The sequence below is a fragment of the Coptis chinensis genome, chromosome 5, assembly GCF_015680905.1.
Source record: "Coptis chinensis isolate HL-2020 chromosome 5, ASM1568090v1, whole genome shotgun sequence".
Classification (NCBI taxonomy): domain Eukaryota; kingdom Viridiplantae; phylum Streptophyta; class Magnoliopsida; order Ranunculales; family Ranunculaceae; genus Coptis; species Coptis chinensis.
Genome location: NC_141460.1, coordinates 2927015 through 2999103, shown reverse-complemented (window position 1 = coordinate 2999103; position 72089 = coordinate 2927015). Strand labels below are relative to the sequence as shown.

At 39.5% G+C, this 72089-nt stretch overlaps 2 protein-coding genes across 2 annotated transcripts; one reads left to right on the top strand and one right to left on the bottom strand.

The window, feature by feature from the left end:
• Nucleotides 1–27740: 27740 nt before the first annotated feature.
• LOC147496283 (uncharacterized) lies at nt 27741–29021 on the bottom strand. Its single transcript, XM_086562525.1, has one exon. The coding sequence runs from the start codon at nt 29019–29021 to the stop codon at nt 27741–27743; it is 1281 nt and encodes a 426-aa protein (XP_086418651.1).
• Nucleotides 29022–50631: 21610 nt separating this feature from the next.
• LOC147496282 (uncharacterized) lies at nt 50632–52384 on the top strand. The gene is made up of 4 exons (XM_086562524.1): nt 50632–50883; nt 50935–51639; nt 51749–51901; nt 52028–52384. Exons 1-4 carry the CDS (start codon nt 50632–50634, stop codon nt 52382–52384), a joined length of 1467 nt encoding a protein of 488 aa, XP_086418650.1.
• The last annotated feature ends 19705 nt before the right edge of the window (nt 52385–72089 follow it).

Sequence of the window (72089 nt, the reverse complement as noted above, 5' to 3'; positions counted from 1 at the left end):
ACTTCAGCAGTTCATATTAGTTATAACTTTTGTTGTTGGCTGCTGACATTTCGTTTGGCAGTCCATTGGATTGCAAACATGTCCTTTAGCAAGAAACATTTGATATCAATTTGGGATCTTAGTTGTTTGATCCAAGCATGTTCTACCGCAGGACTATCTGCAAAACAATTGATGATAATAATTATGTGCTCATAAATAAGCTAATCTCGCTATGCATTTAGCAAGATTAAAACAAGTAAGCCAAAAGACCCACAAAATTTCTCTCAAGAAGATTGTCATTGGCGAAAATTGCATTTGCTTGCTTAACGACACAGATGGGGTGTGCTTCAATGTTCACTCTAAGTATACACATGTGCGACAAGCTCTCACTAAGAGCCTAATAGTGCTCTAACAGTGTTTGTATAACCTTTGAGCTTTAGGTTCTTATTGATAGCCATATATACCTTGGATTATAGGAGTTTGCTATTGATTTTTTATTTATTTTTCTAATTCTTATAAAGGGACTTAGCAACTATTCATGTTTTGTTGGCGTAAAGCATATTTACTCATGGGATTTGAAGCACTTGTTGGTGCATCACTTTTATGGACATATTGCCGTGTGAAATTGAGTATGTATGATGCACAAAAGTTCAATTTAAATGTAAAAAAATAGTGGAAACACTCTTGATTTTTTCCCAATAAAATTAGGGTTAAAATAATAAATTGACACGATTTTATTTTGCTAAATTTACCCATAATGACTTGAGTGGCATAGCCACAAGTTAAATATATATATATATATATATATATATATCTACCTTCTTCAATTGAGGAAGCGTTTTTAGAGTGTCCACGTGTCATGGCTAATTAAGAAAAAGTAGGAGATAAAATAGGAAACAAATATTTATTTTTGTCTTTAGATATATATTATTGCTATACCCTCACCAATCTATTTTTTGGAGCACTAGCAGAGACTCCAGTTTTTTCTAAACTCAAAAATATGATATAAATAAGGAAACAATCCCATCTAGAGTTTCACAGAGTCTCTAACTTTTCCTAAACACTATAGCTAATTACAAAAAAACAATCTTATCTAAAGTTTCACAGAGTCTCCAACTTTTCCTAAACAATATAGCTAATTACAAAAAAAAAAAAAAAAAAAAAAACAAAAACTAAATTGCTAAAAACAATAGTTTCCACCGAAAACAATTTTCCTAAAACCCTTTTGATTTGATGCGCCATCCACTATGGGATTTAGACATTTATTAATAGTTAAGGATTCCAAAAATCACAATTTTGGCCACAATAATTACGACATATTCCAATTCCTTAGATATATATATATATTATAGTTATACCCCCACCAATCTATTTTTTGAAACACTCGCAGAGACTCCAATTTTTTCTAAACTCTATTACTAATTATAAAAAAGTATGATATAAATAAGGAAACAATCCCATCTAGAGTTTTACAAAGTCTCTAACTTTTCCTAAACACCATAGCTAATTATGAAAAAATAATCTCATCTAGAGTTTCACAGGGTCTCCAACTTTTCCTAAACAATATAGCTAATTACGGAAAAAAAACATGACACAAAAAACTAAATTGTTAAAAACAATAGTTTCCACCGAAAACGATTTTCCTAAAACCCTTTCGATTTGATGCGCCATCCACAGTGAGATTTAGACATTTATTCATAGTTAAGGATTCCAAAAATCACAATTCTGGCCACAATAATTACGACATATTCCAATTAAATTTATGAATTTATAATTTTTCAACACTATAATGTAATTTCATATATATATTCGGCGGAATAATGAGATTCAGTTAAAGTGGATGTTGGGCTTAAATAAATTATATACCAAACCAAAACAAATTACATGTGAAAAATTAAATTATACAAAAAATAACATCACAAAATATACATTAAAAAAATAAAAAAAAAATGGCAAAGCAATAATGATAAATATTTTAAAATATATATAATACTGAATGAAACTAACGTCAAAGAACAATTAATGGGGAACCGAAAACTGGATGCAAATGCATCGAACTAACCTCAAATAATATTTACTAACGTCAAAGAACAATTAATGGGGAATCGAAAACTGGATGCAAATGTATTGAACTAACCTCAAATAATATTTAACGGGAAATAGTAAATTGGATGCAAATGCAAGCATTAAACTAATCTTAAAAAGTAATTAATAGAAAATCGGAATATGGATACAACTACATTAAACTAACCTCAAAGAATAATTAACGGGAAATCAAAATTTGGATGCAAATATATCAAACTAACATCAAAAAATAATTGTCAGAAAATCGGAAACTAGATGCAAATGCATTGAACTAACCCTAAAAGATTAAATTAATGTGAATCATATACTGAATACAACTGCATTGAACTAACCTCAAAGAAAAATTAATTATAAATTGGAAACATGATGCAAATGTGTGAAACTAACCTTAAAGAATAATTAATGAGAAATCGGAAACCAGATGCAATTGCACTGAACTAATCTCAAAAAATAAACTGGATGCAAATGCATTGAACTAACCTTAAAAAATAATTCACGAGAAATCGGAAACTAGATGCAAATTCATCGAACTAACCTCAAACAATAATTAATAGGAAATCAGAAACTAGATGCAAATGCAAATAATAAACGAGAAATCAAAAACTTGATACAAATGCATTAAACTAATCTCACAGAATAATTAATGGGAAATCAGAAACTAGATGCAAATACATTGAACTGACCTCAAAGAACAATTAACAGGAAATTGGAAATTGGATGCAAATGTATTGAACTAACCGCAAAAAATAATTAACGAAAAATCGAAAACTGGATGCAACTGCATTGAACTAACCTCAAAAAAAAAAAAAAAGGAATTGGAAATTGAGTGCAACTGCATTGAACTAATCTTAAAATATAAATAATGGAAAATTAGAAACTGGCCGGATGCAAATGTATTGTACTAACCTCAAAATATAAATAACGGAAAATCAGAAACTGGCCGGATGCAGATATATTGAACTAACCTCAAAAGATAGTTAGGTTATATATTGTGGGAATATCTCAATAAGTATAGTTTTGCATTTAAATAAATGATGTTTATCTTATCTCTTTTCGTATGATTGAGAACTCCTTGCTATTCAAGTAGCTTCAATATATATGAATTTCGCCTTATAGGCAATCTTACAAAACTTCAATCAAACTTTTATTATTAAACAACAAAATGAAATTAAAAGGTTTTATCAAATGTGAGTTTTTTTTTTAATAGAGAGTGAGGTTTTCACGTTATAAGAAATTTGGAAGAGTGATTAATATAATATTAATATATAATAGTTTTGCATATTTGTAAATATTTTTCAGAATAATTAATATAACAACACCCGTTCGTAGATAATCTTTGAAGATTTCACATAGTGAGTCATGTATAATTTAAAGAATAATTAACGAGAAATCGGGAATTGGATAATCTTCGATGATCCCACATAGTAAATCAAATATAATTTATTTTTTATGTCATGTTTGCAAAGACACTACAGATGGATCAGTAGAAGTTGGTATTATACACCACATTTAATAATTAAAAAAAAATCGGAAATTGGATTCAAATACATAACTCAGATCAAAGAGTAATTAACGGGCCGGAAAATCGGAGACTTTATGCAAATGCAATAAACTAAACTCAAAAAGTAATTAACTGGAAATCGGAAACTAGATGCAATTCCATTAAACTAACGTTAGAGAATAACTATCGGGAAATTAGAAATTAGATGCAAATCCTTAAAAAATATTTAACGGGAAATCGGAAACGGTATGCAAATACATCAAACAAACCCCAAATAATAATTAATGGGAAACCGAAAACTGGATGCAAATGCATTGAACTAAACTCAAAAAATAATTAACAAAAAATCAAAAACCGAATGCAACTGCATTGAACTAATTAACCTCATAGAATAATTGGTGGGAAATCGGAAACTAAATACAAATGCATTGAAATAACCTCAAAGAATAGTTAACGGGAAATCAGAAACCGGATGTAATTGCATCGAAGTAACCTCAAAGCGTAAATAATCAAAAACTAGATGCTGATGTATTGTACTAACCTTCAAGAGTTATTAACAGAAAATCGGAAACTGGACGCAAATGCAATGAACTAATCTCAAAGACTAATTAACAAAATATTGAAAAAATAGATGAAACTGCACTGAACTAACCTAAATGAATAATTAGCTGTAAATTATAAATTTGATATAACTGCATTGAACTAACCTCAAAAAATAATTAACGAGAAATCGGAAACTTGATACAAATGCATTAAACTAACCTCAAAAAACAATTAACATAAAATTGGAAATTGGATGCAACTGCATTGAAGTGATTGGACTAATAACCTCAAAGAATAATTAATGGAAAATCAGAAGTTAGATGCAACTGCATTTAACTAAAATAAGATATTAACTAACGAGAAATCCGAAATTGGATGCAAATGTATTGAAATAACCTCAAAAAATAGTTAACTCGAAATCGGAAGTTGGATGCAACTGCATCGCACTGACCTCAAAGCATAAATGTCCGTTTTTTTAGCCTTCTCACATGAGTAATTACGAGTATCTAGGAATCCAAAACGAAAGTGAGTTTATAAAAACAGACTCTTACATGTATGCAAACTGTATAGAAATTGTAAACTATCGAACTAACCTAGAAAAATAATTGACGAGAAATCAGAAACTGGATGCAGATGTATTGAACTAATCTCAAAGAGTAATTAATGGGAGATTGGAACCTGGATGCAAATGTAATAAACCAATCTCAAAGACTAATTAACGAAACATTAACAACTGGATGCAACTGTACTGAATTAACCATAATGAATAACTAATGGGAAATCATAAAGTGGATGTAATTGCACTGAACTAACATCAAATAATAATTAACGGGAAATAAAAAACTTGATGCAACTGCATTGAACTAATCTCAAAGAATAATTAATGAGAAATTGGAAATTGGGTGCAACGTACTACATTGAACTATCCTCGAAGAATAATTAATGGAAAATTAGAAACTTGATGCAAATGCATTGAATTAAAAACCTTAAAACATGTTTGTATTATATGTTGGGGGAATAAATGTCTCGACAAATATAGTTTTGCATTTTAAGTAGTGTTTATCATAATTTTTTTATTATGATTGAGAATATTTTGCTATTCAAGTAGCTTCAATATTATCTTCGCCACATTGGACATTCTCACAAAACTTCAATCAAACTTCTATTATTAAACCTAACAACAAAAAGAAGTCGATGGGTTTTATCAAAGTTTGGTGCTTCCTTTTTATAGAGAGTGGTGCAAGAAATTTAAATGAGTGATTAGTATAATTTTCATATCTCATAGCTATGCACAGTTGCTAATATTTTTGACAATTTATTATAATAAAACAAAATGGGTAGACAGAGGGTGGTTGGGATTTCATAAGGATCTGCATTTGATAGAGGGAGATGAATGGCTTGGATGATTTTGAAACCCTTATGGAGACATGTAAAGGGTCTTCTAAAAAACATTTAAAGTATTTACTTAACAAATTAAATATACCTTTTGAAATAGCTTGAGATACGCTTGGGCCTAAAAGTAGTACATGATTATTAGACCTTATTATGGTTATTGAAAAAAAAAAAAAGATTATTAGACTTTATTATGGCTTAGTGCTCTCCATGAAACGGTCAGCAGGTAGAATTAATTTCCCAAATTTCTCGACCTCTTTACGTTTCTATACGCCCCATTAATATCATTTCTTAAAGTGGAAGTCCTTAACCTTCAATCAGGTCTCTTTCTTCTTCACTTCATTCTCAAACGTTGTATGCATGCACTTCTTCTGAGATGTAAAAAAATAATAAAGATGGAGAACCCGAGGGATCTCTCTGTACTCCATATCTTAAACGCAGTCCAGGTATTGCTCTCTGTCTCTCCCCCCTTTATTTATTTTTATTTTTCTATGTTGATTGAATGATTGATATTTTTGGATAGCCAATAATTTGTCAAGCGATCATTAATTGAGGTATTTCGATCAGTAATTTTACATTGTACTCTCTCTCTCTCTCTAAAACAACACCTTTCCAGTCTTTTTCTGAAGATTTAAAGTTACTTGTTGCAACCATCATCATGGGTCATGAAGGGTCTCATAAGGTACAAAATTAAAAAAGTTTCCCTAAATTTAAATAGCTGAATTTTATATTATTTGACGTAAATGTTGTGCTATTGTTTAATTTCTTCCTAAATGTTTTCAGTAGATAGCTCCATCTAAATTCTAATTAATGAGTTTCGACGTGAACACTACTTTGTAATGTGTTTCCATGATTAATCCTTCATATATTTTTTGAGAGCTTCCCTTCTGTACAACACAAAATTATTGACACCACCACCATCATTAATAGGTATTGTTACTATATTACAAAAAAAAATATATATGTGTTGTACTACTTTAGAAAATAAATTTGCAAGCAATTGGTGGCACCACAAAAAATAGGAAATAGGAAGTATGGCTATTGTTGTATTATTTTTTGTTAAACTAAATCCTAAGTGGTTTGTCTGTTTTTTTAAAAAAACCTTAGAATTAGTTCTGGCAATCCAATTGCCAATTTAATTATTTCAATTTCAGGAAATATAAATTGTCTTAGCTGCATTTGGTTGGAATTTATAGGCGCCATGGACCAACAGAGGACAATTTAAATGAATGGGGCAAGGGCGTGGAGCATATTTTCACAGAAATGGTTGACAAAGCTGAGGTATGTTTATCTTGATGTCATCATTTTCTTCCCCAACTATATTTATTATAAGTAAATATATCATTGCATAAATATTTTCATTGTTTTGTATTGAATTTTATTGGATCATGTCGGTTTATGGTCTCTAGACGCTTAAAAATGAAATAAAGTATTTTCCTCTACATTTTTGGATCTTTGAAATATGAGTTTGTTCACATTTTTTCTATTGCATTATTTTCTTCTATTGGTTGACATTGTAAACCGTTGAAGATCCTAATAGGACGTTCGAGAGAGATTTGATTTTAACGGTCAACTTTATATAGGCTCGTCGATAAAGGCATGTAATCAAAGCCACAACTAATGGTTTTCAAGACCAGTCAGGCCTTCTGGATTCAAAATTTAATGAAAATAAATGCAGCTTGGTGGTAACTGTGCCTCTTAGAAACCCATGAGCTATGAAACTTGTGTTGCCCTTTACAATAGTACGTTAGTTAAAGTACTCAATTCCCTCATCTTCGTACATTATTGGACGTACATTTGAATTCGTTGTGTCAAAGGTTTCAGCTGTTTAGATACTAGTCAATGATCTAGAGTTATTATTGTGACCAAAACCATTATATACCTATTAAGGGTAGCAAGCCATGAGATGTCTTCAGAAAGCCAGTTAAGCAAACCATGTGAATTATAGAGTCAACCAAGCTTGAAATCTATTTTAATTGTCATCGACTGGATATGAATTTGTAATACTTTATCCTTTTTCATCATTGTTTCGACCCCCACCTACGTGGCAAACGTCCATTAGTAGGGGTCTCTATTTTATTCATTTAATCGACAAGGTTAAAGCCTAATTTGCAATACCATGGATTAATGTACAGGCCCATTAACTCATGTGTCTAAGGTTGAACCTTAGCCACATGACTTGCCACTAATGTACATTAATTTATGTCCAGATTCATTTCTTATCAAAGAGATAATTATCAGTTGAGAGTTATATTCAATTACAATTACTTAAGCTACAAGAATACTTAAGCTACAAGGAGCCTCTACTCTACCTATATAAATACCAAATTGTTTTTCATACAGAACTACGTTCTTGAGACTTGATCCTATTGATAATTTGGGTATGTAGGCAATCGAAAGGTACAGTCTCACCATTCACTCGATCACCATCGCTTTTTCACTACGTTTCTACATTCTTCATCTCTTTCATCAACACTTAGTGTTTTGATCATATTTGGTCAAAACATAATTGGCGTTGTTTGCAGTTCTTATTCCACACCCTCGATCACGTTCTGCGAAAGTTATGACGCATACTCGAAGAGCTCAAGGTCCCGATGCAATTACTGACGATCATCACGAACATGATGGTCCAGGTCAACTTGGCGATAACGGACTAATACCTCCTAATACTGTCGTTCCACCAATGTGCCAGATTATTCAGCGCGAGGTTATTGGCTCTGACGATTCTCTATCATCTGATGCGGATAATGTCAGTCAACTGTCTCGCGAAACACTTCCTAAAAAGTTCAAGAATGTCCGTAAACAGAACAACTACTACAAGCGTCGTCTGAAATGACCCACTCCACTCGTAGATGATGTTGTATCTGTCACACCACAACGTAACACACGCCAAGGACATGACAGTGTGTGCGATCATTTAAGTGGTGAGGATGAGAATCACGATATTTGCAACAGCCATCAACGAGTTCCAAGTAATGGGAACAGAATTCCCCGACCTCCGCCGAGATCCAGTCACATTCTCGGTAGGCAAGGTAATGCTACTAACTTAGTGTTCCAGGCATTTGCTCTATTCGCCAAGCAAAAACATGACTATTCTTCCTCAATAACAAAATAAGCTCTTGTCTCTCCGCTTCTAGAAGTTCGGCTGAAATAAAAGTTGTCTCTTCAGGGGGTTGGCCAATTTGAACTTCTAAAAGTGGATCGACGGTCGGGGGTCCTTCAACATTTCTATTGACAGAGTAAAATGAAGGTCCCAGATGCTGTAATTGCTATTTGACGACGTTGGAACTCAGAATAGTTCGTCCAATAATTTCAGACTTCTTATAATCATCGAGAACATTGTCATGGCAAATTAAAGATGCAAGTTGATTGCTGTGCACTTTACAGACTTTACTATTGAATGAGAACTTGATAGCTTGATGATATGTTGAGACGACAACTTCCATATAATGAATCCAATTGTGACCAAGGATGACATTGTAAGGGGATTTACAATCCATCAATAGGAAATCAATATTGACTTCCTTCTGTATAAGAGTGATTGAGAGAGAAACCTTTCCAACGCAATGAGTAGCGGTACCATCAAAACCAACGATAGGCGCATTTTTAGGAGTGACCAAGTTATCAATAAAAGGAATACTGTGATAACACCCAGAAAACATGACGCTTAGCTGAACTACCGTGTCGATCATTATTATCGTTATGCCAAGATACATCGATATTCGCAGTTATCACGACAACATCATAATGAGGAACATGCACTCCCATTAGATCTTGGTCAGTGAAGCACAATGGTTCGCCTTCAATAATCTCTGTGCGAAAAGCTTCCACGAAATTGATCCCGTTAACTTCATAAAAATTAGAAAGATATTTGACTTTAGAACGACAAGCATTTTTTCGCTGAGTATTGGACAATGAATCAATGACAGCATGTCCAACCTTAATGACATTGTGATCGGTTACAGTTAAAGCTTGAGTTGTAACTTTTTTCTGCACATATTGATCAAGTTTTCCATTCTGCACAAGCTTTTCAATTCTTCCCCGCAAAGACTGACAATTCTCAGTCTCATGACCATAATCATTATGAAATTTGCACCATAACAATTTATCGCGAGTTGTTTTAGTGTCGTCGCGCAGGGGAAACTGTAGAGTGATTTTGTCGTAAACTACCGCATATTTAGTATTAAGCGGAGTTAATTCAAAATCAGTAAAAGGCTTTCCGGTCTTGCTCATGGAGTCTTCTTTCTTATACGGATGCTTCTGACTGGGTTGTTGTTGATCAAAAGTTGGATTCTTCTGTTTGTTTTGCTGATCGTTGAAATCCTTTCCTTTCTTATCGTTGTCACGAGAAGTTTGAGCAGCCGTGTCATCCTCAACATTGATAAATTGTTGAACTCGCTGGTAAAACGCACGTCGGGAAGTTGGAATGTCCTGAACCAGAGAGTTGTATAACCCATCTTTATCAAATAAGATAGCTTCTTTAAAAGTGTAGACCACCATTAGATCGGACTGCTCGGATATCTCAGCTGCAGCTTGGCAAAAACGAGTGACAAAACTACGGAGAGTTTCATCACATTGTTGCTTGATGTTGAAAAGAACTCGGACACTATTTGGACATTTTAGATTATGATGAAAACGTTTCGAAAACTTTTTGGTGAAATCCTTGAACCGACGAATAGATCGTGGGGGTAATTCGCTAAACCATACCAACACTTTCCCTTTTAATGTAGAAGGGAAAAGTTTGCATTTTAGAGCATCATCACCTCCCAATAAAACCAATTTGTTCGTGAAATTAATCACATGAAGCATATGGCAGACCTCGACATCATCATATTGATCAAACTCTGGTTGTTTGAAGTCTTTGCTATGAGTAGCTCGTTGGACGGCGAGAGAAAATTTGTCCAAAATACCATTTTCAACTGCCAGATTCTCTAGTGTCGATTCAAAAGGATCGCTATCCAGAAGAGCTTTTTTAATCATTTCTCTGACACGTTGAGGAGTCATCAGATCCATATATGCTGGCTCGTAATCATAGTCGCAATGACGCCTATGAGAACGAACGGAATGAGAAGAAAACAATGAAGATTCATCGTGATTGTGTCGAGATGATTGTGGACGGTATGGTGTGACTGTAGTACAATATCCTTCAAAATGATAAGAATCGTGTCGCTGAGGAATTTCTCAAAATTGATTGTTTCGATCATGAGTGCGACCATTATTCTGTTCGTCACCTAAATTCCTTGGGACTGGTCGATAATCCGTAGGACCTTGGGGTGCAGTCGGACGGTAAGAAGCATTACCATGCCTACCGAGAACGTGACCAGATCTCGGCGGAGGTCGGGGAATTCTGTTCCCATTACTTGGAACTCGTTGATGGTTGTTGCGAATATCGTGAATCTCATCTTCACCACTTAAACGATCCCACACACTGTCATGTCATTGGCGTGTGTTATGTTGTGGTGTGACAGATATAACATTATCTGCGAGTGGAGTGGGTCGTTTCAGACGACGCTTATAGTAGTTGTTCTGTTTACAGACATTCTTGAACTTTTTAAGAAGTGTTTCGCGAGACAGTTGACTAACATTATCGGCATCAGATGATGGAGAATCGTCAGAGCCAATAACCTCGCGCTGAATAATCTGGCACATTGGTGGAACGACAGTATTAGGAGGTATTAGTCCGTTATCGCCAAGTTGACCTGGACCATCATGTTCGTGATGATCATCAGTAATTGCATCGGGACCTTGAGCTCTTCGAGTATACATCATAACTTTCGCAGAACGTGATCGAGGATGTGGAATAAGAACCGCAGACTGCACCAATTATATTTCGACCAAATATGATCAAAACACTAAGTGTTGACGAAAGAGATGAAGAACGTAGAAAAGTAGTGAAAAAGTGATGGTGATCGAGTGAATGGTGAGACTGTACCTTTCGGTTGCCTATGTACCCAAATTATCGTCGGAATCACTCAGCCCTATGGTGCTGCGCAAGCACTTTTATAAGGTTTTTTTCGAGCTGGTTTTCCATTGCTGGTGGGATTCTTTTCTAATCCAACTTCGTCTCTAATCTTAATTCTTATCTACTCCACATTCTTATCTAATCCGAAACCTTTGAATCTAATTCGTATTTAACTTCCTTTTCTTTCTATTATTACTAAACTGCCCCTCCATTTAATTTTAACTGTCTAATCCTAATATCGCTATTCCACTGGCATGCGTCGTCGAAATCAATTTTCGTATTATTACGTAATGCGTTCGGTATAGTTTCGACCATCAATTTTATGCAAATGCAATTTTTTCTGTGCATTTTAGCCATCTTTTATTTAATTACATTACGTCCCGTATGTGTTAGTTTGACATTATTTTGTTCCTGATAATTCACGAATTTTTCCCGACTGTCCATTTTCCTATCGTTTACATTCACATGACACTTTGTTATACATTCCGCTCACTCTTTTCTTATTCCATTTTTTTATTGATTTTTCTTCTTTTCTTTGCCATATGAACTTTGTTCTCATGCCAAAGAGGGGGCGGTGTTTCCCCCACCTACGTGGCAAACGTCCATTAGTTGGGGTCTCTATTTTATTTATTTAATCGACAAGGTTAAAGCCCAATTTGTAATACCATGGATCAATGTACAGGCCCATTAACTCATGTGTCTAAGGCTGAACCTTAGCCATATGGCTTGCCACTAATGTACATTAATTTATGTCCAGATTCGTTTCTTATCAAAGAGATAATTATAAGTTGAGAGTTATATTCAATTACAATTACTTAAGCTACAAGGAGTCTCTACTCTACCTATATAAATACCAAACTGTTTTTCATATAGAACTACGTTCTTGAGACTTGATCCCATCGATAATTTAGGTACGTCGGCAACTGAAAGGTACAGTCTCACTATTCACTCGATCATAATCACTTTTTTACTACTTTTCTACGTTCTTCATCTCTTTCGTCAAGACTTAGTGTTTTGATCATATTTGTTCAAAACATAATTGGCGCCATCTGCGGTTTTTATTCTACACCCTTGATCACGTTCTGCGAAAGTTATGACGCATACTTGAAGAGCTCAAGGTCCCGATGCAATTACTGACGATCATCACGAACATGATGGTCCAGGTCAACTTGGCGATAACGGACTAATACCTCCTAATACTGTCGTTCCACTAATGCGCCAGATTATTCAGCCCGAGGTTATTGGCTCTGACTATTCTCCATCATATGATGCTGATAATGTCAATCAACTGTCCTTCAAAGCACTTCTTAAAAAGTTCAAGAATATCCATAAACAGAATAACTACTACAAGAGTCGTCTGAAATGACCCACTCCACTCGCAGATGATGGTATTTGTCACACCACAACGTAACACACGCCAACAACATGACAGTGTGTGGGATCGTTTAAGTGGTGAGGATGAGATTCACGATATTCGCAACAACCATCAATGAGTTCCAAGTAATGGGAACAGAATTCCCCGACCTCCGTCGAGATCCAGTCACGTTCTCGATAGGCAAGGGAATGCTACTAACAGAATTCCCCATCTTTAATTTGTTTCCAGTTCAGTAATTTATTTTCTGTTATTATCTTTGCATTTTTCAAGACTCGGTAATCAATAAAGAAGTAGTTCTTTCACTTCAGTTCCAATGGTATTATTTTGGTTCTAGCGAATGTTATTATCACTACGACAAAATCTGAAAAAGTTACTACGTTTAGCTTCATCAGTCTAGGTTTGAACGCTTTTTCACTCTCTTAGTCCGTTACTATCGTTACGACAAAATCTGACGAAGTTACCACGTTTAGCTTCGTCAGTCTAAGTTTGAACGTTTTTACGTTCGCTTAGTCCGTTACTATCGTTATGACAAAATCTGACGAAGTTACCACGTTTAATTTCGTTAGTCTAAGTTTGAACGCTTTTACACTCGTTTAGTTCGTTACTATCGCTACAACAAAATCTGACGAAGTTACCATGTTTAATTTCCTCAGTCTAAGTTTGAATGCTTTTATGCTCGCTTAGTACGTTACTATCGTTATGACAAAATCTGACGAAGTTACCACATTTAGCTTCGTCAGTCTAAGTTTGAACGCTTTTATGCTCGCTTAGTTCGTTACTATCGTTACGACAAAATCTGACGAAGTTACCACGTTTAATTTCATCAGTCTAAGTTTGAATGCTTTTACGCTCGCTTAGTTCGTTACTATCGCTACGACAAAATCTGACGAAGTTACCACGTTTAATTTCATCAGTCTAAGTTTGAACGCTTTGTTGCTCACTTAGTACGTTACTATCGTTACGACAAAATCTGAAGAAGTTACCACGTTTAGCTTCATCAGTCTAAGTTTGAACGCTTTTACGCTCGTTTAGTTCGTTACTATCGCTACGACAAAATCTGACGAAGTTACCACGTTTAATTTTGTCAGTCTAAGTTTGAACGCTTTTTCGCTCACTTAGTCTGTTACTATCATTACGACAAAATTTGACGAAGTTACCACGTTTAGCTTCGTCAGTGTAAGTTTGAACGTTTTTACGCTCCCTTAGTCCGTTACGACAAAATCTGACGAAGTTATCACGTTTAATTTCGTCAGTCTAAGTTTGAACGTTTTTACGCTCGCTTAGTCTGTTACTCTCGCTATGACAACATCTGACGAAGTTACCCAATTTCGTTTCGTCAGTTTTGAGGTTGAACGTTTTTACGCTCGCTTAGTCTCATTTTGCCATGTTAAAGTTAGCATTGGGGGTGTTTCATTCTATTTCGTTTCATCTACATAACTCAACAACATTATCAGTTTTCCACATGGATGTTATCTCACATCGCAACAATATTCAATTGCCAACTCATACTTTATTTTTATTTTCATCAACAAAATTTTTAGCTCTTTAGTATTACATTCACACAATCACATAATAATTGGTTTGGGAAAATCCAATGGTTCCTTACCAGTTCTTCGCTTATACAACTCGTACAAATCTTTGTAATTCATCTTTTCACGTTCTAGTTCATTTCCCATTTCTGTTAGGTTCTCTGTCAATTATCTTACGGTCGATTCACAATGTGCCATTTGCACGTGATCTTGGCCGAGCCGCTCGTTTACATCTATCATCCGCTTGTTAATTTTCTCCACTTCTTTTTGTGCATGTTTAAGTTCCTGATCTTTGGTCACCACGAGTGACTTCATTTCTATCACCTCTGCTTTTAAACGTTTGTGTTCTTCTATTATCTCATAGGCCTTCCCGAATTCTTCGTACGATCTTCGCTCTGCTTCTTCCGTTTGCTCGATTAAGTCTTTGTTTTTGTCTTCTAACTCTCTGTTGGTTCCGTTTAACGGTTTGTTTGCTTCTTCCAATTTTCGGTTGAGTATCTTCACTTTCTTTATTTCTTCTAAGACATTGACTTCATTCGGAATGAAACTTTTCTTCGCGGCCTTTTATTTATTTGATGGCAACTCTATTTCTATTGCATGCGATCAATACTGTTAGTTTTATACTTTTCCAATGTAACCCAATTAACTTATAGGTTGTTATTTGGATAGTTTCAATAGTTGATTATTGATTTAAAGGTGTTGGTCATGGTCTATTAGATATCTCGGTTCATTTGTGCAAATTTTCTCACACAGAAGACTATTATTGACGTTTGGATATTTATTGATTTAAAGGTATTGCATCTTTATTTTTACTTTATAATGCTTTAGATTGGCGATTGATTAATAAATGTGTTGTTGTGATATCCATAAAATATTTTCAATTGATTATTAATTTATTAAGTTGGAGATTTTTTTTATTGGTTTTGTGTATCCATTATAATTTGTTATTTTATTAAAATCACCAATAAAGCCATAGTGCAGGTGGCAAAGATTGTAGCAGATTGTATGCATAACTATTTTAGCACATGGTGCAAGTCTGTCTTAGTACTCAGGAAATTGTAAGCCTTTCTACATGTTAATTTTGTGCCACAAATTTCATTTGGTTTCTTTTTAAGTGACTTTTGAAATTATGTATTAATCTCCAGATGGAAGAGTGTTAATCGTATAAGACCAACACCAAAATGGACTAAAATCGAATGAAGGCGACATTTCAAGGTATCTACTCATAGTTGGAATCAATAGATTCTAATAGCATACCGGCTTATAATTTCTCTAACTATTTTCTCCCTTAGGACCACTTGCCATAACTTTGACGATACCAAGAACTAGCGATAACATCTAGATTTCCATGAGTTCCATGCACCTCATATTGTCTTGAAGGTTAGACAAATTTTTAGCCAGGCCATTGTTATTTTCTTTTTTAAAAAATCACATAATATGACATCTTACTTGCCATCTACTTCATTCTTCTGTATTTTCATGTATTAGTGATGTGCTTACTATCATTGCTTAGGCTATCTTAATTATTGTCAATGAGAGTTTTAACGTGTAGAAGAAATGGGAAGAGACGGGTCTTTCTTGGTAGTATCAAAACTTTCTTTAGACATTACTATCATAAAAACTTTTGACCTTACTATCATAAAACAGGGACAATATATCATACACCTGCAAAGCCATTGTTGGAAATGTCTTTAACACTAACTGATACTATGATTCATGCAGCTAATGTAAGCGGAAAGTTTTTTTTAAAAGAATTCTAGAAAAATATGTCCTGACTGTAGAGAATTGAAGGAAAAACGACCATAAAAGGTAAACTGCCATTTCCTGAAAACTTGAATTTGCAGTTTGATTTTTGAAATTCGGTATGCATATTCTTCTTGCTCAACACCGGTGGTACTCAATAATATACATGTTTCTTTCACAAAAAATTTCAATGCATTTTACTATTTAAATCTAAAATTTTCAACAGAAATGGAGATTTCCAATATGGGCTTCCTATATGATTTTCAGTTTCGTGCTTCAACTATTTGGGGATTTCCACATCAAGTGAAATTTGAATCTCCGAACCAACATAAACTCAATGGTAAATTGTTAACTAGTTTGGGTTTATTATAATTTTAAAGTTTGTACTTTTTAAATCTCTTTGTTATTTCCTTTTCGTGTTAGATTTTGAAGTTGTTGCTTCATCGATTTGGATTATGTGCGTCAATTAAAAGGTGTCATTTCTACATTCGTATTCGACAGTGGAAACTTGGGAGTGGAATTTTAAAATGTAAAATGATCTTTGATGTGTTTTGAGTTTTGATGTTGATCTTTTTTTCCTTTCAAGGCAGCGAACACTGTTAATAGTGCTATTGGTAGTTAAGTATTCCATTCTTCTCATCTTATGTTGCTACGTTAGAGTAATGTGCTCTACTGACACTGTCCTCTTCATTTTATTTTATTTTGGTGCTCGCCTAGGATAACTCTTTCTAGTAAAGTAACAAGGTTATTATAGGGTTGTAAGTTCAGCATAAGCCATATTTTAGCAACAATAGTTTTCCTCCTTTAAACCATTATTTTGAAACTTCTAACATATATATATTAGGCGGTTGATTAACTTCAGTTGTGTTTGGTTTGCCCAAATCCTTGGCAAAGCAATAATGAAATTGTACATGTTTGTATTCCGTAGTTGTTATGTATCTCTTGCAACCCCTTATCCCTCTCAAACTGTCATGTATCTTTCTCCATTTCTTTGATTTCAGAGACTCGGGTTAATGACTTTTCTTTATGATTGTATTTTAAAACTAAATCTACTTTGAGGTGTACAGTGTAGTGCCTCGACCGAATTTGGAACTTGGACACTATCAGCAAAAGCAGAGGTAATATCCACTCTCGAACAGGAGAAGGACAAATTCATAGTTCACCGAAGGTTATTTTAGGTACCGTTACCAGTTATCCATCTTAGGCTAAATGACATTAGTGCTTTAGTCTTTTTTGGTGGAAGGAACTTTCAAACCCTATGAAGTCCAGTAATTTTCCTCACTATTATTTGTTATTTTTTATGTTTTCTCATAAGTATGCATTGAGAAAGATTTAGTTGATTTTAGCTCCATATTAATGGTTGCCGACATAGTAGACACTTTACGACTATATGTTGTATGGTTGAAGCCTTCATTTATGATGCATCCATGTTTAAATCCTGCATTATAACAAGAGAGACCTTTTCAATGCTTGCGTGTGAGGATTTTTTATTTTGCAAATTATCATATATGAAATTTGCTTAATTGTGTATGCATCGGAATGGGTTTCAATTATTTATGGGCTTGTAATAGTGGGTTGGGTTTTTAGTTTTTTACTTTGTAGCATTTCTTATAGGATGTTGCTACACTTTAAACAGTTTGTTTGGTTGACTTTGTTCTTTATACCAACGACATTGCATACTTGAACACTTGAAGAATTGCATCTTTTAATGAATCAATAGGACAATTCTTTTCATGCATCTAAGTTGTTGCTATCTTACTGTCTGTAAGATGAACCCAAATCTTGTTGATTCCTCTTAGTAAGAGGATCCACCTTTTGATCTGTTGCCAGATATGTGGCCATATAAGCTAGTTCCATACTATTTCTTATAATGAAGCTAGGTCATTATGTGCCTCCATACTAACTTATTTTTAGTTTTTAATGAAATGATATCATTTCTTTTATTGGAGTTATAAGACTAATTAAGGTATGGATAGCAGGTGCCGACTAGCAAAGTCGGTAAAACCTTTGGGTGATGATACCAGAGGTCTAGGGGTCGAACCCCGACAGCATCAAAGAGTTACTAATCTCATTTAAAACAGGCTTGCCAATCAAAATAATAAAAATAAAAATAAGGTATGGATATTTGTTAACCTATTTAGTATATTACTTAGTTCTCCACCTGCAGCGGAACTATTCTACAACAAAAAAGCTTATTATTAAGTGATGAGATTGCAGTAGAAAGTGGGTGTTGAGGAATGGCCTCTATTGGTTAAAGGCTTCAAACACATGGTTACTTAGAATTAAGTGAAAAGATTGAGAAGGTAGTAACTAAGTTGATGAGTATATATGAAGAAGTAAGAGAAAGGGGAATTACTGTATCCCCATAAAATGACTATATATATATATATATATATATCTCGATTATAATGTAAAGGACAAGTACTACCATATGTATAGCCTTGCAACATGTTCATCCATTGGGTTGTGATTAGATTTCAAGTGTTGTCTTTTTCTTCTAAACATACTATGTTAGCATGTTCTACTGTATTCTCTTTTGTGGACAACTTCATGCTATTTCTAATAAAGTTACAATATTATTGTATCATAGTATTACAATTGTAAACATGTGAGATGTGTCGTTGTACGTGCTATTAAAAACAACAGTGTCTCCTTTGCGAAGGAACGAGGATGTTTAAGTATTCGATCACTGCATGGTTTGACTATCATAGTGCCCGAATATTATTCAAATAAAAAAATATTGATTGATATAATTCTATTTTTACGATTGATATGATTCTACTATGAAAAGCAACAATAACAACATCTGTGTAGAAGGCACGGGCAATACCTAGTAATTTAATATAACGGCACCCGTTCGTAGGACGGGTTCGAAAGCTAGTTTCCTATTACGAATCAAACACTTTTAGTATTTCAATTCTTATATATTTGATCAAATAAAAAAAATTGCTAAAAAATAGGTGATTTGTAGAAACTAATTCCATATTACAAATCTTAAAATTTTAGTGTCTATGATAAAGCACCGACTTATTTCGAATATATCCTTAGCACGGCCTCAAAACATAGTTAAAATAATTATACAAAAAATAACATCACAAAATATATAATAGAAAATGAAAAAAAAAATAATGGCAAAGCAATAATGACAAATATTTTAAAAAATATATAATATTGAATGAAACTAACGTCAAAAAACAATTAATGGGAACCGAAAATTGGATGCAAATGCATCCAACTAAAGTAGAGACCTCTAATGGAAGATTTTCTCTCTCATATGTGGCACTCTAATATGAAAGTTAGTTTTTTCTCTCTCCTATGTGGCACCCTAATATGAAAGATATTCTTTTCTAATAGCCTACAATCCCACGTACATGGAATTGTATGAACCTAAAAGATCTCTTACAAGAAACTAGTACTCACTATAGAAACACAAATGTCTCAACCTCTCCTCTCTCTCTTTTTCCTTTCCTTTTCTTTCTCTAGGTTTACTGTTCCCTTTTATTCCTCCTCTCCTCTCTCTCCATCCATTGATCCCTTTTCAATCCTCTGGTCAGCTTTCTCACACCTATCCACCTAGGGTTCCACGGCCTCGATCCCATGCACCACCTTCTTTCTTTCTTACCTTGCACTCACTTTGACCCGGTCACCCCCTGGGTCCCTTGCACGTGTGTGGCTCATGCTCTACTAGAAGGCTGCGGACTTGCTTCAGTGTTTCACGTTCTCCACTCCTTATTTCACTTCGGGCCCTCGGTCATATCATTTCTTTGGTTCCAAATTCAGCTGATACAGATGCCCCCTCTCGGCCCTCGGATCTTGAGGGGTCCGTGGGCTGAGACTCACCAGCTGGCCATGTGCAGAGTCGTCCCATCAGGGGTCTCTTGTTCACTCTCACCTCATTATCTCTTCTGACATCCATGATCACGCTTCTGCATCGGACTTTGAACCTGTGAACATGTGTCCTTGGGCACGTGCCCCGCTTCGGCGCACGCGTAGCCACTTATGTCTCTTCGGTTTCTGTGCGGACAGGTGTCTCCTTTCCTATGGTCCTTTCCCCTGCCACGTGTCATCACTTTCCCCTTTTGCCCTGGTCTCTTAATATCCCGCCCAAAAGACCCCTCACGCAATCCCTCACATTTCGTATTTCACAATCTTTCAACTTCATTCTCCCATACTTGCTGCTATCCTCTTCCTGTGCGTGCTCCACCCTTTCTCTCCTTCTCCGGTGCATCTCTCCCCGCTCCTGGCCCTCGTTCCACCGCCAAGCCATTCTCAGCCGTTGCTTGATTTAGACCAGGTTTGTGTCTCTCCCCTTTCCTCCATTTACAGTGCATTGCCATTGTTTTCGCTCTTCTCGTTTGGTTTTTCTTCTTTCTTGTTTCTCTTTACTAGTGCTCTGTTATTTTGCTCATCCCCACCTCTTTGGGGGTGCCATTCGTTAGCTAGGTTTCCCCTGGTTTCGTTCATCCTCTTGCTCCCCTCATGTCTAACTCTGATTCGGGTAGCTCATCCACTACCAGATCCGCTAGATCGGGGTCCCCATCCCCGGAATCTGTTAGTAGGTCCGCCGACTCTGTGTCTTCCTTTCAATCCGCTGATCGGTTTGAGTCCCCTGTCCCAGAACCACTTCATCCATCCGTGGCTCCTTCAACCTTTGGAAGACTGCTCGTGCTTCCACCACCACCTTCCCATTACCACAGACCTAACCTTGCCGCGGTCCAAGCTGCCTACGGCATTCCCGGAGATGTAATTTTAGAGCAGGTGCCCGGAGTTACCCACTTTCGTCATCTGGTCCCACAGCGACCTGGGTTTTTAGTAGCCACAGTGGGTCAAATAGCGGCTGGACTGCGATTACCCTGTCTTTATTGGATGTTGAAGTGTGCAAACTTCAACATCCCACCATGCCAAGGCATCGGCAACTTTTGGTGAATCATGTATGTCGCGAACTATTACAACAAATCAAATACTCCTCAGATTTGCCTACATGACATCACCGCCCACTACTTCCTAAAGAAGAGCACCAAATTTAAGAGCATAGGATATCAATCCTTCTGTGTGCGCCTGCGGAAGAATCCTTTGTTCTCCGCGTCACTACCTCTGATAAAGTCTGGCACCACTATCCCTTGTACGTGTCTGGGAACTTCCTTTCTGCGGAGCTACCTCCCGAGTTATCCCTGAGGCACTATCACTTTCTCCAAAATGCTAAGTATGACGGGTCACTGTGTTTGGTTTTTCGAGAATCCCTGTATTAATACCTCTCTATGTTTATGTCTCAGGTTGGGCTCCGGACTCGCAGTCCCAGATATACACCGGTGTTTCTTCTGAGATCTTCGCCCAACTCCGAGATCTAGGGAGCAGCCAATGTGCTATCCTCGGCATTGATCCCAAAAAAGGAAGTTCGCTTCTTCTGGACCTTGCACTCAAGGACATTGGCAAGTAGCGTGGTCCCTTGTACCTGTTGTCGCCGCCCAAAGAAAACCCAAGCTTTCCCCACCCAGAGGCCGAAGAACGAAATTCCCAGTTCATCGGTCATTTGGGTACACCTCCAAAATCTCTCACTCTCAAGCACTTGCCAGGAAGGCCTCCGCTGCCAAGAAGCATAAGTCTCTTACTGTCCCTTCTCCAATCACCGCTGACGCCAACCTGAGATCGTATTCTTCCATTGCTAACTGGGAAGACGACTTTGCCTGCCCCACATATACCACAGCGGCCATGGACGTTACCAAGCTTAAGCTCTGGGATAGTGACTCCGAAGGTGATGCTCCCAATGATGCAGCGGACAAGGGTCCTCATGCTAAGAAGGCTAAAACCACTGCCTCCACCACCTCTGCTAGGGAATCTCTGCAGGCTTCACCCCAGCCTACGGCTACCACACACCGCTCCGGGAAAGAGGCAATTCCCATTGGTCCCCTGCCTGCTGGGCCAGTGGAGACATGGCATCCGCAATTCAAGGCTAGGGACCGGGAGGTCACCACTCGAGACTCCGCTCTGGACAATCCGGCGGTGGCCGCGTCTCTGTTCTTCAGCTCCCACTTACCCAGGGACCAGGTTTACGGAGATTCCGGCTCCTTCGCCTCCCATCGAGCTGCAATCTACACCGGCTGGGAAAGGGTATGTCCTTCCCCTCTTTCTTTTATTTTTTTTCTTCGCATTATCACTTCCCCTAACTTTATCTTTGCCTCCAGCTGAGCCTCGATGTTGGTTACGTCATCCGCGACCTTACCAACACCCTGGATGCACTTGAAACCGTGAAGAATGAAATCCACGGTCCAGAAGGCTGGAAGGCTAAGCACGCCTAGATGGAGAGGGAACAAGACAATGCTCATCTAGAAGTGCATTAACATCCCAAGGACCTCCAACGCGCTGAACAACCTCATAGGGATTATGTGGTAGGCGTCACCTCCAAGCTCGAAAGGCAGAGGGAGACGGACAGAGTTGCTGCTCAAGCTGCCTCCAACAAGCAATTGGAGGATGCCGCGAAACACTTCAAGGCCTTAGCCGCCAAGAAGATTGCCCGGGAACTGAAGCAACAACTGGAGGCCCTTGCAGCATCTGGCCAGCTTCTTCCTGCTCCGCTCCCAGTTCCTGCCACTTCAGAATCTACGGCCCCCGCTCAAGCACCTGAGCCAGAGGATGTCGTCCCTCCAGGGGTGGCGACCTCTCCCATCGATGTTGATGACCCTTCTGCGGAGGAGGATGGGGGGCAGCAGTTAGAGGATGTGGCTGAAGACCCAAAGTGAAGATAATTTCCATGCTTGTGTAATGCATTTTAGCCTTTCGTCCCTGTACAATGCTCTGGATATTGTTTTGTAATGCGCCACTGCTTTTGAACGATGTTTTCTGATCTATGTATCAAATTTTTCTTAGCTTGTTGCACCTTACTTTTTATCACATGATTTTTTCGCACATGACCAACACTAGCTTGTTCAAATAAATGCATTCAGCCTACCATCTCATTCCTGTGGCTTAATGGGGACATCCTCGTTCGTGAGGGGCTGATCCCTTTTCGCTACCATGTAGGTAGCGGGGGTATCTTGGCTTGCCCCCAAGTTGAATTTGGACCCTATCGTCCGCTGCCATGGAGATGTTGGGGCAGATTAGCTTAGCCCCTCAGTTGCAATTGGACATGTTGGGGGGCAGATCAACTTTGTCCCCAAGTTGAATTCGGCCCTTATCGTTTGCGGTCATGGAGATGTTGGGACAACTTAGGTTGCCCCAAGTTGAGCATGGAGATGCTGGGGGCAGGTCAGTTTAGCCCCAAGTTGAACGTTGGTCCTATCGTCTACTGTCATGGAGATGTTGGGGGCAACTCAGATTGCCCCCAAGTTGAATACAAAGATGTTGGGGGCAGGTCAGTTTAGCCCCCAAGTTGACTTCGGACCTCATCGTCCGCGGCCATGGAGATGTTGGGAGCAACCCAAGTTGCCCCCAAGTTGAATATGGAGATGGTGGGGGTAGGTCAGTTTATCCCCCAAGCTGAATACAGAAATGTTGGAGGCAGGTCAGTTTAGCCTCCAAGTTGAATTCGGACCGCATCGTCTGCGGTCATGGAGATGTTGGGAGCAACCCAGGCTGCCCCCAAGTTGAATATGGAGATGTTGGAGGCAGGTCAGTTTAGCCCCCAAGTTGAATTCAGACCGCATCGTCCGTGGTCATGGAGATGTTGGGAGCAACCCAGGTTGCCCCCAAGTTGAATATGGAGATGTTAGGGGTATGTCAGTTTAGCCCCCAAGCTGAATATGGAGATGTTGGAGGCAGGTCAGTTTAGCCCCCAAGTTGAATTCTGGCCGCATCGTCCGTGGTCATGGAGATGTTGAGAGTAGCCCAGGTTGCCCCCAAGTTGAATATGGAGATGTCGGGGGCAGGTCAGTTTAGCCCCCAAGCTGAATATGGAGATGTTGGAGGCAGGTCAATTTAGCCCCCCAAGCTGAATGTGGATCTCATTATCCACGGTCTGTGGCCTAATCCACATACAAACGAACAAACACGAATCAGATAGAGGAAAATTGCTATCACTTTCATTGACATTCCAAAAGGCTCAAAATATCATTACAAAGCTTGATGCATGTTCATATATTACGAAGCAAATAGATTTCCCTTTCATAATAAACAAAACGAAGTTATATACAAAGTTACTCATGGAACTTTTTCAACATCCTGATATTCCATGGTAGCTTGATGTCCTCTCCTAGAGGGGTCTGCAACCTGTAGGCCCCGGTCGCTCCGGCCTCCACCACGATGTATGGTCCCTCCCAGTTTGGGCCCAACTTTCCATCTGTCTCCTTCTTGGTCACCGGGGTAACCCGCCACAGAACCAGATCACCAACACTAAATTTCTGCGGCTTCACCCGTTTGTTATATTGTCTCTGCAGCCTCCTGTGGTATTCCTCCAATTTTAGGCGTGCGGTGTCTCTCTTTTCCTTTGTAAGATTCAGTTCCCTGGCCAGTACTGTACCATTAACGCCTGTCTCAACGGCTTTGATTCTGATAGTCGCGGCCATCATTTCTACAGGGATCACGACCTCCACTCCATAAGCCATAACGAAAGGCGATTCCCCAGTAGACGTCCGCGGAGTGGTGCAGTATGCCCAGAGTACCCTGTACAGCTCCTCCGCCCAAGACCCTTTACGCTCCTCTAACTTCTTCTCCAGATTATCCAATATAACTTTGTTGGAGGACTCTGCCTGTCCATTTCCCTCTGGGTTATACGGGGCCGAGAATCCTTGCTTCACTCCGAACGCTTGGAGGAATGCTTTCACTTTTCCCCCCGTAAACTGGGTCCCATTATTTGCGATGACAGTGTGTGGGAGTCCGGACCTACATATGATATTTTCTCATAGGAACTTCCTTACTTGTTCTTCCTTCACATGTTGCAGAGCCACACCCTCAACCTATTTTGTAAAATAATCTGTCGTAGCCAACATGAACCTTCTTTTGCCGCTTACCATGGGCAAGGGTTCGACGATATCTAACACCCACATAGCAAAGGACCATGGACTATACACCTGGTGCAAGGGCTCTGCTGGCACATGTATCAGTGGTGCAAAACTCTGGCATTTCTGACACCTCTTGGCATATTCAGTAGCATCTCTCTTCATGTGAGGCCAAAAATATCCCTGTGCTAATAGTCGGTACGCCATAGTTCTCTTGGCCGAATGGCTCCCACAATCTTTTCATGAACTTCCCCCAACACCTCTTGCACCTGCTGCGGTCCAAGGCATTTCAGGAACGGTCCACCGACACTACGCCTGTACAAGTCTCCATCCAGTAATATGTACCTCTGTGACACCTGTTCCATTCTTCTCCTTTCTCTTTTGTCCTCTATCTCTACCCCTAACAGATAACTCTTAATGGACTCCATCCATCCCGATTTGTGATCAGTAATTAACCATACCTCTCCCTCCTCTGCGGTGCTCAGCTTGCTCAGTACCCTGACCTCTATGGATCTGCCTTCAGTTCCAAGAAGTACCGCGACTACATATGCCAACGCATCGGCGTGTATGTTCTCTCCCCGGCCTAAATGAGCAAATCTGATTCTCTTGAATTTGTCTGCCCTTCTCCTTAATACCTCCAAGTATTTCGCCATCCTTGGACATTGGGCCGCGAATCCCCCATTGACCTGACATATTACCAAGTTCGAATCTGAATACACTGTTAGCTCTCTGACCCCCAGATCTCTGGCCAAGTCTAAACCTGATATTACTGCCGCATACTCAGACTTATTGTTCAACGCAGCAAAACCCAATTTCATTGATAATTCTAGTCGTGCATTCTCAGGCGTGACCAACACCCCTCCCTGTGTCGGTAGCGGACCCATCTGTAAAGACTCTACATCTATTCCTCATGTCCCAAGGATCCAGCGGGTCATGGTTTTGATCCACCTCTTGTTCCATAATCATCTCTTCCCCCCAAGTGGGGTCCTCGGTTGGGAACTCGGCCATGGCTTGCGCCTTTTTCGCGGTCCTGGCTTGGTACTCAATGTCATATGAACTCAACATTATAGCCCATTTCAACATCCTACCTGATTTCTTCGCCTTCAAGGTCTGTTTTAGCGGCAAATTGGTCACCACTACCACGGAGTGAGCATCAAAATATGGCATCAATTTCAACTCCGAAAAGACCAGAGCCAAGGCAAACTTCTCAATCCTACTGTATCTTGTCTCAGCGTCTAGCATGGCCTTGCTCTGGAAGTACACCGGTCTCTCTGCCTTATCAACCACCCTGATTAGAACTAAACTGATCGCATGCTCTGACACCCCCAAGTACAAATACAGCTTCTCCCCCTGCCCTGGACGTGATAAGATCGGTGCCTTCCCCAAATACTCTTTCAATTCATGGAAAGCCTTTCTGCATGCCGCGGTCCATTGGAAGTCGGTCGTCCCCCTCAAGAGTAGGTATAGAGGACGACATTTATCGGAAGACTTTGATATGAACCTGTTGAGGGTTGCGACCCTCCCGGCCAGTCTCTGCACTTCGTCCACATTCTGTGGGGATGTCATTTCTAACAAAACCCTTATCTGGTCTGGGCTCGCTTCTATTCCGCGGTAGGTGACAATGTATCCCAAAAACTTCCCAGATGTCACCCCGAACGTGCACTTCTCGGGGTTCAAAATAAGCTTGTGTCTCCGCAGTATCGAGAAAGTTTCACTTAACCCTGGCAAATGCTCGTCCTCAGTTATACTTTTCTCTACCATGGCATCTATATAAATCTCCATTCCATTTTTTATCTTGCTTTCAAACATCTTCTCCCCCACTCTCTGAAATGTTGCCCTCGCATTCTTTAGCCCAAAAGGCATTCTGGTATAACAGTATGTTTCCCCTTCCACTACGAACGCGGTCTTCTCTTGGTCCAGGCCGTACATCATCACCTGATTATAACCCATTGAGGCATCCATGAATGATAAAATCTTGAATTCTGCAGTTTGGTCCACCAACTCATCTATCTGCGGCATGGGGTAGCAATCCTTTGGGCACTCCATGTTGACATCTGTAAAATCCACACACATTCTCACCTTCCCGTTCTTTTTAAGGACCGCTACTATGTTAGACAACCACTCAGTGAACTTACATTTGCGGATGATACCAGCATCCTTCAGCTTCTTCACCTCATCCCGTCCTTGCGCGTACTGCGGTTTCACGCTCCTCATCTTCTATTCTACCGGCTGAGCCCCTTCCCCTCATATGTAATCTATGGAACGCGAACTCCGGATCTAACCCCACCAAATCCTCAATGGTCCATGCAAACACATCGTTGTTCTCAGTTAATAAGGCAACCAACTTCGCCTTCCAACTTTCTGACAAACTTGTTCCCATATTCACAAACTTTTCTTCCTCTGCAATTCCTATATTTACTATCTCAATCTCATCCATTGTCTTGGCCCCAACGAGACTCCTTCTCGCCGGTCACGGTCTGTAACTGCTGTGCAGACTTGTCGCCTTTCTCAGCCGCCTCCTTTTCTGGTGTGCGGACTAGCCCTTTCACCATAACCTACTAAATATTTTGAGTCGTGACCTGATCACCTCTTATCTCATATATTCCTCCATTATTTGGGAAGTAGATCACCTGATAGTATGTGGATGGGATGGGATGGCCTTCATCTCGTGAATCCATTTTTTGCCCAAGATCGCGTTATATTAGGAACTGGTATCTACTATCATAAAACGGCTAAACAATGTCACTGGCCCTGCTGTCACTGGTAGCAACAATTCCCCTAACGGCTCCGTCATACTGCCGTTGAAGCCGAACAAGTTGGTTAGGGGGGGCTTCATCTGCTTACTATCAATGCCCATCTCTTCCATCGCTCCCTTGAATAACAGTTCCACTGAGATTCTGCAGCCTATCAGGACCTTTTTTACCATGTAATTTCCCATCGCGATGGTGATTACCATCACATCCTCGCATGGCGCGGCCACTGACTCCAAATCTCTTAGTGTGAACTCTATCCTGTCGTTCCTTTTTTTGGCTCCCGGAATAGGCCTTGGACCACTCAGAATCTCATTTACCTGCTGCAAACTGGCGGTCCTCCAAATCTTATCTCTGTGTGCATTCCTCCACAATGTTTCTCCACTGAAGATAACATTTATTGTACCAAGGATCCTGGCCGCGGCTGGGACTCTTTCTATCGGTTGTGTCTCTTTGATGAACTCCTTTAACTTCCCTCTCCCAATCATTCTCTCTACCAACCACTGCAGAGCAAAGCATTCATTAGTAGCGTGATTCCAGACCTGGTGATATACACAACATGGCTTTCCTTCTATTTCCCTGGGTGCACCCCGCAGTGCTTTATAGTACTGCTGCCCATTGATTAATGGCAAGATCTCCTCCAACGTTTTGTTCAGCAGAGTGAGCTCCATTTTGCGATAATGTTTTCTTTCCCTATACTCTATTCGGGCCTGTTCCCTGACTCTTTCTGCTTTCTGTGTTTCTCCTCTATAGTTTCCCACTTCTCGTGCCGCGATCCTTTCTCTGTCTCTCCGATCCTCTACTCCCACGGCATGTACGGACTTCTCAAGTTTCTTGTGTTCCTTACTATTCCTCTGCAAAATATCCTCATACCTTATGTACCTCTCTACCTTCAGGTATAAAGCGTGTAAAGTAGTAACCTCAATCTTTGACACCGACTCATGAACCCTGGTTCCCTGTTTCAAACCATGCTGGAACAAAATGACCACGGTGCACTCATCAAGGTTTTCCACTCGTAGTGTCTCTTCTTTGAAACGGCATAGGAAATCTTTTAGCGTCTTAGTGGGCTTTTGCTTGACATTAAAGGGATCCGCGTCATCCACTACTCTCTTCCTTTGATGGATGAAGTGATTTACGAAGGCCTGCTCCAGCTCCTCAAACCTTCGTATGCTCCGTGACCCCAATCGATAGTACCAATCTGAGGCTCCCCCTTTCAAATTGGTTGGGAACATCATACAGCGGAGTCCATCGTACTTCTCCTCTTACCATAGCGACATCTGCTGCCTGAAGTGGTGTAAATGGTCCGCCGGGTCTCCTTTCCCATCGTATCTCTCGAACCGGGGTTGTGTGAACCTCTTTGGTACCTCAGAGTTCCAGACTGAGTCAGGCAGCGGATTCTTATTCAAACTAGCTACCACCTTCTTTGCCGCGCCGTGCTTTTCCTTTTACGCCGTGTGGTTCGCTTCTCTATCTCTTTCGATCATCGTCTACACCATTTCCATGGTAATGCCCCCGGTATTGTTCGCTATGTTCTCTCGAGGCAGTTCCATGCCTTGTCCTTCCACTTCGCTACCCTCGGGTTCTGCTGCATCTGTTCCCCCTTAGGTGGTCTCCCTTTCTCTCCTCAACTCATCATTCTCTTCCCTCAGTCTTCCTATCTCCTCCTGGAGCAATCTGGTCGCCTCTGCCTCTGTATCTGCGACTTCCTCTTCTGGCATCTCCTCATTCTCAATATTCCCCACTTCTTCCTCTCTGACTTCAGCTCTCACTCTTCTAGGTCTCCCCCTACCTCTTCCTCTTCCTCTTCCTCTTCCCCTCTTAGCTACAGGAGCCATGTTCTAACCTTTCCTTTTTCTTACTAAGTCGTGGACTACCTCGTCCCCACAGACGGCGCCATATGTATGAACCTAAAAGATCTCTTACAAGAAACTAGTATTCACAGTAGAAACATAAATGTCTCAACCTCTCCACTCTCTCTTTTTCCTTTCCTTTTCTTTCTCTAGGTTTATTGTTCCCTTTTTTTCGTCCTCTCCTCTCTCTCCATCCGTCGATCCCTTTTCAATCCTCTGGTCAGCTTTCTCACATCTGTCCACCTAGGGTTCTGCGGCCTCGATCCCATGCACCCCCTTCCTTCTTTCTTACCTTGCAGTCACTTTGACCCGGTCACCCCCTGGGTCCCTTGCACGTGCGTGGCTCACGCTCTTCTAGAAGGTCGTGGACTTGCTTAAGTGTTTCGTGTTCTCCACTCCTTATTTCACTTCGGGCCCTCGGTCATATCATTTCTTTGGTCCCAAATTCAGCTGATACAGGAACCTCTTTGGAAAGTTTGAGTGTATTTCTAATTCTTATATTTGGAGAGTTTGAGTGTATTTCCAATTCTTATATATTTGATCAAATAAAAAAAATTGCTAAAAAATAGGTGATTTGTAGAAACTAATTCCCTATTACAAATCATATAATTTTAGTGTCTATGATAAAGCATCGACTTATTTCGAATATATCCTTAACACGACCTCAAAACATAGTTAAAAACAATTATACAAAAAATAACATCACAAAATATATAATAGAAAATGAAAAAAAATAAATAACAGCAAATCAATAATGACAAATATTTTAAAAAATATATAATACTGAATGAACCTAACGTCAAAAAACAATTAATGGGGAACCAAAAATTGAATGCAAATGCATCGAACTAACCTCAAATAATATTTAATGGAAAATCGAAAACTGGATGCAAATGCAAACATTAAACTAATCTTAAAAAGTAATTAATAGAAAATTTGAATATGGATACAACTGCATTAAACTAACCTCAAAGAATAATTAACGGAAAATCAAAACTTGGATGCAAATACATCAAACTAACATAAAAAAATAATTGTCAGAAAATCGGAAACTGGATGCAAATACATTGAGCTAACCCTCAAAGATTAAATTAACGGGAAATCAGAAACTAGATGCAACTGCATTGAACTAACCTCAAAGAAAAATTAATTATAAATTGGAAACATGATGCAAATGCGTGGAACTAATCTTAAAAAATAATTAACGGGAAATCGGAAACCAGATGCAACTGCACTAAACTAATCTAAAAAAATAAACTAGATGTAAATGTATTGAACTAACCTCAAGAAATAATTAACAGGAAATCGGAAACTGGATGCAAATTCATTGAACTAACCTCAAACAATAATTAATGGGAAATCGGAAAGTAGATGCAAATGCAACTTTATCAAATAATAAACAAGAAATCGAAAACTGGATGCAAATGCATTAAACTAATCTCATAGAATAATTAATGGGAAATCAGAAACTGGATGCAAATGTATAGAACTGATCTCAAAGAACAATTAACAGGAAATTGGAAATTGGATGCAAATGTATTGAACTAATTGAAAAGAATAATTAACGAGAAATCAGAAACTGGATGCAACTGCATTGAACTTATCTTAAAAAATAAATAACGGGAATTGGAAATTGGATGCAACTGCATTGAATTAACCTCAAAATATAAATAACGGAAAATCAGAAACTGGATGCAAATGCATCGAACTAACCTCAAAACATAGTTGGGTTATATGTTGTGGGAATGTCTCGATAATTATAGTTTTACATTTAAAATGATGTTTATTTTATCTCTTTTCGTATGATTGGGAACTCCTTGCTATTCAAGTAGCTTCAATATATATGAACTTCATATTATTAGGCAATCTCACAAAACTTCAATCAAACTTCTATTATTAAACAACAAAATGAAGTTGGAGGGTTTTATCAAAGGTGAGTTCTTTTTTTTTAATGGATGGCCGAGTGAGGTTTTAACGTTATAAGAAATTTGGTTGAGTGATCAATATAATATTAATATATAATAGTTCTGCATATTTGCAAATATTTTTCAGAATAATTAATATAACAACACCCGTTCGTAGATAATCTTTAAAGATTCTACATAGTGAGTCATGCATAATTTAAAGAATAATTAATGGGAAATCGAGAACTGGATAATCTTCGATGATCCCACATAGTAAATCAAGCATAATTTATTTTTTATGTCATGTTTGCAAGGACACTACAAATGGATTAGTATAAGTTAGTATTACACACCACATTGGATAATTAAAAGTAAATCGGAAACTGGATTGAAATATATAACTGAGCTCAAAGAGTAATTAACGGGAAATTGGAAACTTTCTGCAAATGCAATAAACTAAACACAAAAAGTAATTAACTAAAAATCGGAAACTGGGGGGCAATTGTATTAAACTAACGTCAGATAATTGTATCAGCCTATTTTGGGGCCAAGGAGTTGGCATGCCTGCAGGTCTGTAGTAGCAAAAGGAAAGATAAGAAGAGATGACTCGTGGGGTGTCAGGGTCAAAGGAGAGGCAAGATAAGAAAGAAGAAACGGGAAGTATGGGATCGAGGCCGCGAAACCCTAACAGGACAAGTGTACAAAAGTTGACCGATGGATGGGACATAGATGAATGGATGGGAAGAAAAGGGAGAGGATATAAAAGGAACAGTGAACCTAAGAAAGAGATCGAAAGAGAGAAAAGAGAGTGTAAGAGAGGTGAGAGACTAGAAATACCAGTAGGGATTTTTCAGGTGAATACATTTAGCGTCGTCTGTGCAAACGAGTTAGTCCACGACCTAGTGAGAAAAAGGAAAGGTTAGAGCATGGCTCCTGTAGCTAAGAGGGGAAGAGGAAGAGGAAGAGGTAGGGGGGGACCTAGAAGAGTGAGAGTGGAGGTCAGAGAGGAATTAACGGGGAATATTGAGAATAAGGAGATGCCAGAAGAGGAGGTCGAAGATAAGGAGGCGAAAGCGAGATTGCTCCAAGAGGAGATAGGAAGGCTGAGGGAGGAGAATGATGAGTTGAGGAGAGAAAGGGAAACCACCCAAGGGGGAGAGAATGTAGCAGAACTCGAGAGTAGTGAAATGGAAGGACAAGGCGTGGAACTCCCTCATGAGACCGAAGCGAACAACACCGGGGGCTTGCCATGGAAATGGTGCAGCCGAAGATCGAAAGGGACATAGAAGCGAACCGCACGACGGAGAAGGAAAAACACGGTGCGGTGATAAGAGCCCAAAACTGTAGTTTTAACCCCTTAACAATAATACTTTTATATCAATTATGCGAGTAATAAATAAGAGTTAATGCTAATTATGTGTTTTTATGTATTTCAAACATTGAAGTCAATTATGTGCAGAAATGTGCCACTTTGGCGAGATAAATGAGCAAGAGTTGGTTGTTAAGAAGTTCTGTGATTAAAGGCCAAGATTCAAGGAGAAAAAGCCTTTGTAAAGCCCGGTCAAAAGCTGAAAAGTCAAAGTCAACGCGGGCAAAAACAACATACAAAAGTCAGCAGAACTTCCAAAGACCGTATCTTTGGACTTAGGCCTCAGAATTGGGCGTATCTTATGTCAAAACGACCGATTCGGAATGAGCTTTCCAATGGTCCAAATCTTGACACAATCGGAGGAGCAGAAGTGGATTAAAAGTTTGTTAAAGTCAAAGCCAGCTGGAAAGGACCCTGTGGATTGAAGAAATTGGGCTTTGGGCTCGATTTTCCGGCCCAAAACATGGATCCTCAGCCCATGCACGAAAATGTGGATCTGGTCTCCTCCATTTCCACAGACAAGACTTAGCTCATAAGTATCAATTAGCTTAGGATAGAAGGTAGCCATTAGAGAATAATCTAGATCTAGTTTTGAGTTTTTGAATTAGTTAATTAATTAGTTTTCATTCCATTAATTAGTTTCATTCCTTGTTTTAGATTAGTTATTGGAATCATTGTTTATCATTCATTAGATAAATAAAATAGTTAGTTCTTGATAATTTCGATTTTGTTATTTAAAATTGCTTAAATCTAATTTCAATTCTTGTTTGTTAATGATTTCTTAGTTGTTAATTTAGATTTCAATTATTGTTTAGTTGAATTTAATCAAGTTAGAATCTTTATATTATGTCTTATTCAATTTCGATTGGAAATGAGAGCATAATGATTCTAGGCTAAACCTCCATTAGAGGGGTTGAAGAAGCCTTGATGAAGCTTGATCGTTGTTAACTTAGAAATTGTCATGATAATCTATTCAATTCTAAAAAGTAATTAGTTCACCATGAGAATGGGTTTGGTTGTTTCACATGCTAGTTATTAATTGGTAGAGATGCCATGTATAATTAGGGATTAGAATTACCATTTTGACATGCGAAGCATTGAAATTTGGATCACGACGAATCTTTGTTAGTTGATTAAGTCGAGTTAAGGTGGATTCAATCCCCCCTAATTCTTTATCTAGATTCAAACCTTAGTATTCCATAGCATTCCGTAGTTTGAATTAGCGTATCTTGTTATTAGAATTCACATCGTAGTATAATCCCACCATTACTCTCATTAGACTTTGGATAGATTCACAATATTAGAAAACATTGAATGCTAAAGAACTATGAGTGGAACGAATCTTCTATTCCAACTCTATTTCAATAGTATCGAGAGTAGAAATTTTTTATAAGAATTGTACTCGTAAAAGTTTTAGTTTTACTTGTGTTTGAATTTCATCTTTTATTTGTGAGTAGAATTATTCATTTTTATCGTTTTGTCAAATGGCGCCGCTGCCATCTTAGTTCCCTTTAGTATTGTTTTCTTTAAAATTGTTAGTTTTACAAAGTCCCAAAACCCACCCACCCTTGTTTGATTCTCACTGTGGTTGGTCGTTTCAGCACTGAAAATTTTCCTCGCAAAATTACAAGGAGCGTGATGATATGCATACCGGCAAGCTAAATTGAGCCACCAGCCTTTGCCAAGGCAAAACACGAAATACCGCGACCGAAGCCCTAGACCTTGAGTTTTTTCCTGAGCGTGACCCACCCCTTACGAAGGCTAAATTGGAGCGCCACCCGCGCCTAAACGCCTGGAACTCTAGCTTGACTCGAAGCGCCACCCGCCCCTACGTGAGGGCCTATCCCGGCGAAGGACCGACTCTCTGCTGAAACCGCCCGATTTCCACAGTTTGTTTTCAAACTTCCATTTCTTTCAAGGTTTTTAGTGTTCTAACTTGTTATACACACTGAGCACGCGTAAACAAGATGTTATTCATAAGCGAAGCAGGGAGGCATTCAAGTACTCTCCTCTTCCACACCTCGCATCTCCTGTTAGAGGTTCATACTAGCACATCAGGATTGTTTGGAGTGTTGTTGTGTTTCGTTAAGATTGCCTTAGCCTTACATGAGATTAAGGTCAGGCCGAAGAAAAACGCCTAACGTAATCAACCGGCAACGTCAACAAACACGCCTTTCTAGTATACCACTCACTACACCTCTAGCTAATATACCACACACACCACCTGAAATAATGGCTGAAGAAAGAGAGTATCCTCTTTTTGAATTTTACAAAGCCTTGAACGATAGCCCTAAATCTTGCATCGTTCTATTAGACCCAGTGGGGGATTTCCGAATCCCCCCAAATATATTTAATTTGTTACCCGTTTTTCATGGGTTAGACCATGAAAAGCCTTATCAGCACATGCATATGATTGACCAAGTCCTTACTACATTCCACCATCCTACGGTGGGTGCAGAACAAATTAAACTGAGGGTATTTCCTTTCACTTTAGCCGATAAGGCGGCGTCTTGGTTAACTGCCCAAGCGCCTAATTCTGTGGACTCGTGGGCTAAACTTGTTCAACTGTTTATAGAACATTTTTACCCACCACTGAAGACCGATGAAATACTTTCCAAGGTTCATTTCTTTTGACAAAATCCTCATGAATCGTTTTCAGAGGCTTGGAATCATTTCACCGATCTACTTATAGAGTGTCCACACCATAACCTCGCGAAAGACACGCTAGTTCGTGCCTTTTTCAAAGGACTGTTACACCACCACAAGGAGGTGCTTAACATAATGAATGGGGGTAGTTTCCTCAGTAAGGGAGCCTCAGAGGCTTATAAATTTTTAGAAGATCAAACTAAGCGTAATAATAAATAGGGGGGCAGTGACGATATCTCCCGTTCCGCTAGTTCTTCTATAACAGTTAAGGCCGCTGGTATGTTTAAGATGAAACCCGATCCGGAACTTAAAAATTTAATCGAATCTTTCACTAAAAAGGTAGAGGCTATTTCTGTTCAACAACAACCTATTCCCATCATGAATGTCAACTCCAATCCATGTAATTTCTATTTTAGTCCAGAGCATCCCGACTCCTATTGCCCTCTCGCTTACGAACAACAAATATTACAACAAGATAACGTTTGCTCAATTAATAGTTATCCTATTCCTAACGCCCCTTGGAGACAACATCCCAACTTCAGTTGGAGAAATAATCAACAAGTAACACCTCCAGGGTTTAATAATCAAAATGTTAGGCCAACAAACAATTACAACCAAGGTCCACCAAGGCAAGGACAAGGTCAGGTAAATTATAATTATAATAACTAAGCTCAACCACGACAAGGACAAGGTCAGGGTAATTATAATAATTATAACAATAATAATTATAATGTTAATAGAGGTATCGTTCTGGTTAATAATAATAACTATAAAAATTCACCAATTAATAATCAACGTGACATAATTCCTGTCACACAACCTATAGCTAACACTCCTCCACAACCGGATCATTTTGATACCTTTATGCAATCTCAACAACAGATTTTACAAGCCATCCAACTTTCCTTATAGCAGTTAGCACAAGAGAAAGTATAACCCAAAGGTGTGTTTCCAGGACAAGCAATACATAATCCTAAAACAACAAACACAACCTTTGAGATGAACAGTAATACTAGTATGGAAAATGCAAACGTAGGTGAGCTAAATGTCATCACCACTCTCCGTTCTGGAAGAGTGGTTGATAACAATGTAACTATGCCTATAGTTACCCCACAAATAGTCCCTACACCGGAGATTGAACTAGATACCGAAATAGAAACTGAAGAACCTACCCCTGTAGAGGTACCAGTTAAACCACAACCTAAGAAACAGAAAGCAAAGGTTAGACATCCACTTGATCCATACGCTAAATATAGAGAGAAACCATCGTTTCCCCAGAAATTAGCTCTGTTAAACAGGGATACAAACTTTGACGAGATTAGGAAAGTTTTCAAAAATCTAACGATAAACCTACCCTTTCTCGAAGCAATTAAAAAATTACCTCACCACGCTAAGTTTCTTAAAGAGTTGTGCACTAAAAGGCGCAAGACAAATATTCCTAAATACGCCTTTTTAACGGAACAGTTTCCAACTTTAACAGAACACAACAGAATCGTTAAGTACAAGGACCCTGGTCGTCCCACTATACAATGCACCTTAGGAGATTCCCACACGACGACCGCTTTACTAGACCTGGGGCGAGTGTTAACTTACTCCTGTATTATCTATAGAAACAAATAGGTCTACAAGATATGCAACCTACTAAAATGACGTTGCAATTAGCGGATCGATCTATTAATTACCTTAAGGGTGTGGTTGAAAACGTGCTTGTTAAGGTCCAGGATTTCTACTATCTTGCTGATTTTGTTATCCTCGATACAGAAGTCGCTAATGACTCTGTTCTAATCATCTTAGGGCGTCCCTTCTTGGCGACTGCCAACGCGCTTATAAATTGCCGCGATGGTTCGATGTCCTTATCTTTTGTCCATCTTTCTATTGAGATAAATGTTTTTAAAATGATAAAATAGTTACCAGATTCGTCTATAGATGGGGAGGTTAGCATGATCGAGAGCTTAGCTCAAGATTACTTTAATAACACATTTTCAGAAAACCATATGCATAAATTCCTTTCTTTTGGAAGTTCAGATTTTGTCGATGACTCCTACTTAGAGGAAGTCAACACCATCTTCGAGTCTACACAAATCGTAGACCCTTCTGTTGCTCCATCTACAGAGTTTGAAGACCTGCTGCCTAAGCAAGTATTCATTACTCAAGATGAGGACCCTCCAGAAGCATTTATCGATATTCCTTTCACCCCGGTGCTTAAACCTCTTCCTCCTGAGTTAAAGTATATTCAACTTGATCTGGATGGTAGTCATCTAGTAATTATATCTTCTCTGTTATCTAAGGAGGAAGAGACACATTTGATCAGGGTGATTAGGGAACATCGTTCTGCGATTGGTTGGTCCCTAGCCGACATTAAGGGAATTGACCCTAATGTATGCACTTATCGTATCCATTTGGAGGATAACACAAAGACTTCTCGCGAACCTCAATGTTTCTTAAACCCTGCCATGAAAGAAGTGGTCAGGAAAAAAGTCTTACGGTTACTCGATGCGGGTATCATATACCCAATCTCTGATAGCGAATGGGTCAGTCCCATTCATGTTGTTCCTAAGAAATCAGGGATTACCATAGTACGTAATGCCAAGGGTGAATATGTTGCCACGCATGGTCCTATGAAATGGAGGATCTGTATTGATTATAGACGTTTAAATGCCATGACACGAAAGGATCATTTTCCTTTACCCTTTATAGATCAGATGCTTGAACGCATAGCTGGTCATGCTTTTTATTGTTTTTTGGATGGCTACTCTGGTTATTTCCAAATTAATATTGATATTGATGACCAAGAAAAGACTACCTTCACATGTCCTTTTGACACGGTGTGAAGAGAAAAGTCTGGTTTTAAATTGGGAAAAATGTCATTTCATGGTGAAAAAAGGCATAGTACTAGGTCGCATAGTATCTAGTGATGGCATCGAAGTAGATAAGATAGCGACTCTACCTATACCACGGACTGTCCGTGATATTAGAGCCTTTCTAGGCCATGCAGGTTTTTATAGGCGTTTTATAAAAAAAAAATCGAAAATAGCTAGGCCGTTAACTAATCTGCTTTTAAAGGATGCCATCTTTGATTTTAATTTTAACTGTAAATAGGCTTTTGAAACTTTAAAAGCCGCCTTAACTTTTGCACCCATTATACAACCTCCGATTGGTCTAAACCTTTCAAACTCATGTGTGATGCTAGTGATTATGCGGTTTGGTGTTTGTCTTTGGGACGTAAACTAGATAATAAATCCACTGTTATTTATTATGCTAGTAAAACTATAAACGATGCTCAAAGAAATTATACAACTACTGAAAAGAATTCTTAGTCTGTCGTTTATGCTTTAGATAAGTTTCGTCCCTTATTTGGTTGGTTCTAAGACTCTAGTTTACACGGACCATGCAGCCTTTTAGGTACTTCTCGCAAAAGAAGGATGCTAAGCGAGATTAATCCGATGGATTCTTCTCCTGCAAGAGTTCACTTTAGAAATAAAGGACAAAAGAGGGGTTGAAAACGTAGTTGCCGACCATTTATCTAAACTTACAAACGACGATGATAGTGATTCTGAGTCCATACCAGACTCTTTTCCTGATTAGCATCTGTATGCTATTTTTTCTACACCATGGTATGCTGACATTGTAAATTATTTAGCGTCTGATGTTATTCCTTATGATTGGTCAAGAAATGAATGTAAGAAGTTCTTGGCCAGAGTTAAGCTATACTACTGGGATGAGCCCTACCTTTTCAAGTATTGTGCGGGTTAGATTATTCGTCGTTGTATTCCCCAATGGGAATATAATGAGGTTCTCTCATTCTGCCATGACAAAGAATGTGGTGGCCATTTTAGTGGTATGAAAACAGCTGCTAAAATTCTTCAATGTGGGTTTTATTGGCCTACTCTCTTTAAAGATGCCCAAGTGCATTACAAAACGTGCATTCATTGCCAACAACTTGGGCGAATTACGAAGTGTAATATGATGCCATTAAATCCAATTATGGTGGTAGAAATTTTTGATGTATGGGGCATTGATTTCATGGGTCCCTTTCCAGTTTCCCACGGTTTCATTTATATTCTAGTTGCCATGGACGACGTGTCTAAATGGATAGAGGCCATCGCTTGTTGAAGCAATGACCATAAAACAGTTGTGTTTTTTGTTAAAAAGTATATTTTCTATCACTTTGGCATTCCAAAGGCCATCATTAGTGATGGTGGAACACATTTTCGCAACAGAGTTGTTGCATCTCTCGTGAAAAAGTATGGAGTTACACATAAGGTAGAAACTCTGTATTATCCACAAACTAGCGGACAAGTAGAAGTTTCTAATAGGGAAATCAAAAAGATTTTAGAAACAACTGTAAATCCTGATAGGAAAGACTGGTCAAAGCGCTTATCCGATGCCTTATAGGCATATAGGACTGCTTTTAAAACTCTTATTAGTATATCTCCCTTTAGACTTGTATTTGGAAAACCTTGTCATTTGCCCGTTAAATTGGAGCACCGTGCTATGTGGGCTATAAAAAATATTAACTTCAATTTTGATGAGGAGGGTGTCAAGCGCAAGTTGCAATTGAATGAGCTTAAAGAAATCCATAGCGATTCTTATGATCTCGCGAAGGATTATAAAGCTAACATGAAACGTGTTCATGATAAGCAAATATTGCACAAAGAGTTTGTGGTAGGTCAAAAGGTCTTACTTTACAACTCTCGTCTACATATTTTTCCAGGGAAATTAAAAACCTGTTGGTCTGGTCCTTTTCTGGTTACTGAAGTCACCCCTCACGGGGCAATCACTTTGGTAAATCCCAAGGACAACAGTACCTTTCAAGTCAATGGCCAACGGTTGAAACATTTCCACGAGCTTTTGTCCCCTGATGTAGAGAAAGTCCTTTTACAGGACCCTATCTATGAGGACTGACCTTTTCGTGGTGTACTTCCTTTCATTTTCATATATTGGTAAGTGCACCATTCAGGTAACCGGGCCCTCCCTATAGAGTGTGTGGCTGTAAGTACCGGATTCTAAGTCCACGTTTAACATAATTCACGTTTTCCACTCGTGCATGTTGTCTCGGTTTTTGAGTCATGTTCCTCTATGGTGTGAATTATACATTTATTACTTTCTTGTTTTTCTTATATTAAATCTTATTCATCAAAAATAAAAATTGTTAAAATCATAAAAATAGAAATTTAGGAAGTCTCGGGAATCTGACTTTAAAAGACCCACTTTCAAAACAAATTTTCTAAACTTCGTTGCCAAAAATTTGTTTGGGGGTGGGGTGTTTGTTTTGCGTACTGGATTGTTCAACTTGCCATTTGTGTTGCTTAGACCGTTTAATCGTATTCCGACTCGGGTTGACATGATCTATTAATTTAGAGTTCATTCGTTCGCATAACTTATGTTATGCACGTACTTTGAGGCATTTTCCATCTTCTTATATGTCATCCACAGTCAAAATAGAATGTTTTATGGATTATTGGATTGGAAATTCTCTCCTGATAATTTCCATATCTCATTCGCAAAAATCGGACCGGTAACGAAGCGGGAATTTTAGTTTGAAGTTGCGCTAAAAATTGAATTTTTTTGGGAATCGAATTGGGCTTGGGCCCAAGCCCACAGTACAACCCAAGAACACATCGCGTTCTTCTTCTTCATCTTCCCACTTCCGCCATTAACAACTTTCAAAGCCTAACATAAAAAAAAAAAAAAAAAAAAAAAACCTCAATACACCCACGCCCACAATACAATCCCAACTTCAAATCTTCTCCAAAATATTCCTCCACCAATCCTAACAATTTCCACCACCGAAAACCACCAAAACTCAAAGAATTTGGAACTGCCGCACCACCACCGCGCCACCACCATTGTTTTGTTAGTGAGGGAGTCTCAAACTCCATCCCCACATTCAATTTAAACCCCCAAATCATCCCGAATATCAATGGCTCAAAGACGGAAGATTTTGCCGGAGCACGCGTTTACTGCCAACCACTTCGCGCCGTTTTACAGTGACGAGATGGTTAGGAGAGATTGGAGTGGTTTGTGGTACTCGATAGACGATTTTTACCATGAAGATTTGGTCTGACAGTTTTATAGGACGAGGGAGTTGGATTGGAATAGAATTTTTGGTAAGGTGGCCGGGAGGAGGAGAGAAGTATCTACTGGGTTGTTGGCTGAGATTTTAGGCATTCCGCTTAGACGCCATCTCGATGCCACATTACAGGAATCCCAATTTACTGGGATCGAGCCTTTGATGAACGCGACTGTTTTGGAAAGGAACTACAATGCGAGCTCGCATTGTGTTCGCCAGTCGTCTCTGAGAACCAACCAGCTGGCTGTAGCTAAGTGGTTTGGTAGGAATCTCATAGGGAAGGAGAAGGTCAGTGACATCAGTTTGAACTGCCTTCACGTTCTATGGATACTCCAAGAGCAGAAGTATGAATTCTATATTTTAGAGTTTTTGAGTAACATGATTAGGGGAGTTGGGAAGAGTATTGCACCTCTCCCTATTTTGATAACGAAGATCATGATGACCTTGAGAGCGACTCCGACGTCTGATAGGATTTAGCTGAAAGAGTACAGAAATCCTCATATTTATACGGAGTGTATCCAAAAAGTTTGGAGGTTGCCTAAAGAGAGGGTACTTGAAGAGGATGACTCGGAGGATGAGGAGGACACGACATGTTTTGATGTCGATGCCTTGGGGTGGTGTAGGTCGGATGCAGAACGCATGACTATGATTCATCGTGGCATGCGTTCTCTCAATACTATTTACGAAGACCTCTGGACTCAGCAAGCTACCATCCATCATAACTTCGAGACTCGTGCCCAGCGCGAGAATGAGCGTTGGGAGGAGATGAAGGCCGAGATGGAAGCTCAGCAAAAGTTCCGAGCAGATATGCTTGACCACTACCCACCCCACGGGGGTTCTTCTACTGAGGAGCAGTCTGTGAGGCACGAGCATCGTCGCCGCAAGACGGATGGCTCTGGCCCATCAGGAGCTCAGGAGCCATCTCCTTCTCAGGTGCCTTCCACTGCCAGCAGTGAGTGGTTTAGGAATATTATGAGTTGATGTTGTTTTGTATTTGCTTTTTATTTAGTTCGGATGTTAATTTATGAATTCCGTAGTTAAATTTGAATTTGGTTGTTAAATGTTGTTTGAATTTCAATTTTAATATAATATGGTTCTTTTCAAATTGTGCATTGTTTTTATCGTTAATCCCACCTTCCCGAATTGTTTGGAGGTGGTATTATTTACTCTAGCATGATTTGTTATATGATCCTCCAGTTTAGAATTTGTTTTGGAGTGAGGGTTGAGAATATTGCCGATATGGGCATACCTATGATTAGATGTTGTGGTAGGATGAAATCTAAAAGAATTTAGAAGTTACTATTCTAAATTAAATCTAAAAGATATTAGGGTTGTTTTAGAATCAAGAATATGAGTTGTTTCCGTTTTCGGTTTTGAAAATTTTTTGTTTCCGACAATTGCCTTAAAGCTTTTTGGCAACTTCCCGATTCGTTTTAGCAACTTAAAACCTATAAAAACTTCATTCATTCTACACTCACAACCCACACTACACCTCACTTTCATCTCTCACCTTTCACTCCCACGTTTCCTATTTTTCTTCTCCATTTTAGCAACTTCAAGAAATTTCGGAGCGTGCCTCGCCCATGGAGCGCCACTGCCCTAGGGCACGCTGTCGGCCAAAATTTCATCGTGAGCACGACCATTCGCCTTACCAAGCCCGAGTTGAGCGACTGCGCAAAAACACTGGAATTCCAGTTTTCATCTTGAGCACGACCCGCGCCCATCCTAGGCAAAAAGTGAGCGTGCCCTGCGCCCAAGTGCCTGGAACTCGAAATTCACCAGAGTGCGACCCACGCCCATCCCAAGCATAGGTTGAGTGCACCCCGCGCCCTGACCCCCGTGGGCACAAAAAACTCCAATTTTTTGTGGGCTGTTCCAAGATCGTTGCAGCTATTTTAGAGAGTAGTTTTGTGATGACTTCTCCTATAGTAATACCAGAGCAGTCTTTCGAACACTTGTTGGGGAGCGAGACTTATGGACATTGGTTCCGCGAAAGGATCATGCAGTTCGGATGGAGGCATCTTCTGGTAAGTGAAGACGACTTGTATTCACCTAACCTTACTGAATTTTTTTATAATAATGTTAAGTTCTATTACCAGGATGGAGAACAAGAATTCTCCGTCACGGTTGATGACACACCACTAGAATTCAATAAGTATGTGGTAGCGTTAGTTTCGGGAATACCAATACCTGATCCTATTCACACGTGGGGATATATGACCGATAATGCAAACCTCTATGACTATACATATTTCCATGAGTATTATGGGGGAGGGGTATTTCGTATAATGGACCAAGGGCGTTACAACATAGCCCTTGGTAACTTGTCCCTAAATGTAGGCACCACTATGTTATTCATCCTGATGAATATTTTAGGGGATTGGCAGTTTACCTCTGCAAATAGTACCGCTGGTGACGTTTTCCTTGCTTTAGCTGAGGGACGTCGCCAATATGACATTCCCCGAGTATTAGTGGCTAGTCTTAATAGAGCCCAAAGCATGCGACATAAGTATCTTCTTATGTCTGTTTTGGTTTGCCGCATCTTGCTCAGTTGTCTACCAGAATTCTGTACCCAGTTCATGGATTGGAAAAGGGTTGAAGTCATGAGACCCACCAATTGGGTGGTTCGCTCATTTCGAGTAATGACTTGGCTGGGATGGCAGGTGCAACCTCATTTGGTTGCTCCTTACACCCCCATCAGACATAGTAACACTAGACATGGTTAGCACAAGTTGACGACACACAACGGCGGGCTTGGCAAGTTATCATGGCATGGCAGGATGCGAAGGAACCTCCTCTCTTTGGAGAGGGAAATGAGGATGAGGCTTAAACGGGAGTTAAGGTTAGTTTTTATTTCAGTTAGTGTCTACTCATGTCCCAAGCAATTTGATTCTTATTAACCCCATAACGGGTGGAACTCATATCGAGTTACGTCAGTTTTTATTTTCTATATTATTATGTTTTAACCTTGTTTTGCAGATGTTCCAAAATTTCACGCGTTTCCATGGTATTTCTCTACCCTATTTATTTAAATACTTTGAGGACAAAGCATGCTTCTTGTTTAGGGGGAGGCATAGAAACACGTGTAATTAATGCATCTGTTAGGATATAGATATGTACAATATGCACTTGTTTTCTAGTTAAAAAAATCCAAAAATTTTAAAAATATTAATAAAAAGTTTATGATGTACACTTAGAAATATTGGTATTGATTTCCTTTTCTAGGCCCTTGATAATCTAGAAATCTCACGTAGCTTTTGTATTATAATAGTTTTTAGAAACTTAGGTTAATATGTAGGTAATAATCCTTGCATCTATCTATAAATATGTTACATGAGTATCTATGATTGTTGGCAGTAAGTTTCTGAAATCTATGCTAGAGTACTTATTCTACAAATCCTGTGAGAATATAGCCTAAAGCCTTATATGAATGAAACATTTGATAAATGACACAAGGGAGAAGTAAAATCCAAATAGAGAAATCACACGTCCACTTGCTTGATCACTATACCATATCCTAAGTGAGAATTTAGGCCCTCTTTAGATTGATATAGCCAGAAATTCAAACCTATGAATTATTTTCCACTAGTCGCCCATCTGAGCCTTTCTTTAGCCTTTCATAACCGCAAATCCTTTACCCTGTTACAAAACAAACAAAATAAAAAAATAAAAAAAATCAACCTACCCAATTCTTTGAATAAGTCTGAGAATAGAGATGAAGAATAGAAAAGAGAAAGACCTTTGAAATCAAGAATTTGTTAGTCGCTTCAGATGAGAAAAGTAAGTTTCCATCCAAAAAAAATAAAAGAAAATAAAGAGTTAGAACTCCAAAAATATAATCAAGGAGTCAAAAGCCAAAGAAAAAGAAAAAAAATATGGCTAAGGATGGAAACAAAGTGTAGAAGCAAAAGTAAAGAACAAGGGTTTCTCTAGTTACATAATATGAAGCCTCTATTATCTCAGACTTGTCCTTTTTGAATATCCATTTCCTTCCTTCTTAAACCATATCCTAATCCCCGCAACACCTAATAATGACCTCTAGCTCAATTAGGAATAGGTTAGTGTGATAGTAAGTGGCAGATGTGTTCGATCGACTCCGGCTTCCTTGTGTGTCATTGAGATTGTAAGGTAAAGTGTGCCCACTGCACACTGGAGTAGCGAAACTTGAGTGGAAAAATCAGAGTGGTTTTTGTCTTGACATTTATTTGAGGACCTACTTAAGGACGCTATTCCGAGTTTCATAAACGGGCATGCTAGTGCATTTCATAGTATTACTCATTGTATATATGTTTATTCGTAGATGATTGATTATTATGCATATATTAGCTTAGGTTTCAACTTGATTATTCTGTATTCATTGCTAGTGAGATGTATAGATAATTGAGACATAGATAAGAAAACAATAGTTTTATTTCTGAGTCCTTATAGTATAGATGAAGTTTGTGAGTACCTTCACTAGAAAACTTTCACGAGGCTATAACTCATCCACTAGGGAATTCCTAGTAGTTTAAGGCCTTGTTGCATATGGTCAATGCAATTGCACTCGGCGAAACGAGATTAGTTAGAACTCCATTTTTGGTCACTTATGCTAATTTCTCATATTTGCTTGAGGACAAGCAAAATACTGTTTGGGGGTGGTTTGATAAGAGCCCAAAACTGTAGTTTTAACCCCTTAACAATAATACTTTTATATCAATTATGCGAGTAATAAATAAGAGTTAATGCTAATTACGTGTTTTTATGTATTTCAGACATTGAAGTCAATTATGTGCAGAAATGTGCCACTTTGGCGAGATAAATAAGCAAGAGTTGGTTGCTAAGAATTTCTGTGATTAAAGGCCAAGATTCAAGGAGAAAAATCCTTTGTAAAGCCAGGTCAAAAGCTGAAAAGTCAAAGTCAATGCGAGCAGAAACAGCACACAAAAGTTAGCAGAACTTCCGAAGATAGTACCTTTGGACATAGTCCTCGGAATTGGGCGTACCTTATGTCAAAACGACCAGATCGGAAAAAGCTTTCCAATGGTCTAAACCTTGACCCAATCAGACGAGTAGAAGTGGACGAAAAGTTTGTTGAAGTCAAAGCTAGCTGAAAAGGACCCTGTGGACTGAAGAAATTGGGCTTTGGGCTCGATTTTCCGGCCCAAAACATGGATCCTCAGCCCATGCACGGAAATGTGGATCTGGTCTCCTCCATTTCCACACACAAGACTTAGCTCTTAAGTATCAATTAGCTTAGGATAGAAGGTAGCCATTAGAGAATAATCTAGATCTAGTTTTGAGTTTTTGAATTAGTTAATTAATTAGTTTTCATTCCATTAATTAGTTTCATTCCTTGTTTTAGATTAGTTATTGGAATCATTGTTTATCATTCATTAGATAAATAAAATAGTTAGTTCTTGATAATTTCGATTTTGTTATTTAAAATTGCTTAGATCTAATTTCAATTCTTGTTTGTTAATGATTTCTTAGTTGTTAATTTAGATTTTAATTATTGTTTAGTTGAATTTAATCAAGTTAGAATCTTTATATTATGTATTATTCAATTTCGATTGGAAATGAGAGCATAATGATTCTAGGCTAAACCTCCATTAGAGGGGGGGTTGAAGCCTTGATGAAGCTTGATCGTTGTTAACTTTGAAATTATCGTGATAATCTATTTAATTCTAGAAAATAATTAGTTCACCATGAGAATGGGTTTGGTTGCTTCACATGCTACTTATTAATTGGTAGAGATGCCATGTATAATTAGGGATTAGAATTACCATTTAGACATGCGAAACAGTGAAATTTGGATCACGACGAATCTTTGTTAGTTGATTAAGTCGAGTTAAGGTAGATTCAATCCCCCCTAATTCTTTATCTAGATTCAAACCTTAGTATTCCATAGTTTGAATTAGCGTATCTTGTTATTAGAATTCACATCGTACTATAATCCCACCATTACTCTCATTAGACTTTGGATAGATTCGCAATATTATAAAACATTGAATGCTAAAGAACTAGGAGTGGAACAAATCTTCTATTCCAACTCTATTTCAATAGTATCGAGAGTAGAAATTTTTGATAAGAATTGTATTCGTAAAAGTTTTAGTTTTACTTGCGTTTGAATTTCATCATTTATTTGTGAGTAGAATTAGTCATTTTTATCGTTTTATCACGCGGCAAAGAAGGTGGTGGCCAGTTTGAATCAGAACCCGCTGGCTGACTCAGTCTGGAACTATAAGGTACCAAAGAGGTTCATGCAACCCCGGTTCGAGAGATACGACGGGAAAGGAGACCCGACGGACCATTTACACCACTTCAGGCAGCATATGCCACTATGGCAAGAGGAGAAGTACGATGGATTCTGTTGTATGATGTTCCTAGCCAGTTTGAAAGGGGGAGCCTTAGATTGGTATTACCGACTGGGGTCGCGGAGTATACGAAGGTTTGAGGAGCTGGAGCAGGCCTTCGTAAATCACTTCATCCATCAAAGAAAGAGGGTAGTAAATGTCGCGGATCTCTTTAATGTCAAGTAAAAGCCCACCGAGACGCTGAAAGATTTCTTGTGCCGGTTCAAGGAAGAGACACTACGAGTGGAAAACCTGGATGAGCGCACCGCGGTCATTGCGTTCCAGTATGGGTTGAAACAGGGAACCAGAATCCATGAGTTGGTGTCTAAGGGTGTGTTTGTTATGATGGAAACACTATGGAAAGGAAAGGAAAATAAGAGTGGTCTACCTTTTCCATAGTGTTTAAGGCGTTTGTTTACCCATGGAAAGGAAATGGGCTTTTCCATATGGAAACAAAATCATGGAGATGGAAAAAGGTTTTGTGTCCTTAGCTAACCCCTGAAAATTTTGTGGAAAGGAAAGGAAAGGAAATAGATAGATAGGGACTTACTACTAATACACCCATGACCCAACAATATAATTATTCCTTTCCATAGCTTTTTCAAACAAACATGATTATTCCTTTCCCCAGTTTTTACTTTCCTTTCCCCAGTTTACCAAACACATACCATTTAAAATTATTTCCTTTCCATTCCATTCCATAGTGGACCACCCATTTTATTTCCTTTCCTTTCCATGAGTTAAAATTTAACAAACACACCCTAAGATTGAGGTTACTACCTTACACGCTTTATATCTGAAAGTAGAGAGATACATAAGGTACGGGGATATTTTGCAGGGGAAGAGTAAGGAACACAAGAAACCTGAGAAGACAGTACATGCCGTGGGGATGGAGGATCGAAGAGACAGAGAAAGGACCGCGGCACAAGAGGGGGGAACCTACAGAGGGGAAACACAGAAAGCAGAAAGAGGTAGGGAGCAGGCCAGAAGAGAATATAGGGAAAGGAAACCTTATCGCGAAACAGAGCTAACTCTGCTGAATAAACCTTTGGAAGAGATCTTGCCATTAATCAATAGGCAGCAGTACAATGAAGCACCACGGAGCACACCGAGGGAAATAGAGGGAAAGTCGTTTTGTGCATATCACCAGGTCCGGAATCACGCTACCAATGAATGCTTTGTACTACAGTGGTTAGTAGAGAGAATGATTGGGAGAGGGAAGTTAAAGGAGTTCATCAAGGAGGTGCAGCCAGAAAGAATTCCGGTCGCGGCCAGGATCCTCGGTACGATAAATGTTATTTTCAATAGAGAAACGTTAGGGAGGAATGCACACAGAGATAAGGTGCGGAGGACCGCCAGTCTGCAATAGATAAATGAGGTTCTGAGTAGTCCAAGGCCTGTTCCAGGCACCGGCAAGGGGAATGACAGGATAGAGTTCACACTGAGAGATCTGGAGTCAGTGGCCACGCCTCACGAGGATGTACTGGTGATCACCATCGCGATGGGAAATTACATCGTAAAAATGGTCCTGATAGACTGCGGAAGCTCAGTGGATCTATTATTCAAGGGCACGATGGAAGAGATGGGCAAGCAGATGAAGCCCCCTCAAACAAACTTGTTCGGCTTCAACGGCAGCATGACGGAGCCATTAGGGGAATTGGTACTACCGGTGACCGCAGGGCCAGTGACAATGTTTACCCATTTTATGATAGTAGATACCAACTCCCAATAAAATGCGATCTTGGGCAAAAATTGGATTCACAAGATGAAGGCCATCCCACCCACGTACTATCAAGTGATCCGCTTCCCGACTAATGGAGGAACATATAAGATAAGAGGTGATCAGGTCACGGCTTAAAACATTCAATACGTGACGGCAAAAGGGCTAGTCCGCGCACCAAAGAAGGAGGCATCTGAGAAGGGTGACAAGTCTGCATAGCAATTACAGACTGTGGCCGGCGAGAAAGAGCTGCTCGTCAGGACCAAGGCAATGGATGAGATTGAAGTAGTAAATTTCGGGGTCGCGGAGGAGGAGAAGTTTGTGAATGTGAGGAGAAGTTTGTCATAAAGCTGGAAAGTGAAGTTGATTGCTTTATTGACTGAGAACAACGATGTGTTTGCATGGACAATCGAGGATTTGGCGGGGTTAGACCCAGATTTTGCATGCTATAGATTGCATATGAGGGAAGGAGCATGACCAGTACAATAGAAGATGAGGAGTGTGAAACTGTAGTACGTGCAAGGAATTCGGGATGAGGTAAAGAAGTTGAAGGACGCTGGTATCATTCGCGAATGCAAGTTTACTGAGTGGCTGTCTAACATAGTAGCGGTTCCCAAAAAGAATGGGAAGGTAAGAATGTGTGTGGATTATACAGACGTCAACAAGGAGTGCCCAAAGGATTGCTACCCCATGCCACGAATAGATGAGTTGGTGGACCGAGCCACGGAATTCAAGATTTTCTCATTCATGAATGCCTCGATGGGCTACAATCAGGTGATGATGTACAGCCCTGACCAAGAGAAGACCGCGTTCATAGTGGAGGGGGGAATATACTGTTATACCAGAATGCCTTTTGGGCTAAAGAATGCGGGGGCAACATTTTAGAGAGTGGGGGAGAAGATGTTCGAAAGCAAGATCAGAAAGGGAATGGAAATCTATATATATGACATGGTAGAGAAGAGTATGACTGAGGACGAACATCTGGTGGGGCTAAGCGAAACTTTCTGCATACTGGGAAGACACAAACTAATGTTGAACCCAGAGAAGTGCACATTCAGGGTGACATCAGGAAAGTTTTTGGGATACATTGTCACTTACTGCGGAATAGAGGCGAACCCAGACCAGATAAGGGCACTGTTGGAAATGCCGTCTCCACAGAATGTGAAAGAGCTGCAGAGAGAGGGTCGCAGCTCTCAACAGGTTCATATCGAAGTCCTCGAATAAGTGCCGGCCTCTGTACCTACTCTTAAGGAGGATGACCGACTTTCAGTGGACTACTACGTGCGAAAGGGCTTTCCAGAAATTGAAAGAGTATTTGGGGAAGGCAACGATCTTATCGCGCCCAGGGCAAGGGGAGAAGTTGTATTTGTACTTGGGGGTATCAGAGCATGCAATAAGTTCAGTGCTAATAAGGGTAGTAGACAAGCAGAGAGGCCGGTGTACTTCCAGAGCAAGACCATGTTGGTCGCCGAAACAAGATACAGTAGAATTGAGAAGTTTACCCTGGCTTTGATCTTTTCAGCGCTGAAATTGAAACCTTATTTTGATGCTCACACGGTGGTAGTGGTGACCAACCTGCCGCTCAAACTGGCCCTGAAGGCAGAGAAATCAGGTAGAATGTTGAAATGGGCGATAATGCTGAGTTCGTATAACATTGAGTATCAAGCCAGGATCGTGGAAAAGGCACAAGCCATGGCTGAATTTCTGGCTGAGTTTCCAGCCGAGGATCCCACCTGGGGGGAAGAGATGACTATGAAACAGGTATCCCAGAGGTACATATTGCTGGATGGGGTGTTGTACCGGCGGAGTACGTGTCAGCGGGCCGTTGCTGAAATGTCTGGGACCGCGAATGGCGCAAAAAGTGCTGGGCGTGGCGAAATTCATGAAGGAGATTGTGGGAGCCATTCGGCGGGGAGGACGTACTCATCACAAGACCGGCTCATTCGACACCTGTGGGTACTTTTGGCCTCACATGAAGAGAGATGCAACAGAATATGCCAAGAGGTGTAAGAAATGCCAAAGCTTTGCACTGCTGATACTTGTGCCCACTGAACTTTTGCACCAGGTTTATAGTCCATGGTTGTTTGCTATGTGGGCGTTGGACATTGTCGGACCCCTGTCCATGGCGAGCGGCAAAAAAAGGTTCTTGCTAGCCGCGACAGATTATTTTACGAAGTGGGTTGAAGGTGTGGCTCTGCAGCAGGTAAAAGAGGAACAGGTGAGGAAGTTCCTGTAGGAAAATGTCGTATGCCGGTTCGGACTCCCGCACACCGTGATCGTGGATAACAGTACACAGTTTATAGGGGGAAAAGTGAAAGCATTTCTCCAAGCGTTCGGGGTAAAGCAAGGGTTCTCGGCCCCCTACAATCCAGAGGGGAATGGGCAAGCAGAGTCCTCAAATAAGACTATAATGAATAATATGAAGAAAAAGTTAGAGGAGCGCAAAGGGTCCTGGGCAGAGGAGCTACACAGGGTACTCTGGGCATACCGCATGACTCCGCGGACTTCTACCGGGGAATCGCCATTCGCTATGGCTTATGGAGTGGAGGCGATGATTCCGGTGGAAATGATGGCCGCGACAACCAGGACCAATGCTGTTGAAGCAGTAGTTAATGAGAAAATATTAGCCGGGGAGTTGAATCTTACAGAGGAAAGAAGGGATACCACAGGAGGTTGCAAAGACAATATAACAAGCGGGTGAAGCCACAGAAATTTAATGTTGGTGATCTGGTGCTTCGGCGGGTAACCCCAGCCACCAAGAAAGAGACAGATGGAAAGTTGGGCCCCAACTGGGAGGGACCATACATCATGGTAGATGCTGAAATGACCGGGGCCTACAGGTTGTAGACACCCCTGGGAGAGAACATCAAGCGACCGTGGAATATCAGGATGTTGAAAAAGTTCCATGAGTAACTTTGTATATAGTCTTTCTTTTGTTTATTATGAAATGGAAGTCTATTTGCTTCGTAATATGTGAACATCAAGCTTTGTAATGGTATTTTGAGCCCTTTGGAATGTCAATGAAAGTGATAGCAAATTTCTTCTATCTGATTCATGTTTATTCGTTTGTATGTGGATTAGGCCAAAGACCGTGGATGATGAGGTCCAAATTCAACTTGGGGGCTAAACTGACCTGCCCCCAACATCTCCATACTCAACTTGGGGGCTAAACTGATATGCCCCCAACTTCTCCATATTCAACTTGGGGGCAACTCAGGTTGCCCCCAACATCTCCATAGCAGTGGACGATAGGGTTAACATTCAACTTGGGGGCTAAACTGACCTACCCCCGACATCTCCATACTCAACTTGGGGGCTAAACTGATCTACCTCCAACATCTCCATATTCAACTTGGGGGCAACTCAGGTTGCCCCCAACATCTCCATGACTGCGAACGATGAATTGTGGACGATGAGGTCCGAATTCAACTTGGGGGCTAAACCGACCTACCCCGAACATCTCCATACTCAACTTGGGGGCTAAACTAATCAGCCCCCAACATCTCCATATTTAACTTGGGGACAACCTGAGTTTCCCTTAACATCTCCATGGCAGCAGACGATAGGGTTAGCATCCAACTTGGGGGCTAAACTAACCTGCCCCCGACATCTCCATACTCAACTTGGGGGCTAAACTAATATGCCCCCAACATCTCCATATTCAACTTGGGGGCAACCTGAGTTTCCCCCAACATCTCTGGGACAGCGGACGATAGGGTCAACATTCAACTTGGGGCCTAAACTGATTTGCCCCCAACATCTCAGTACTCAACTTGGGGGCTCAACTGATCTGCCCCCGACATCTCCTTATTCAACTTGGGGGCAACTTGAGTTACCCCCAACATCTCCATGACAGCGGACGATAGGGTTAACATTCAACTTGGGGGAAACCTGAGTTGCCGCGACATCCCCATTGCAGTGGAGGGGATGAGATCTTTGCGGACGACGAGGTCTGAAACCGACTTGGGGGCAAACTGTGCTGCCCCCAAACAACTTTAGCAGTGGCTAGAGAAACAACATGGAATGGGGAATGTGTCAGATAGGCAAGTATTGGCACGGTACCCTTTTGTAATAATGATTCGATGGCAATGTGCTAAGCAAAACTTCATACACATGTCAAAAAACATATTCGAAACAGGGGTTTGATAGGAAATCGTGTCTATGGTGCCCTGCTGGGAGTACCCAGAAATACCAGGCCAAAAGTGAAACTACAAAACTCAGAAACAAAGTGAAATTACAAATCACAGAGAAAATGGTCACTTGGGATCTTCAGCCACATCCACAGATGCTTGCCTCCCATCCTCCTCTGCAGCGGTTACATCAACAACAATGGGGGAGGTTGCCACCCCAGAATGGACGGTGGCCTCTGGCTCAGCTGTTTAGGGAGGGGCTGTAGATTCTGGAATGGCCGAAGCGGAAGTCTGAGGTGGGAGGAGGCGGTCAGCTACTGCCAGGGCATCCAGCTGTTGCTTTAGCTCCCTGGCAATCTTCTTGGAGGCCAAAACCTTGAAATGTTCAGCGGCCTCCGTTAGTGACTTCTCTGAGGCGGCTTGCGCAGCGACTCTATCAGCCTCCCTCTGGCTCTCCAGCTATGAGGTGACGCCAGCCACATAGTCCTTGTGGGCTTGCTCGGCACGCTGGAAGTCCTTGTGATATTTGAGCACTGAGAGGCGGGCATCATCTCTTTCCTTCTCCAGCTGGGCATACTTAGCCTTCCACCCCTCGGGACCGTGGATCTCATTCTTCACAGATTCTAGGGCATCCAGGGTGTTGGTGAGACCGCGGATGACGTAGCCGACATCGAGGCTCAGCTGGAGATAAAGACAAAGTTAGAGACAATAAAAGAAAAAAACAAGGAAAGAGAAAGAAAAAGGGAAAAGACATACCCTTTCCTAGCCTGTGTAGATCACAGCCCTGTGGGAGGCGAAGGAGCCAAAATCCCCATAAGATTGATTCCTATAGAGATGGGAGCTGAAGAACAGGGATACGGCCACCGCCGGATTGTCCTGCGCAGAGTCACGGGTGGTGACGTCCCGATCCCTGGCCTTGAATTGCGGGTGCCAAATTTCTACTGGCCCCACGGGTAGGGGACCAATGGGAACAATCTCTTTCCCATAGCGGCATGGAGGAGCCACGGGCCGCGGTGATCCCGGTCGTGCTTCACCGGCTGAAGCGGTGGAAGCGGAGACCTTAGCCTTTTTGGTGGGAGGGCCCTTGGCGGCAGCATCGGTAGGGGCATCACCGTTAGAATTGTTGTCCCAAAGTCTGAGCTTAGACACGTCCATGGCAGCGGTAGTGGTAATGGGGTTGGAAAAGTCGTCCTCCCAGTCAACGATGGAGGAGTATGACCGGGGAATGCTATTGGTCACAGCGGAGGGAGAACCAGTGGGTTGCATTGGTGGCTGCTTTCTTAGCGAGCACTTGGGAATGAGAAATCTTGGTGGTGTAGCCGAAAGATCGATGAACAGGGTGCTTCACCTTACGGGCTTTAGGCGGAGAAGGTTTAGGTTTTCATTCTTTGGGCAGTGGCAGTCGGTATAGAGGGCCTTGATACCGGCCAATGGTTTTTGAGGGATGGTCTAGGAAGAGTGGACTGCCCTTGTCGGGATCGATACTGAAGATGTCGCACTGGTCGTTCCCCAGGTCGCGGAGCTTGGAGAAAATCTTAGAAAAGACGCCGGTGTATATACGAGACAGCGAATCTGGAACCCAACTAGGAACACAGACAGATAGATATATTAACGCAGGAGTCATCAAGCCAGCAAAGCAAACAACCAACCGAGCTCACTTCGTTTGAGGAAATGGAACTGCCTTAAGGACACTTCAGGAGGGAGGTCCGCAGAGAGAAAATTCCCCAAAACATAGAGGGGATAATGGTGCCAGACTTTGTCGGAGGTGGTGACGTGGAGAACGAAAGATTTCTTCCGCGGACGCACACAGAATGATTAGTACCCAACGCTCCCAAATTTGGTGCTTTTCTTTATGAAGTAGTGGGCCGTGATGTCGTGAAGATAGATTCGCGGAGTATGTGATTGGTTGTAGTAGTTAACGACATACATAATCCGCCAGAAGTTACCAATACCTTGGCATGGCGGGATGTTAAAGTGGTTGCAAACCTCAACGTCCAACAAAGATAGGGGAAAGTGATAAATGTAAAAACGATAGTTTTACCTACGAATAAGTGTTTAAACTCAAATGTAAGTAAAACGAACTGATTCGTGCTTAATATCAAAGTTTTCTACTCTCATTATCAATGTAATATTTGGAGTAGAGAATTCGTTCCACTCCTAGTTCTTTAGAATAAATGTTAACTACGATTATCGGTTCTATCAAAGTCAATGAGAGTAATGATGGAAATTTAACTACGATGGTGAATTAACTAATCAAGGTGTGATAAATGAAATGACGGCAATTCAATACTAAATTGACAATATGAGAATGAATTAGGGGAATTTGATTCCACCTTGATTCGACTTAATAAACTAGCATAGAATACATTGTAATCCTAATATTTACATTTTCACATAAAGGTTGGGTATCTCTAATCCCTAATTATTCATGGTAATCTCTACCAACTAATAACTAGCATGTGAAGTAATCAAACTCATTCTCATGGTGAACTAATTACTTTATAGAGTAGAATAGAACATTACAACTATATCCATGCTAATCAAAAATCAAGTCATCATCAAGGCTTCCTCAAACCCCTCTAATGGAGGTTTTAGCCTTGAGTCATTAAACTATCATTTCTAGAACAAGAACAATAAGAACAAGTCATTATTGAATGAGTAATTAAACTTTATTAATCTAATTGAACAATAGTTTAATGATTCAAAGTGAATTAAAGCTGGATTAAAACTAATTTAGAACTAAGATTATGAATAACTAAATATGAATTTAAAACAAACTAAAGCTAACTAAGTATTGAATTTGAAACTAAGTAACTTGAAATATAAACTAAGTATTTGATTCTAAAAACTAATTTCTATGTTCTAAAACTAATTTCTTGATAATTAACTAAGTTGAAATGTAAAGCTAATTCTTATTTATAAAACTAAAACTGATTCTACAAACTCATTCCTTTATCTAAAAACTAATTCTATGAATTATCTCTCAGTAACTTAAGAGCTAAGGCTTAGTCTCTTCATATAGAAGAGGCTAGATCCACAATTTCATGCATGGGCTTAGGAGCCATGTTTTGGGCCGGAAAATCGAGCCCAAAACCTCATTACTTCAGTCCACAAAGGGGTTTTTAGTTGGAAATGACTTCAACAGCCATTTTGTCCACTTTTGCTCCTCTTATTGGGTCAAGTCTTAGACCATTAGAATGATCTTTCTGAGCCGGTCGTTTTGACATATGGTAGGCCTAATTCCGAGGCCTGAGTCCAAAGATACGGTCTTCGGAAGTTCTGCTGACTTTTATGCGCTATTTCTGCCCGCGTTGACTTTGACTTTTCAGCTTTGACCGGGGTTTAAAAAGGCTTTTTCTCCTTGAATCTTAGCCTTTAGTTGTAGAACTTCTTAGCAACCAACCTTTGCTCCTTTATCTCGTAAAAGGGATACATTTCTGCACATATTCGACTCCATTGCCTGAAATACACAAGAGCACGATAACAATACTAACTCTTACTTATTAATCACATAATTGGTCAAAAAGTAATATTGTTAAAGGGTTAAAACTACAGTTTTGGGCTCTTATCAAACCACCCCCAAACATCATTTTGCTTGTCCTCAAGCAAATATGAGAAATTAGAATAAGTGACCAAAAAATGGAGTTCTAACTAATCTCGTTTCGCCGAGTGCGATTGCATTGACCATATGCAACAAGGCCTTAAACCACTAGGAATTCCCTAGTGGACGAGTTATAGACTCGTGAGAGTTTTCTAGTGAAGGTACTCACAAACTTCATCTATACTACAATGACTAAGAAATAAAACTATTGTTTCCTTACTTATTCTCAGATATCTATACATCTCACTAGCAATGAATATAGAACAATCAAGTCGAAACCCAAGCTAATATATGCATAATAATCAATCATCTACGAATAAACATATATACAATGAGTAATGCTATATAATGCACTAACTGGTCTGTTTCTGAAACTTTGGGATAGTGTCCTTAAGTAGGTCCTCACATAAATATCAAGACAAAAACACTCTGATTTTTCCGCTCAAGTTTCGCTACTTTAGTGTGCAATAGGCACACTTTACCTTACAATCTCAATGACACACAAGGAAGCCGAAGTCGATCAAACATATCTGCCACTTATTATCACACTAACCTATTCCTAATTGAGCTAGAGGTTTTTATTAGGTATTGCAGAGATTAGGTAATGGTTTAAGAATGAAGGAAATGGATATTCAAAAAGAACCAGTCTTAGATAATAGAGTCTTCATATTATGTAACTAGAGAAAACGTTGTTCTTACTTTGCTTCTACCCTTTGTTTCCATCCTTTGCTATTTTTTTCTTTTTCTTTGGCTTTTGACTCCTTTGATTATGTTTTAGGAGTTCTAACTCTTTATTTATTTTTTTCTTTTTCTTTTTTTTTTTCTTTTCTTTGGATGAAAACTTTTTTTTCTTATTTGAAGCAACTAACAAATTCTTGATTTCAAAGGTCTTTCTCTTTTCTATTCTTCATCTCTATTCTTAGACTCATTCAAAGAATGGGTAGGCTGATTTTTATTTTTATTTTGTTTTGTAAAAGGGTAAAGGTTTTGCGGTTTATGAAAGGCAAAAGAAAGGCTCAGAGGGGAGACTAGCGGAAAATAGTTTCATATAGGTTTGAATTTCTGGCTATATCGATCCGAAGAGGGCCTAAATTCTCACTTAGGATATGACATAGTGATCAAGGAAGTGGACGTGTGATTTCTCTATCCGGAATTTACTTCTCCCTCCCTTGTGTCATTTCTCAAAAATTTAACTCATATAAGGCTTTAAGCTATATTCTCACAGGATTTGTAGAATAAGTACTCTAGCCTAGATTTCAGAAACTTACTGTCAATACAAACATAACTACTTATGCAATATATTTATAGAAAGATGCAAAAATTATTACCTACATATTAACCTACGTTTCTAAAAACTATTCTAATGCAAAAGCTCACGTGAAACTTCTTGATTATTAAAAGCATAGAGAAAGAAAACAATACCAATATTCCTAAGTATATAGCATAAACTTTTTATTTATATTTTTGAATTTTTTATTTTTGATTTTTTTTACTAGAAAACAAGTGCATATTGTACATATCTCTATCCTAACAGGTGCCTTAAATTACTCGTGTTTCTATGCCACCCCCAAACAAAAGCATGTTTTGTCCTCAAAGTATTGAAAAAAAAAGGGTAGAAAAATACCATGGAAACGCATGAAATTTTGGAACATCTGCAAAACAAAGTTAAAACATACTAATATAGATAAATAAAAACAGACGCAACTCTATATGAGTTCCACCCATTATGGGGTAACAAAGAAGTAAATTGCTTGGGACATACGCAGACATGAACAAAAAATAAAAACTTACCTCCTATCCAGCATTTAAGCGTCATCATCCTCGTCTACATAGAAGCGAGGTTCTTTTGCGTCCTGCCACGTCATGTTAACTTGCCAAGCCTCTCTCCATGTATCATCAACCCGTGCTAGCCTGTTAAGTGTTACTCAGTCTGATCGGGTGTAAGGAGCAACCCATTGAGGTTGTACCCTCCATCCCGGCCAAGTCATAACATGAAACAAACGAACAACGCAATTGGTGGGTCTCATAATTTCAACCCCAACCCAATCCGTGTAGCGGGTACAGAAATCAGGGAAAAAATAGCACATGGTACGACAAACCAAAACAGGCATAAGAAGGTACTTATGCCTCATACTATGGCCTCTAGCTAGACTAGCCACTAAAACCTTGGGAATGTCATATAGGAAACGTCCCTCAGCTAAAGCAAGGAAAACGTCACCAGCGGTACTATGCGCAGAAGTAAACTGCCAATCCCCTAAAATATTCATCATAATGAAAAACATGGTAAGGCCTATGTACATTCAGGGATAGGCTACCAAGGGCAATGTTATACTGCCCTTGGTCCATTACATGAAAAACCCCTCCCCTATAAGTCTCGTGAAAGTACTCATAGTTATAAAGGTATGCATTATTAGTCAGATATCCCCATGAGTTTGTAGGAACAGGCATAAAGGTCCCATAACAAAAGCAACTAAGAACTTGCTGAAATCCATAGTCGTATCATTAACTACGACAGAGAACATTTGTTCTCCATCTGGTCGACAAAAGAACTTTGAATTATTGTAGAAATATTCAGTAAGTTGAGGGGAATATGAGTCATCAGGACTTACCAGTAGATGTGTCCATTTTGACTACATGATTCTATCACGGAACCATCCTCCATAGGTGTTACTTCTGAACAAATCTTCAAAAGACTGCTCCGATATGATATGAGGCGATGTCATCATAACAAATATACTCTAGAAGTGCTGCAAACAACCTTGGAAAAACGCACAAAAAATCAGAAATTTAAGTGGTCAGAAGGTCGGGCACGCGCGCTTTTAGAATTGGCTCGAAGCGGCGCGCGGGGTCGCTCTGTCTTGCTCAAGGTCCAGGCGCTACAGCGCAGGGTGCGCTCACAATTTGGCTGTGAAGGGCGGGTGCTCCCTCTTCTTTCTCGAGGTCCAGCGCTATTCTACGGTATGTGGCGCTTCAAACAGTGCGCCCGTATACCTTGAGTGCTCTGCAGTGAAAAACTAAGAGAAAAATGAGAGTGAAAGGTGAGAGTGCAAGGTGAGAGGTGTGGTATGTGAGTGAAGAGTGAATCAAGTATTTATAGGGGTTTAGTTTCTAAAACCAACATCCACAAGTTACCAAAATTATTAAGGCAATTGCCAGAAACTAAATATTCTAAAACTAAAACGGAAACAAGTTTGGTGCATATTCCAAATATAAACCAATAGCTTTTTGGTTGAATTCAAAATAGCAACTTCCTAATTCTATTCATTGAAATTCTATCACTACAATCAATATATAATCTTAGCCACACCAATATTGCAAAATTTAACTTCTAAAACAGTGGATAAGATAAAAGCAATGCAAAAAATACTAATACCACCCCCAAACAATTCGGGAATGTGGGATTCATGGAAAAATTATCGCATGCTTAGACAAAAATTAAATTAAAATTTTAACTAATAATCGAATAGTAAAAAATGATTACATAATCCAAATCTAACTAATAAACTAAACAACTCAAAATAAAATTCTACAAAAATAGGGAAATTTCCTAAACACCAAATAACTAGACTACGAGCCACGAGACGAGGATGGTTCATGAGATGAAGATGTGCCAGAGTCATCCGCCCTTCTGCTACGACGCTCATGCCTCTCAGACTCGTCAGAAGTATAACCCTAATAGGGTGGCAAGCGTCATAGCACTTTCACTTGGAACTTCCGCTGACTCTCGAGATATGCGTTCATGGATTTCTCGTCCTCCTTATCATGTTGGACTAGGGTCTCGACGGTAGTCCTGAGCTCCTCATAATTCTGATGCATGGTAGTCTGCCTAGTCCGGATATCTCCGCAAATGGTGTTAATAGAACGCTGGCCACGGTGAATCAACGCCATGCTTTCTATATCAGAATTACACCTCTCCAAGGCATTAGCATCAAAACATGCCGTGTCTTCCTCTTCATCATCCGAATCAACATTTTCCACAACCCTATCTCTAGGCAATCTCCACGCCTTCTGGATACATTCCATATAAGCAATTGCATTTGCATGCAACTTCAACATAATCCGCTCAGTTTTTGGTTTCTCACCAAAAGACAACATAATCTTAGTGATCAAAACAGGAAAGGGTGAGGTACTTACTCCAACTCCTCTAATCATAGTTAACAAGAAGTCGATGATACAAAAATCATACCTCTGTTCTTTGTAATACCCGTATGTATGCGCATTTCGACTGATGTCACTGAGCTTCTCTTTCCCAATGACATTCTTACTAACCCACTGAGCTACAACCAGCTGGTTGGTTCTCAGAGACGATTGTCGGACGCAATTCGATTTTGCATTGTATTGTCCCTCCAAAATAGTCTCTCTCATCAACGCCTCTACCCCATACTAGGATTCCTACATGGTGGCTACAAGGTGGTGTTTTGGCATAATGCCCAGAACATGAGCCAACATTGAAGCACACACTTCTTTCTTCGCACCATTTACCTTCACAAAAATCTTCCTACCCTCGATTTCCCGCTTCTTGTAAAATTTCAAAACCAAATCCTCATGGTAAAAATCATTCTCCGTTACCACAACCATTGCCAATTCCTACGTTTCATCTCATCATCATAAAACGGTACAAAATGGTCCGATTTGAAAACTTGTTCCGGAAGGATTTTGTATTTTTGGGCCATTTTTTTGTTTTTGATTTCGAAAATGGGTTAGGGTAAGGTGGAGGAGAGGTATTGAACAAAGAAATTGAAATTTGGTATGAGTGGTTGGTTAGGTTTGATTGGTGCGATTTTTGGAGAAAATTTTGGTTTATGTTTATGTTTTGGGCGGTTTAATGGAGGTGGAGGAGATGAATTAGTGTAAGGGTTGAATTTGGAGTGGGTAGTTTGATTGGAGTAGGAAAAATCAGTGGTGGTTTTTGTTTTTTTTTTTTAAGGTTTTGGTTCGTTAATGGAAGATGATGGCGTGAGGAAGATGAAGAACGCGATGCGTTTTTGGGTTTTACTGTGGACTTGGGCTCAAGCCCAAACAATTTTGGAAATACCCATTTTGTCCCTACGCGCACAAAGTTAAAATTGAAATTCTCGATTCGTTACCAGTCCGATTTTTGCGAATGAGATATGAAAACGATCAGGAGAGAATTTCCAATCCAATGATCCATAAAACACTTTATTCTTACTGTGGTTGACATATAAAAAGGTGAAAAACGCCTCGAAGTGTGTGAATGACGTAAGTTATGCGAACAAATAAAATCTAAATTCAGAGATAATGTCAACCCGAATCAAAATATGATTAAACGGCATAGGCAACAAAAATAGAAAGTTGAGCAATCAAGGATGGAAAGACCAACATGCCACCCTCAAACAAATTTTATAGAACAGAGTTTAGAAAATTTGTTTTAAACGTGGGTCTTTTAAAGTCAGATTCCCGAGACTTCCTAGATTACTATTTTTATGGTTTTAATATTTTTTACTTTTTATGAATAAGATTTAATATAAAGGAAAACAATAAGCAATAAAGACGTAAATCACTCCATAGATAAACATGACTCAAATACCGAGAAAACGTGCAAGAGTGGAAAACATGAATTATGTTAAACGTGGACTTATGATCCGGTACTTACAGCCACACACTCCATAGGGAGGGCCCGGTTACCTGAATGGTGCACTCACCAATATATGAAAGTGAAAGGAAGTACACCAAACAACAAAGGTCAGTCCTCATAGACAGGGTCCTGTAAAAGGACTTCCTCCACATCAGGGGACATTAACTCGTGAAAATGTTTTAACCGTTGGCCATTGACTTGAAAGGTATTGTTGTCCTTGGGATTTACCAAGGTGATTGCCCCGTAAGGGGTGACTTCAGTAACCAGAAAAAGACCAGACTAACGGGTTTTTAATTTTCTTAGGAAAATATACAGACGGGAGTTGTAAAGCAAGACCTTTTGACCAACCACAAGCTCTTTGCGCAAGATTTATTTATCATGAACACGTTTCATGTAAGCTTTATAATCCTTCGTGAGATCATAATAATCGCTACGGATTTCTTCAAACTCATTTAATTACAATTTTCGCTTGACACCCGCTTCGTCAAAATTAAAGTTAAGGCTTTTTATAGCCCACATAGCACAGTGCTCCAATTCAACGGGCAAGTGACAAGGTTTTCCAAATACAAGTCTAAAGGGAGACATACCTATAGGAGTTTTAAAAGCAGTCCTATACTCCCATAAGGCATCAGTTAGACGCTTAGACCAATCTTTCCTATCGGGATTTACAGTTGTTTCTAATATTCTTTTGATTTCCCTATTAGAGACTTCTACCTGGCCACTAGTTTGTGGATGATAAGGAGTTGCCACCTTATGGGTAACTCTGTACTTTTTAACTAAGGACGCAACAACTCTGTTGCAAAAATGTGTTCTGCCATCACTAATGATGGCTTTAGGAATGCCAAATTGACAGAAAATATATTCCTTAACAAAAAACACCACTATCTTATGGTCATTGCTACGGCAAGCCATGACCTCTATCCATTTAGACACGTAGTCCACGGCAACTAGAATATTAATAAAATCGTGGGAAACAGGAAAAGGACCCATGAAATCAATGCCCCATACATCAAAAATTTCTACTGCCATGATGGGATTTAGAGGCATCATATTACGTTTTGTGATTCTCCCCAGTTGTTGGCAACGAACACACGTCTTGCAATGCACTTGGGCATCTTTAAAAAGGGTAGGCCAATAAAACCCACATTGAAGAATTTTAGTAGCTATTTTTATACCACTAAAATGGCCACCACACTCTTTGTCATGGAAGAACAATAGAACCTCATTATATTCCCACCGGAGAATACAACAACGAATAATCTAATCCGCACAATACTTTAAAAGGTAGGGCTCATCCCAGTAGTATAACTTAACTCTTGCCAAGAATTTCTTACGTTCATTTCTTGACCAAACATCAGGAATAATATCAGAAGCTAAATAATTCACAATGTCAAAGATACCATGGTGCGAAAAAATATCATCTGGGATGCTCATCGAAAAAAAAGAGTCAGGTATGGACTCAGAATCACTATCATCGCCATTTGTTAGTCTAGGTAAGTGGTGGACAACTACATTTTCGATCCCTCTTTTGTCCTTAATTTCTAAGGTGAACTCTTGCAGGAGCAGAATCCACCAAATCAATCTCTGCTTAGCATCTTTCTTTGCGAGAAGGTACCTAAGGGTTGCATGGTCCGTGTAAACTAAAGTCTTAGTACCAACCAAATAAGGATGAAACTTATCTAAAGCATAAACGACAGCTAAAAATTCTTTTTCCGTAGTTGTATAATTCCTTTGAGCATCGTTTAAAGTTTTACTAGCATAATAAATAACAGTGGACTTATTATCTAATTTCTGTCCTAACACAGCACCAACGGCATAATCAATAGCATCACACATGAGTTCGAAAGGTTTAGACTAATCGGGAGGCTGTATAATTGGTGCAGATGTTAAGGTGGCTTTTAAAGTTTCAAAAGCCTGTTTACAGTTATAATTGAAATAAAAAATGGCATCCTTTAAAAGCAGATTAGTTAAAGACCTAGCTATTTTTGAAAAATCCTCTATAAAACGCCTGTAAAAACCTGCATGGCCTATAAATGCTCTAATGTCACGGACAGTTAGCGGTATTGGTAGAGACGCTATCTTATCTAATTTGGCCTTATCTACTTCGATGTCATCACTAAATACAATATGCCCTAGCACTATTCCTTTTTTAACCATGAAATGACATTTTCCCCAATTTAAGACCAGACTTTTCTCTTCACACTGTGTCAAAACCTTAGACAGGTTAGACAGGCAGTCAGTGAAAGAGTCTCCATAGATAGAAAAATCATCCATGAAAACTTCCATGAGGCGCTCTACCATGTCACTAAATATATGAAGCATACAACGCTGGAAGGTACCAGGAGCATTACAAAGGCCAAACGACATTCGTTTATAGACATATGTTCTAAAAGAACATGTGAAGATATTCTTTTCTTGGTCATCAATATCAATAATAATTTGAAAATAGCCAGAGTAGCCATCTAAAAAACAATAATAAGTGTGACCAGCTAGACGTTCAAGCATCTGATCGATAAAGGGTAATGGAAAATGATCCTTTCGTGTCATGGCATTTAAACGTCTGTAATCAATACAGATCCTTGATAAACGTAAAATTGAATAATTTACCTACGAAATAAACGATGAAACTCAAAACGCAAGTGAAACTAAACTTATTTACGCGTTGCTATCAAAGATTTCTATACTCTCAATCCTATCGAAATAGAGTGGAGTAAAAAGTTCGTTCCACTCTTAGTTCTTTAGCATTCAAGTTTCCTAGATTGACTATCTATTCAAAGTCTAATGAGAGCAATGGTGGGAATTATACTACGATGTGAATTAAAACTAGACGTAATATAAAGATTATAACTTTATTAAATTTAACTAACAATAATTGAATTCTAAATTAATAACTAAGAATTGAATAGCAACAACTGAATTTAGATCTAACAATTTTAAATGATAAAAACGAAATGAACAAGAAATAACTATTTTATTTATCTAATCAATGAAGAACTATGATTCAAAGAATTAATCTAAAACAATGTATGAAACTAATTAATTTAACTAATTCAATTCAAAAACTAGATCTACAAGCTATTTTAATGGCTACTTTTCTATCTAAGCTATCTAACTATCTCTTTCTTAAGAGCTAACTCTTGTTTTATGTAAAGGAGGAGACCATATCCACAATTTCGTGTATGGGCTAAGGAGCCATGTTTTGGGCCGGAAAATCGAGCCCAAAGCCTAATTTCTTCAGTCCACAGAGCCCGTTTCAGTTGGCTTTGACTTCAGCAGAATTTTCGTCCACTTTTGCTCCTCTGATTAGGTCAAGGCTTGGACCATTGGAAAGCTCTTTCCGAGCCGATCGTTTTGATATAAGGTAGGCCCAAATCCGAGGCTTGAGTCCAAAGATATGGTCTTTGGAAGTTCTGCTAACTTGTGCACTGTTTCTGCCCGTGTTGACTTTTCAGCTTTTGACCGGGCTTTATAAAGGCTTTGTCTCCTTGAACCTTGGCCTTTATCACAGAACTTCTTAGCAACCAACCCTTTGCTCCTTTATATCGCCAAAGTGGCACATTTCTGCACATAATTGAGTTCCATGCCTGAAATACATAAAAGCACGTAATTAGCATTAACTCTTATTTATTACTCGCATAATTGGTCTAAAAGTAGTGTTATTAAGGGGTTAAAACTACAGTTTTGGGCTCTTGTCAAACCACCCCCAAACAGCATTTTGCTCGTCCTCAAGCAAATATGAGAAATTAGCATAAGTGACCAAAAATGGAGTTCTAACTAATATCATTTCGCCGAGTGCAATTGCATTGACCATATGAAACAAGGCCTTAAACCACTAGGAATTCCCTAGTGGACGAGTTATAGCCTCGTGAGAGTTTTCCATTGTAGGTACTCACAAACTTCATCTATACTACAACGACTCAGAAATAAAACTATTGTTTCCTTATCTATGTCTCAATTATCTATACATCTCACTAGCAATAAATACAGAATAATCAAGTCAGAACCTAAGCTAATATATGCATAATAATCAATCATCTATGAATAAACATATATACAATGAGTAATACTATGAAATGCACTAGCAGACCCGTTTATGAAAACTTGGAATAACGTCCTTAAGTAAGTCCTCACATAAATGTCAAGACAAAAATACTCTGATTTTTCCGCTCAAGTTTCGCTATTCCAGTGTGCAGTGGGCACACTTTACCTTACAAACTCAATGACACACAAGGAAGCCAGAGTCGATCAAACACATCTGCCACTTACTATCACACTATCCTATTCCTAATTGAGCTAGAGGTCTTTATTAGGTGTTGTGGGGATTAAGAGATGGTTTAAGAAGGAAGGAAATGGATATTCAAAGAGAACAAGTCTGAGATAATAGAGTCTTTATATTATGTAACTAGAGAAAACCTTATTCTTTACTTTTGCTTCTACACTTTGTTTCCATCCTTAGCCATATTTTTTTCTATTTTTCTTTGGCTTTTGACTCCTTGATTCTATTGTTGGAGTTCTAACTCTTTATTTTTTTTATTTTTTTTTTTTATTTGGATGGAAACTTACTTTTCTCTTCTGAAGCGACTAACGAGTTCTTGATTTCAAAGGTTATTCTCTTTTCTATTCTTCATCTCTATTCTCAAACTTATTAAAAGAATTGGGTAGGTTGATTTTTTATTTTGTTTTGTTTTGTAACAGGGTAAAGGTTTTGTGGTTTATGAAAGGCTAAAGAAAGGCTCAGAGGGGCGACTTGCGGAAAATAATTCATAGGTTGGAATTTCTGGCTATATCGATCCAAGGAGGGCCTAAATTCTCGTTTATGATATGGTATAGTGATCTAGCAAGTGGACGTGTGATTTCTCTATCCGGATTTTACTTCTCCCTTGTGTCATTTCTTAAATGTGTCACTCATATAAGGTTTTAGGTTATATTCTCACAGGATTTATAGAATAAGTACTCTAGCCTAGATTTCAGAAACTTACTGCCAACAATTATAAATACTCATGTAACATATTTATAGATAGATGCAAGGATTATTACCTACATATTAGCCTAAGTTTCTAAAAACTATTCTAATGCAAAAGCTACGTGAGACTTCTAGATTATTGAGAGCATAGAGAAAGAAAACAATACCAATGTTCCTAAGTGTATAACATACTTTTTATTTATATTTTTAAAAAATTTAAATTTTTTAGCTAGAAAACAAGTGCATATTATACATATCTATATCCTAACATATGTCTTAATTACACGTGGTTCTATGCCCCCAAACAAGAAGCATGCTTTGTCCTCAAAGTATTTTAAATAAAGAAGGTAGGAAAATACCATTGAAATGCGTGAAATTCCGGAACATCTGCAAAACAAGGTTATAACATACTAATATAGAAAAGAAAACTAACGCAACTCTATAAGAGTTCCACCCGTTATGGGGTTAATGAGAAATAGATTGCTTGGGACATAAGCAGACACTAACTGAAATAAAAACTTACCTACACTCCCGTTTAAACATTGTCATCCTCATTTCCCTCTTCAAAGAGATGAGGTTCTTTCGCATCCTGCCATGCCATGATAACTTGCCAAGCCCGACGCCGTGTGTCGTCAACTTCTGCTAACCTTTCTAGTGTTACTATGTCTAATGGGGTGTAAGGAGCAACCAAATGAGGTTGCACCTGCCATCTCGGCCAAGTCATTACTCGAAATGAGCGAACCACCCAATTGGTGGGTCTCATGACTTCAACCCTTTTTCAATCCGTGAACTGGGTACATAATTTTGGTAAACAACTACGCAGGATGCGGCAAAGCCAAAACAGGCATAAGAAGATACTTATGGCGCATGCTTTGGGCTCTCTTAAGACTAGCCACTAATACTCAGGGAATGTCATATCGGTGACGTCCCTCAGCTAAAACAAGGAAAACGTCACCAGCGGTACTATTTGCAGAAGTAAACTGAAACTCCCCTAGAATATTCATGAGGATGAATAACATGGTGGTGCCTACATTTAGGGACAGGCTACCAAGGGCTATGTTGTAACTCCCTTGGTCCATTATACGAAATACCCCTCCCCCATAATACTCATGGAAATATGTATATTCATAGAGGTATAAATTATCGGTCATATATCCCCACGTGTGAATAGGATCAGGTATTGGTATTCCCGAAACTAATGCTACCACATACTTATTGAATTCTAGGGGTGTGTCATCAACCGTGATGGAGAATTCTTGTTCTCTATCCTGGTTACAATAGAACTTAACATTATTGTAGAAAAATTCAGTAAGCTTAGGTGAATACGAGTCGTCTTCACTTACCAGAAGATGCCTCCATCCAAACTGCATGATCCTCTCGCGGAACCAATGTCCATAAGACTCGCTCCCCAACAAGTGTTCGAAAGACTGATCCGGTATTACTATAGGAGAAGTCATCACAAAACTACTCTCTAGAACATTTGCAACTATCTCGGAACAACCTTCGTAAAACTTGAAATTTTTGGTGCCCATAGGGGTCAGGGCACAGGTGCGCTCAATGTATACCTGGGATGGGCACGGGTATGCTCTACTGAGTTTCGAATTCCAGGCACTTGGGCACAGGGTGCGCTCACTTTTAGCCTGGGATAGGCGCGGGGTGCGCTCAGGATGAAAACTGGAATTCCAGTGTTTTGGGCTAAGTGGCTCGGGTTTGGAGGAGAGGTGCGCAGTCGCTTTCGGGGTAAAATTCTCTCGACAAGGCTTGAGGGCGCAGGTGGCGCCCATCGGGGGCTCAAAAGCTTTCGGGGAGCGTGAGAGGTCGAAGTGCAAAGGAAAAATAAAGTAAAGTGGGAATGAAATGTGAGAGATTAATGTGAGATATAGTTGGGGTTATGAGTGTAGAATGAATGCAGTTTTCATAGGATTTAAGTTGCTAAAACGAATCGGGAAGTTACCTAAAAAGTTTTAAGGCAATTGCCGGAAATAATAAAATTTCAAAAACCGAAAATGGAAACAACCCATATTCTCTATTCCAAAACAAACCTAATATCTTTTAGGTTGAATTTAGGTTAGATACTGCCTAATTTATCGAGATTTCATCCTAACACAATATCTATTTGTAGCAATGCCCATATCGGCAATATTCTCAACCCTCACTCCAAAACAACTTCTGAAAATAGATGATCATATAACGAATTATGTTAGGCTAAACAATACCACCCCCAAACAATTCGGGATGGTAGGGTTAATGATAAGAACAACACATAATTCGAAATTAACCAACTTATATTAAAATTGAATTCCGAATAACATGCGACAACCAAATTCAAATTTAATTACTGAACTAATCTTTTTACATCCGTACTAAATAATAACAAATACAATAAAACAAATCAACTCATTAGGTCCCTAAACCACTCGCTGCTAGTAGTGGAATGTGCTCGAGAAACAGATGGCCCTTGGGCTTCCGATGGGCCAGAGCCATCCGTCTTGCGGTGACGACGCTCATGCCTCACAGAATGCTCCTCCGAAGAAGAACCGCCCTAGGGTGGAAAGCGTGCAAGCTTGTCATCTCGGAACTGGCGCTGAGCGTCTATCTCGGCCCTCGTCTGTTCCCACCGTTCATCCTCACGCCGGGCACGAGTCTCGAAGTTATAATGCATGGTAGCCTGCCGAGTTCGCAGGTCTTCACAAATAGTATTGAGAGAACGCATGCCACGGTGAATCACATCCATGCGTTCTGCATCAGACCTAAATCTCTCCAGGGCATCGGCATCAAAACATGCCGTGTCATCCTCATCCTCCGAGTCACTCTCCTCGGCTACCCTCTCTTCAGGCAACCTCCAAACTCTCTGGATACACTCCGTATAAATATGATGATTACGGTGCTCCTTCAGGCAAATCCTATCAGACCTCGGAGTCGCTCTCAAGGTTATCATGATCTTCATTATCAAAACAGAGAGAGGTGTAATACTCTTTCCAACTCCCATAATCATGTTACGCACAAACTCCAAAATACATAACTCATATTTTTGCTCCTGGAGTATCCATATAACGTGAAGGCAGTTCAGACCGATATCACTGACTTTCTCCTTCCCTATGACATTCCTACCAATCCATCGAGCTCTGACCCGGTTGGTTGGTTCGAGAGAAACGATCGGCGAACACAATGCGAGCTCGCATTGTAGTTTCCTTCCGCAACAGTCGCGTTCATCAAAGGTTCTACAGCAGTAAACTGAGAATCCTATAATGTGGCATCGAGATGGTGTCTAGGTGGAATGCCTAAAATCTCAGCCAACAACCCAGTAGTAACCTCTCTCCTCCTCCTAGCCACCTTAACAAAAATTCGATCCCCATTCAACTCCTTTGTCCTATAAAACTCTCAAACCAAATCTTCGTGGTAAAAATCATCTGTCGAGTACCACAAACCACTCCAATCTCTCCTAACCATCTCGTCACCGTAAAACGGCGCGAAGTGGTCAGCAGTAAAAGCGTGCTCCGGCAATATCCGACGTCTTTGAGCCATTGGAGTTTTTATAAGATGTGTGGGTTTGAATAAGGTAGGGGACTTGTTTTGAAACACCCTAACTAAAAATAATGGCAGGAGGTGCGGTGGTGGTGGTGGCAGTCAAATTTTTTTAAATTTTTGGTGGTGTATGGTTGTTTAAGTTGGTGGAGGTGGTGGTGGTTGTAGTTAGGAGGAGATTTGGGGTGGGTTTTAACTTTGGGCGTGGGTGTATTTAGGTTTTTTTTTTTTTAGTTAGGTTTTTGAAGCTTTGATATTTGGTAATGGCGGTTTAGAGAATGGAGTCGCGACTATTGGTGTGAAGGAAAGAGACACACGTGCGCTGCACGTGCGTGCGAAGTTGGACCCAAGCCCACTTGATTTTTGGATTTTGATTTTTCGCACAACTTCAAACTTAAATTGCCGCTTCGTTATTGGGCCGATTTTTGTGAATGAGGTATGGAAATGATCAGGAGAAAATTTCCAATCCAATGATCCATATGGAAAATACCTCGAAGTGCGTGCATGACGTAAGATATGCGAACGAATGAAATCTAATTTCATATATAATGTCAACCCGAATTGTAATACAATTAAACGGTCTAACCAACA

Bases quoted from the DNA above. Each gene is read 5' to 3' on its own strand.
- LOC147496283 (XM_086562525.1), bottom strand. From the start codon at position 29,021: ATGTTCCCAACCAATTTGAAAGGGGGAGCCTCAGATTGGTACTATCGA.
- LOC147496282 (XM_086562524.1), top strand. From the start codon at position 50,632: ATGGTAGAGAAGAGTATGACTGAGGACGAACATCTGGTGGGGCTAAGC. The intron at 51,640-51,748 runs GTACTTTTGGCC...CTTTTGCACCAG, and splicing joins GGCTCATTCGACACCTGTGG to GTTTATAGTCCATGGTTGTT. The intron at 51,902-52,027 runs GTGAGGAAGTTC...TTCGGGGTAAAG, and splicing joins AGCAGGTAAAAGAGGAACAG to CAAGGGTTCTCGGCCCCCTA.